Source organism: Macaca thibetana, chromosome X (assembly GCF_024542745.1).
Source record: "Macaca thibetana thibetana isolate TM-01 chromosome X, ASM2454274v1, whole genome shotgun sequence".
Taxonomy (NCBI): domain Eukaryota; kingdom Metazoa; phylum Chordata; class Mammalia; order Primates; family Cercopithecidae; genus Macaca; species Macaca thibetana.
Window position 1 is genome coordinate 79,937,964 of NC_065598.1, and position 72,089 is coordinate 80,010,052.

At 36.3% G+C, this 72,089-nt stretch overlaps 1 protein-coding gene across 2 annotated transcripts; it reads left to right on the forward strand.

Annotated features, from left to right (window-relative positions):
* The first annotated feature begins 3,399 nt into the window (after window positions 1-3,399).
* Window positions 3,400-53,281, forward strand: CYLC1 (cylicin 1). Of its 2 annotated transcripts, none has more exons than XM_050776349.1 (6): window positions 3,400-3,469; window positions 14,393-14,446; window positions 30,765-30,805; window positions 32,331-32,449; window positions 33,754-35,493; window positions 53,135-53,281. In XM_050776349.1, exons 1-6 carry the CDS (start codon window positions 3,453-3,455, stop codon window positions 53,165-53,167), a joined length of 2,004 nt encoding a protein of 667 aa, XP_050632306.1. In that variant the 5' UTR covers window positions 3,400-3,452; the 3' UTR covers window positions 53,168-53,281. The 2 variants fall into 2 exon arrangements, with proteins under 2 accessions (XP_050632306.1, XP_050632307.1); XM_050776350.1 differs by having other exon boundaries at window positions 3,413-3,466.
* The last annotated feature ends 18,808 nt before the right edge of the window (window positions 53,282-72,089 follow it).

Consider the following 72,089-nt stretch of genomic DNA (forward strand, 5'->3'; position numbering starts at 1 on the left):
TTTCCCTCTAGGGTTTTTTATTTGTTCTTTATTGTTTCCAATTTTTCTCAAATTTTTTATTTTTATGTATTATTTCTGATTTTTTTTAAAAAAATTTATATATTCTGAAGCTCAATGAACCTTTTTAAAACTAGACTATTCTGAATTTTTTCTGATATTTCATAGACTTTCCTTTTTGTTGTTTATTTTTGTCACTTTGCTAGTTTCCTTTGGAGGTGTCATGATCTCCTGAGGCTTTGTAATCCTCATGTCCCTCTGTCGTTGTTGTTTGTGTATTTGTGGAGACAACCACCTCTTCTGACTTTTGCAGGTGTTATTTGGCAAGGATAGGCCTTCACTATTTAGCTAGCTTATGATTCTGAATGGGACAGCTAGTAATTACCCTGAAAAGACAGAGTTTTCTTTTGGGTTTTCTAGATTTTTAGGCTGCTGCCTTTGGTCTGAATTCTGATAGTGTAGGTGGCTAGGCTCCACTATCCAGCAAAACCACTGGTTAAACTCTGCAATTAGCTTAACCTGCTGGATGGGCGATGTAATTACTTCTGATTTGCCTGGGCCACTGGATATATTCTCTGGCTAGAAAGCACTGCTTTTTTAGTTCAGCAGTTGATCAGGGTTGCAGAAATGGACCTGAGGTTAAGTAGATAAAAACAAATAGAATAGCTATTAAGCTCAGTAGAAATGCATGCTTGACATTTTCTTCCATTTCTGGGTAACATTTGTGGGTGTGCTTTGAGGCCACTTGGAGCACGAATTAAATCTTCAGCTATGGCACAACTAGTGCATCACTTTTGTAAAAATTTGCTGTGGTGATTGTCTGCCTTTCTGGGTGGGGCCCCAGGAGAGGGTTTGAGGATGGACCTAAAGGCTGGCCATCTAGGGATTCAAGCCAGGTAGCACTTTTCACTTCTTTAGTGGGTGGGGTATGTTGCTAGCTGGTACCGTTATTTAAAAAAGAATCCTTTCTGACACTTTTTTTTTTTTTTTTTTTTTTTTTTTTTTTTTTTTTTTACTTCTTAAATTCCTACAAGGCACCGACTGTGTCTTAATGGTGTCCCATAATTCCCATAGACTTTCTCCATTTTTTTAAATTCTTTTTTCTTTTTGTTCTTCTGATTTAGTAATTTCAAATGTTGTCATTGTGCTGATTAATTCTTACTTCAGCTCGATTGAGCACCACTGCTAGCTGGTACACTGAGCTACCACCCAAATCTGTTCACTGGCTTCCTTGGGCTCTGTCTCCTTTCTTGATTTCTACCTGACCCCAAGTGGTCTACTTACGCATTTTCCCTCTATATTCCCTGTTTCCCATAAGGTGAAAACTGAGTAGGCCTCCTGAGAAGTGTCTCACAATGCCAGGGAAGCTGGATGTCAACCTCCCTGGTCATCTTTTCCCACTGTAGAAACCATAAACCCTGTGGAATCCTCTCTGTGTGGTGCTGTGCCAACCTGGAGCTGTTTGAGGAGTGATATGCTCAGAGTTAAACTGTTTCTGCTACCATTTCAATGCAGATTTTTATTCTGTTTCATTGAGCATGCAGTTGACTCAGGATAATTCCCACATTTTGAGGTTTTAACTAAGTTATTCTTTTAAATTTCATTTTCTTTAGTTGCTAATTGATATTTCTGTGGTGGAGTGAAGCCTACGACCACCTATTTTGGCATCTTGCTGATGTCACTCTACTTGTAGAAATTTTTAAATGCAAAACCTTATATGTGGAAAATTACCTATAATCTAATTATTACCATTTTTATGTGTTTACATCAATGTTTACAACAAGTTTATTTGCTTTATATGATATATATCAAACTGTACGAATAGTTTCACGTTCCATTTTTTCAAGTAAATGTTAAGTATATGATGATGAGCAAAATGAACATGATTCCTACTGTCATGAAAATGTAGTGATTTACTGAAACCATTCCCTAGTTTCGAACATTTACAGTATTTCTAGATTTTAATATTTATGTAGCACTGTAATGAATGACTTTGTGCTAAATATTAATTTACTTAGGAATGAATTTACTCTGCCAGAGGAGTGAAATTACATTTTTATGGCCTTTAACTCATAGTTAATATTGCTTTCAAATACATAATAGTGGTGCATTTTTACTTATAAATTAAATGGCTTTATATTACTTTCCTTAAGACAATGCTATTTCACTAGCTTGTGAAATTAGTTTGGTCAATGAAAAAGTTATGAGATATACTGCTTTGTACTGCTCAGGTAAAAATTATCTTGGTGTCTTGGATCACATTTTTCATTAAAAAATAAAATATCATTATTATATAAGATATATAAACTTTCAAAAATGAAATAAAGATTCAATGACAAAAAGTGGTGAAAAATAAGGACTAGTGAATTGTTTTTTCTCCTGTGGCTAGAAATATGGTCACTGTTAACTAAAACACATATGGACGATTTTACCTGTATACAATTCCTACCTGCCTTGAAATGTTTCTTATCTATAATGAATCATTCACGTTTATGAGTTTTATATACCAAATAGCTGTTTATAACTTGTTCTAACACATCTCTGTACATAATAAGAGTTGTTTTAAGCTTTGGGTGAAAAGTGTTTTTCAGATTTGTCAATAGTAGTTTAATAGAGAGTTTACTTTTGCTGAATTTACAAGCCTGTAATCCCAGCACTTTGGGAGGCCGAGACGGGAGGATCACGAGGTCAGGAGATCGAGACCATCCTGGCTGACACGGTGAAACCCCGTCTCTACTAAAAAATACAAAAAATCTAGCCGGGCGAGGTGGCGGGCGCCTGTAGTCCCAGCTACTCGGGAGGCTGAGGCAGGAGAATGGCGTGAACCCGGGAGGCGGAGCTTGCAGTGAGCCAAGATCACGCCACTGCACTCCAGCCTGGGCGGCAGAGCGAGACTCTGTCTCAAAAAAAAAAAAAAAAAAAAAAAGTAATAAAAAAATAAAATAAAATAAAATAAAAAAGATATCTTCAAGTTCTTTTGTGGAAATACCACTACAAATGTACGAAAATGTTGTAGGGGAGAAAAGCCTAAAAGTGAAGAAAATGTAGTAAGCTACCACTGCTCTTTTTAGAGGAAAATTTACATTCTTCTATTTTCCTTTCAGCACATATATCTCTTTTCCACACACAAATACACACACATAAACACATCTTTATGCACCCATGCACATTCAAACCTAGTGTTAAAATAGGCTGATAAGAAATAATTATTCAATAAGCCAAACAGGTAGATTCAATTAATGAATACTGACTAATTCAGTTCAAGCTTTAAAAAGTTGAGTGTGAACACTCCCACAATTTAAGAATAGGTTTCAAAAGCACCTGTGCACTTTAAAATATGACTGCTCTGTCCCCTTTAAATTTATTTTATTCACAATCCCTTTATGATGTCATCACTCAACATCACCAGTTTCAACTTACTATGCTCAAGTCCAGGCAACATACAGGCAGGGGAAATGTCTCTTCCAAGGTTGTAAGTCCTCTTTTTAATTCTTTTTAGTATTTCAAATAATCAATATGTCAATTTGGTTACAAATGTATATGTTTAACTGTAAAGAATGTTTCTTTCGTAGTCGTTTTATTTATAAATTAGAAATTGTATTTTAAACAGAGATATGAAATTTTCAATAATATCTTAGATGTTTTGCTTTGAAATTTCACGTGTGCAGTCTTTTTTACAAAATACCTGTGAATCTTGACTGTTTTATCTCTCTGAGTCTCAGTTTCTTATTACTACATCTTGTTTTAGGAATCATGGAAAGAATAAACTAATGTGAAAGCACTTTAAAATGTAAAGCAGGATACAATGTAGTAAGACTATGTATGCTAGTTTGGTAAACTTAAATGTATGTGTAGGTAAAATTAGACCATTCTATTTTTCTGATAAATACAGTATTATGTCCAAGAAAGTATAGAGTTTATTTTTTAAAGACATCATTAAGTAGAAGATAAAGTATTATTCATATGGAATTAAACAGTTTTTCTGAAGCCTTTAGTTGCTGTAGTGTTGTTTTTTATTTTAAAAGTCAATCTCCTCTTAAAGAATATTTCTGAAAGTAATTTAAAAATTAAGATAATGTAAGCCATGCTAACTTACAACTACCAGATAATATCCCATGTATATTAAATTGAAATATATGAGATTGCTTGTATTAAACTATTTTGACCTAAAAAATGGAAATTTCTTATGGTACAACCTAATATAAAACACTTGTAAAGTCTATGAAAAAAAATACAATTAATGTGGAATAAAAATATGGGGTATATGACCAGGCAATTTATAGGAAAAAATCTTAATTGCCAGTAAACATTAAAAAGTGCACAAATTCAATAGCAAAAAGCTAATTCAGAAAATATTTCACTCAGAAATTCAAACTTTGGAGAATTATTCCATAGAAAGGAATTGCAGACATTTTCCCTCTTTAAATGATATATATCTGTAATGTTTATATTTTTTTCTATTAGCGTGTATTACTTTTAGAAAATGAAAATTCAGTAAGTTTGAAAGAAAGAAAAAGAGTGGGCCAGGCGCGGTGGCTCTCTCCTGTAATCCCAGCACTTTGCGGACCACGATGTCAGGAGATCGAGACTATCCTGGCTAACATGGTGAAACCCCGTCTCTACTAAAAATACAAAAAAATTAGCCAGGTGTGGTGGCGGGCGCTTGTAGTACCAGCTACTCGGGAGGCTGAAGCAGGAGAATGGCATGAACCCAGGGGGCGGAGCTTGCAGAGAATGGAGATCGCGCCACTGCACTCCAGCCTGGGCGACAGAGAGAGAGAGAGAGAGACAGACAGACAGACAGACAGACAGAAAGAAAGAAAGAAAGAAAGAAAGAAAGAAAGAAAGAAAGAAAGAAAGAAAGAAAGAAAGAGAAATGAAGGAGATTTGATCCAGAGATTAAAATTGAGCTCCCCAAAGTGAACTTCTCAAATCACTAGCACTTTTACAAAGACATTTCTAGCTTGATGCTGCCTACGTATGATCTTCCCTCTTAGATCACAAAGACCTCAGGTTTATGTCACCATTAGGCATTATCTCTTTGAAACTCACTGTCATCAGCAACACCCTGTATGTCCTCCTCTGCCTCCTATCTGAATGATAACTCTGTCCTCTTGCTGTATCTGAAACCCAACTCTCTCTCAAATTCATTGCTTTTCCTGCAGCCTTCAAGAGCGGTTGATGTTTTCCTTCCTACATCCTCTCCTACCACTGAACCCAAAAACGCAATAGATGTCGGCTTTATTCCTCAATGCTATTTCCAGGTCATTCTCCTTTCTTACTTCCAAAAATAGCCAACTTTGAATCTCATGTCATCAACTTATATCACCTGTGACCTTTCCTTGTGGTATTCACGACCTAACTCCTAGTACTCTGCTTCATTTTGTGATGATTTTCAGTCTGGCTATCACTTTCTCCAAAAGTACCTTTGTCTTAATTTCTAGTAATTTTACTGTTAGATGATCAATCTCATATCTAACATTTTAATTATTTAACTTTCTCTTCTCCAGTTATTTTGTCTTACATCCTAATTTAGTGGTTTACTACTGCACATATCCATCCAAAATCTCAAATTCAAACATTCCACTCTCCAACTGATACGTCAGGTACCTCTAATAATCTCATTTCAGCAATTCTACCTCTAAGACTGATCATTGATTCTACTGCCTTTTCCCTGTTCCTTGCTAATGACCCTTCTGTGGCTTTTCTTCTGTTGCCTGTCATAAATCTTTTCCTATCTTAGATTTTTACAGGCTCATGGTGAATTAGCACAAATATTTCCTTGAGTATATCCTCAGCTCCCTTTACCCCACTCTCTTTTTGGACATCTTTGCTGAAAAAAGCTTAATTTTTAACAAATTTAAACCTCTAATTATGCCCCACACCTCTGCAAGATAAATGTGCATGAGAAAAAAAAACTGTGTAACCATAATCATTATCTTCAATTTAAATATAAAATGACAAATTTCAAGTGGTCCATTAATGCTACCTGGCAGTATTCTGCGTTCATCTTTACCCCAGCACCCCACCTTCAGTCCTATTAGAGCAGATGCTTTCTTCTTGTTACATTTAACTCCTCTAACTAGGCATACTAGTTTCCGAAGGCTACTGTAAGAAACTACCAGAAACTGATTGGCTTAAACCATTATATATTGTCTCACAGTTCTGGAGACTACAAGTCCAAAATCAAGGTATCAGCAGGATTGGTTTACTCTAGAGGTTCTAAGGGAGACTCTGTTCCGTGCCTCTCTCTCCTAGTTTCTGGCAGTTCCTGGTATTGTGTGGCTTGTAGATGCATTGCACCAATATCTGCCTTCATCATCACATGGCATCCACTTTTTGTCTATGTCTCTTTCTCCCTTTGTTCTGATAAGAAAAAGATTTTCTTTTCTTGTAAGAACACTAGTCACTAGATTAGGGCACAACTTAATTCAGTATGATCTCATCTTTATTTGATTACTCCTGCAAAGATCCAATTCCAAATAAAGTAATATTCACAAGTACCAGATGTTAGAACTTGAATATAAATTTGGGGGACGTAAGTCAACTCATAACACAGGATTGAATTTTCTTCACTATTTATGCGTATAGCTTTTTTGTTAACTCATATTCTTCTATAACATCATTTTTTCTTAACTCTTTGTAGATTTTGTCCCATCAGTGTTCAAAAAAAAAATTAGCAACTCCTACCATTTAAAAAATCCCATTTCCACTTAAAAAATCCCTTTTCCTTCACAGCCTCTTCCAGCCCCCACCCCATTTTCCATCATCTTTGTATAGAAAATCTCTTGGAAAGAATTATTCATATTAGTTATCTTCACTTCCTTTTCTCCAACTAACAATCTCTTTTTAAACTATATTTTAATTGAAAAATTGAATGCATATATATGGTGGATAATTCAAAAAGAACAAAAGGAGAGTTGGCAAAATTCACTCTCCTATACTAGATTCCTAGATCCATTAACGGAGATAATCACTATTACTACTTTCTTTTCTCTCCCAGACTTATTTCAGATTTTGTCCTTACCATTCCATGGAATGGCTTTCATATCTACAGTTCCACTAGCAGCACTTGATACAACTGACCCCTTTCATGAAATATTCTTCTCTTGGTTATCATGTCACTCTGCTTTCTTGGTTTCCCTTCTATTATATTACTATTCCTTATCAGCCTCTGTTGCTGGTTTCTCTTCACCTCTTCAATCTATAAATGTTGAATAGCCCAAAAACTTAGACCTCGGACTTCTTTTTTTCTTATCTACAAGCATTTAGTATACAATATCATCCAGTCCAATGATTTTATATCCCATCTAAACGCTGATGAATTCTAAATTTATATCTCAGTTCCAGACCACACCTCTAATTTTCAGATTTATATGTACAACCAATTTATTGACAATTCCACTTAGATGTCTAATATGTATCTCAAACTTAATATGAGCAAAACGAAAATATTATTTTGTACCCCTTTTAAACCTGCTCATCCATAAGTATTCTGCATCTCAGAAATTGGCACTACTATTCACTCAGTTGTTTAAGCAAACAAACACATGCATACACACACACACACACACACACACACACACCCCAACATACCTTCGGCGTCATCCTCAATTGCCTTCTTTCTCTAGCAGTGAACATCCAGTACATCACCAAATCCTATAGGGATTACCTTTAAAATATATCTAGAATTTAGTCCCAACATCATTTCTGCCATCAACTCTAAACCATTTTGATCTCTTATTTAGATTATTGCTAAAACCTCTGTGCATGTTACCTTGATTAGTTTCATATTGTCTCTGTAACAAATTACCATATACTTTGTGGATTAAAATGATAGAAATTTAATCCCTTACATTTCTGGAAGACGTAAGTACAAAATGAATCATTCAGAGCTAAAATCAAGTTATTGGAAGGGCTGATTCTTTCTGAAGGCATCAGAAGTGATTTTATTCCTTGCCTTTTTTTGCTTCTCGTGGCTGCTAGCATTTCTTGGTTTTTGACTGCATCATTCTGATCTCTGCAATGTCATCATATTGCATTTCTTCTGTAATCAAATCTTCTTTTACCTATTTCTTATATACACAATTGTAATAATACTTAGGACCCACCGGGATAATCTAAGATTTTAATCGCACCTGCAAATTGTCATTTGCCATGTAAGATAACTTTCACAACTTCCAGGATTGTTGCGGGAAGTCAGGGACCCTGAAGGAAGGAATCGGCTGAAAGCACTACAGAAGAACATAAATTGTGAAGATTCATGGACATTTATTAGTTCCCCAAATTAATACTTTTATAATTTCTTACGCCTGTCTTAACTTTAATCTCTTAATCCCGTCATCTTTGTAAGTGGAGGATGAATGTCGCTTCAGGACCCTGTGATGACTGTGTTAACTGCACAAATTGTTTGTAGAGCATGTGTATTTGAATATGAAATCTAGCAATTTAAGCACATGATAACAGTGATTTTCAGGGAACAAAGGAGATAACTTTAAAGTCTGACTGTCTGTGGGCCTGGCGGAACAGAGCCATATTTCTCTTATTACCAAAAACGGGTAAGATAAATATCGCTGTATATTAATAATTAACAGCCCTGGGAAAAGAATGTATTCCCAGGGCAGGGCCTCTAAAATGGCCGGCCTGGCAGTGTCTGCCTTATGCAGATGTAAATAGGGTTGAAACACACCCTAGTCTCCTGCAGCACCCCCAGGCTTGCTAGGATTAGGAAATTCCAGCCTGACAAATTGTAGTCAGACCAGTTCTCTGCACTTGAACCTTGTTTATCAGTGACAATGCGTGCACAGCTGGACATGGAAGTTCATTAGTGATTCTAGTTTCGCCCTGACCTTGTGATCTCGCCCTGACCTCCTGCCTTGTGATCTTTTGTCACCCCTGAAGCATAAGATCTCTGTGACCCACACCCTATTCATACACTGCCTCCCTTTTGAAAATTGCTAATAAAAACTTGCTGGTTTTACAGCTCAGGGGGCATCATGGAACCTGCCGACATGTGATGTCTCCCCTGGACACCCAGCTTTAAAATTTCTCTCTTTTGTACTCTTTCCCTTTATTTCTCAGACCAGTCAACACTTAGGGAAAATAGAAAAGGACCTACGTTGAATATTGGGGGTGGGTTTCCCCGATAAGGGATTAGAAAATTGATATCTTTAGAGTATATTATTCAGCCTACTACAGTCTGTCCTGAACCCCAAATATTCATTTCTATCCCACATGCAAATACAGTCACTCAAAGCTAAACTAACATCTACAAAACTATCACCTCATTTCAGTATTAACTCAAGTCCAATATCATATGCAAATATCATCAGCTCTAAAGTCCCAGTTGCTATAGTGTAAATCATCTAAATCAGGTATAGTGAGATTCTGTATGTGTTCCATCCTGGGGTGAAATTACCCTATATCTGTAGAACTGTAAAATTAAAAAACACATTTTCTGCTCCAAAAATACAATGATTGAACATGGACAGAAGAATAATCATAGACATTTTAACTCCATAAAACGGGAAAATAAAACAAACCAAAAAAAAATGGAATCATTGGCCTCAAGCAATTTCTAAGTCAAACTGAGTAAACTCTGTTAGATATCAATGTCTGTGAATAATCTACTGCGGCTTGAGATTCCACTACCTTGGCCCATGGCTCCACCCCTGGGCTTTTAGCTCTATCCTCAGAGTTAGCCATCGTTTTTTTTTAAAGGATAGCACATGTTTGCAACTGAGTCGCTCTGCCTGCCTGATTCCTGCCTGTATAGATTTATCAGTTTAATTCTTTCATCCTTCCTCTCTCGTCCCTTTTCATCCCAAACTCTCAGTGTTGCTGGTATAACATTCTCAGAAACTTGTGCTTCTCTTGTGTATATTATGAGCATACCAGCCATTAAAAAAAAGTTTCCTCCACAGATGTTTATAAAGAAAATATTTTTATACATTTAGTCTATATACCTGACTTTTGCTGAGATGGTTGATCAGACCCTTAAGTAACATGCTTTATCTTCCAGCACTAGCAAAATATTGTCCAGCCCCACTCAGCACTCTCTCTGGAGAACACTTCCCTGACAGTGAACCTTAATTTATCATCTTTTAAAATCTGTGTAAAGTGAGAATTTCCCAAATAATTAAGTCCTGGTGATTGTTTGCATAGCAATACTTTCCTTAATTATATTTATTTTCCTTCTCATTTTACTATAGGCAGCAAGAAGAAACTGCGTTATACATTCAATGCTTTCCTTGAAAATCTCCTCAACTGAATATCCTAGTTCATTACTTATGTTCTTCACATAACTGTAGAACATAGTTCAGCTGTTTCTGCCACTATACAGATGGAATTATCTTTCCCCAGTCTTCAATAACATGTTTTTCACTACCTCCTGAGTTCTCACCAGCAACATCTTTAAAATCCATATTTCATCAAGTCTTTTTATGATGATTTATGTATTCTCAAAGATGATGTAGGCTTTCTTCTACAATGTTCCTCACTTTCTCTGAGTTTTCACCAACAAAGTCTTCAACATCCATATTTTCTAGCAGTTTTATTCAAGGCAATCAAGGCTTTTTCCATCACACTCCTTAAAATTATTTTAACCTCTTTCCAATGCCCAGTTCCAAAACTACTTCTACATCTTTGAATATATATTACAGCAACAACCACTCCTGGTACCAACATTTGCATTAATTTTCTATTGTTGTTGTGGAAAATTGTCACAAACATAGTAGCTGAAACAACATAGTTTTACAGTTGTGGAGGTCTGAAATCTAAAATCTATTTCACTGGGCTAAAATCAAGGTGTTAGCAAGGCTGATTTCTTCTAAACTCTGAGGGCAAAATCTATTTCCTTGCTTTTTTTACCTTTTAGTGGCTACTCAGAATTTTTGGCTAGTCCCCATTCTTCCTCCTTCAAAGTGCACCACTCCAATCTCTGCTTTCATAATCACTTGGCTTTCTCCTGCTCTGACCCTCTTTTCTTCCTCTTATAATAGTTTTGGTGATTATATTTTGTGCCCTCTTGAACAATCCAGATAACCTCCCAGTCTCAAGACTCTCAATTTAACCGCTTATGCAAAGTCCTGTTTGCCACATACAATAACATGCACAGGTCCTAGAAATTAAAGTTTGGATTTTTTTTATTGTTCAGCCTCAACAATACTTAATATTCAATTGTTAAATGAATAATTTAGTGAAAACTACAGCATAATTTCTTGTCTAAGTTTGAGGATTAAATTCATTTGATTATCAGGAAATTAAAGAAAAGTGATGAATTAAACATAAATGGTGCAAAAACAATAGGACAAGAAGAAAGTTATCTTTATAAAGAGTAAATTTGAAATAGAGAGTGCATAAACTGAAAAGGAATACAAGATTTTAAGAGCAGGATTTCACCCCAGATCAAATCAAGCAAATATAATTATTCAACTACATTAAAACATTACATATTTGAAAGTTTATTATGAACACTGAAATTCTATAAAAGCACAATGAAAATATTACCTATTATTCATATTGTTGTCATAACCATACTATTTCTCTAAAGAATCTTTGTCATGATGTTCAAAGAAATGTGTATTTTATTTATTTATTTATTTATCTATTTTCTCTTTCTTCTACAATTATTAGAGAAGGAAAAACTTGTACAGTTTGTAATAACTGGATAATGGGAGTTCAATATATCACTATATTTCATTATGGTTATAGATTTTATGCCCAGTTTAATAAATATTTGTCTACTATCATTAAGATATCCTCCTTTGTTACCTCATAGAACTTTTATTATTTTACAGTTCAGCTTTAGGTCTTCAGTCTATCTGAGATTGATTCTGGTACTTATTGTGAAATGGTGGTCAAGAATCACACTTTTCCCCTTGTAGATACTTAATTGATTAAAATCATTATTGAAAACCCCATTTTTCTCCAGTGCATGAAAACTTTGGTATAATTTGTGTGACTGTATCTATATAGGTCTCTTATTTTGCTTTCCATTCAACTTCATTAGTTATTTGTCTCTGTATCTATGTTCCATTATCTTAATTACTGTCACTTTAAAATAACTTGGTATATTAATATGTGGCATTATATATCTTTCATGTTATTTTACTTCCAAATTGTCTTGTATATTCTTGAATCTTTTATTTCCATATAAATGGTAGAATCACTAGACAGTAATCACAAAAACATTTTAAAAATTATTGGGATTACACTGAATTAATACTTGAATTTGAAAATAATTGCTATATTTTGTATTACTGAGTCTTTCATACTCTAACATGTTATATATTTCTATTTGTGTATTTTTTAAAAATGTATCTTAATATTAGTTTCTACTATTCAGTATAAAGCTATTGTACGTATATATTTTTATATTTATTTCTAGGTATTTGCTATTTTTTATTTGATTGCATAAATGGTACTACTAGAATATTTTCTAAATGTTTTTTCATGGTATATAGAAAGGTAATTATAGTTTATCTTTTTGTTAACTTTTAAAGCTCAGGAGTACATGTTCACATTTGGTATATAGGTAAACTTGTGTCATGGGGGTTCACTGTACAGATTATTTAATCACTCAGGTATTAAGTCTGGTACCAATTAGTTATTTTTTATGATCCTCTCCTTCCTCCTACCCTCCATCTTCTGATGGACGCTAGTGTGTGTTGCTCCACTCTATGTGTCCATGTGTTCTCATCATTCAGCTCCCATTTATAAGTAAGAACATGTGGTGTTTGGTTTTCTGTTCCTGCTCTAGTATGCTTAGGATAATAGCTCCCAACTCCATCCATAGCCCTGCAAAGAACATGATCTCATTCATTTTTATAGCTACATAGTATTCCATAGTGGATATGTACCACAGTTTTTAAATCCAGTCTACCGTTGATGGGCATTTGTGTTCATTTCATGTCTTTGCTATTGTGAGTAGTGTTGCAATGAACATAAGCATGCATTTATCTTTATAATAGAATGATTTCTATTCCTTTAGGTATATACCCAGTAATGGGATTGCTGGGTCAATTTGTATTTCTTCCTCTAAGTCTTTAAGGAATTGTCACATTTCTTTCACAATGGTTGAACTAATTTATACTCCTGCCAACAGTGTATAAGCATTCCTTTTTCTCCACAACCTTGCCAACTTCTATTTTCTGAATTTTTAAAAATAGCTAAAAGCTCAACATCACTGATCAATACAGAAATGCAAATCAAAACCACAATGAGATACAGTCTCACACCAGTCAGAATGACTATTATTACATTTTATCTTTGTCTCTAACAATCTTACTAAATTCACTCATTAATTTTAATAGTGTCCCTATAGATATTTTGAATGTTCTATGTAAACAGTCATGCTCCCTTTAAATAGTGACAGTTTTATTTCTTCTTTTTTCTCTTCTTATGATTTTTAACTTATTTTTACTTGCCTCATCTTTCTTCTGATCGCACTAAAATTTCCATCACCATGTTAAATTAAAATTATACTAGTGAACATCTTTTTCTTGTTTCTGAGGTCAGAGAAAACTTTCCAACTTTTCACTATAGAGTAATACATTTGTTGTAGGTTTTCTATAGGTTCCCATTATTAGATTAAGGTAGTTCTTGTCTATTCCTTGTTTGTTAAAGATTTACATAAATAAGTGTAAGATATTATCAAATATTTTTTCTCAATGTTGAGATGATAATATAATTTTTTTCTTCTTTATGCTAAAAATTTATTATAAATAGTGTTAGATATTATCATCAAATTTTGTTTCCTACATGATGAAATGATCATATAGTTTTTTTCTTCTTTACTGTCTTAATGTAGTCAATTTCATATGTTAAACCAACCTGAAATAATCTCCATTTGGTCGTGATATAATATCCTTTCTATGTATTAAATTTTCCAAAAATGTTTCATGATTTTGGCATCAGCTTGACACGGTGTCTCATGGTAGTAATTCCAGTGCCATGGGAGGACAAAGTAGGAGGATTGCTTGAGGCCAAGAATTTGAGACCAGTCTAGACAACATAATCAGATCCTGTCTCTACAAAAAAATAAAAAATAAACAAAAATCAGCCAGGTATCGAAGTGTGCACCTGTACTCCTAGCTACTTGGGAGAGTAAAGCAGGAGGATCACTTGAGCCCACGAGTTAAAAGAGTTGCAATGAGCAATGATCATGCCACTGTACTCCAGTCTGGGTGACAGAAAGATATCCTGTATCAAAAAAAAAATAAGAAAAAAGAATTTTGGCATAAACGTTTATAAAAGATGTAGGCCTATAATTCTACTTTGTGTTAAAGAATTTATCAGGTGTTGGTATCTAGGTTATGCTCCCTTCATAAAAAAATTTATAAATATTTCCTCCTTTTCTATTCTCTGAATGAGTATGTAAACAATCTTTTTTTAGGAATTTGGAAGAAAGGATCAATGAAGACATTTGGACCTGGCATTCACTGTGTCGGTAAGTTATTAATTACTAAGACTTTTAATTATTAAGACTAAGCCTGGCACTGAGCAGGTCTTAAGCCTGGGTATTGGGGCCAACCTGGAGGTTGGGTCCATGGGTGCCCACCAGGGGCCTGAGGGCATGGGGGTTGGTGTGGAGCCTGGATTTGCAAGTGCCAGCCCATATTTTAGGACTGTGGGGGCCAATCATAGGGCTGTGGCAGGCTTGAAATTTTGGTCTATGTTGGTAGTCTCCTGTGGACAGTCTGATGCTTAAGGCTTTGGTGGCTGCCTGGACTTGGGATTTTCAAGTGCCAGCCTGGTGACTAGAGCTGTGGCAGCCAGCCTGGCAGTAGGGCAGGACTGGAGCTTTGAGCAGGCCTGAAATCTGAGTCTATAGAACAAGCCAGAGCTCTGGGGGCTAGTCTGGCACTGAGATAGGCCTGGATGCCTCTATGGGTGTTGGCCTTGAGTCTGCAGGTTTCAGCCTCATCTGCAGTGGGGGCAAACCTGGAGACTGAGTCTGCCAGGCAGTCTGGAGCCTACGGCCATGAGGTCCTGCATGGTGCCCGGTTTTACTGGGGCAGGTCTGCAATTACATTCCATATAAACTCAATACATTGATACTTGTTGTGACTTGCTTCATGGCCCAGTATGTGGTCACTCTTGTTAAATGTTCTATGTGAATTTGAAAAAAATATATATAATGCAATTGTTTGATGTAGTGTTTTTATAGGATGTCAAACTTCGTTATTCAAGTTTTCTATATCTCCTTTGATATACATTTTATTTTTGTTTGATTAGTTATTAAGATAGGTATGCTAAAGCTCCAACTAATTGTGAGTTTATACAGTACTACTTTTAGTTTTATATTTTTTCATTACATTTTCCTCTGTATTATCATTTATACATTATTTTATTATTAATTTGTTGTTATTCCAGGGATTAGATTAATCTTTGACATCTTATAGTTTAGTATGAATTAATATTTCCATTAGTTCTCAAAAAATGTAAGCACCTTGCACTTTAATTCAATTTATTCCACCCACATTGTTACACTATTATTATTATACACTTATGTATTCCAAACTTAGTAGATTATAATTACTATTATTTGTAAATAATATTTATATTCTATACTTACTCTTTTGATGGTCTTTATTTTATCTTGTGTTAAATGAGGATCATCTCAGGTCATATTTTCCTGCCTAGAGAAATCTCATTAATATTTCCTTTAGTGCTTTCTGCTTGCAATGAAATTATCATGGTTTTTATTTGTTTAAAAATACCTTTTTTTAAGAATGTTAAAGATAGCTAGAGAGAAAGGGCAGGTAACCTACTAAGAAAGCCCCATCAGGCTAACAGTGGAACTCTCAATATAAACCCTAAAACCCAGAAGAGATTGTGACACTATATTTGACATTTTTAAAAAAAAAAAAAAAAAAAAAACTTCAACCAAGAATTTCACATCCAGCCAAATGAAGCTTCTGAAGCAAAGGAGAAATAAGATCCTTCTCAGATAAGCAAATGCTGATGAAGTACATTACCGCCTGACATGCCTTACAAGAGATCTTGAAAACAACTCTAAATGTGAAAAGAAGAAAACATTACCAATGAACACAAAAACACACTTAAATACATATATCAGTGACACCATAAAATAACCACATAAGCAAGTCAACATAATGACCAGCTAACAACACCATGTCAGGATCAAATCCACATATATCAATATTAACTTTAAATGTAAATGACTAAATGCCCAATTTAAAAGACAGAGACTAGAAAGCTATATAAAAAAGCAAGACCCTTGGCCGGGCGCGGTGGCTCAAGCCTGTAATCCCAGCACTTTGGGAGGCCGAGACGGGCGGATCACGAGGTCAGGAGATCGAGACCATCCTGGCTAACACGGTGAAACCTCGTCTCTACTAAAAATACAAAAAACTAGCTGGGCAAGGTGGCGGGCGCCTGTAGTCCCAGCTACTCAAGAGGCTAAGGCAGGAGAATAACTTAAACCTGGGAGGCGGAGCTTGCAGTGAGCTGAGATCCGGCCACTGCACTCCAGCCTGGGCGACAGAGCGAGACTCTGTCTCAAAAAAAAAAAAAAAGACCCAATGGTATGATGTTTTTAAGAGATGCTTCTTACATGCAATGACATCCATAGGCTCAAAATTAGGGATGAAAGAAAAGAAACTAAGCAAATGGAAATCAGACAAAAAGCTGGGGTTGTAACCCTAATTTCAGATAAAACAGACTTTAAACTAACAAAGATAAAAAATAAGAGCATTACATCAGGGAGGGGCTAAGTAGCCACCTAGAAATAGCTACGGTTGAAGGGTCCCACCAAGAACAAAAATGGAGACTGAATCCTGCACCAGCAACTAAGGTATCCAGGTTCTCTCTCACTGGGACTGATTAGGCAGTTGGCAGGACCCATGGAGAGTGTATAAAAGCAGGGTGGAGTGATAGCCTACCTGGGAGCTGCATGAGGCAAGGGGAGTTCCCACCCACCCAAGGGAAGTAGTGAGTGTGCAACCCCACTAAGGAAACCACACTTCTTCCACAGATCTATGCAACCCAAATATCAGGAGATTCCCTCATGATCCCATGCCACCAGGGCCTTGGATCCCAAGCACAGAACTGTGCAGATTCTCAGAGGCCACATGGCTGCAGACTGCCTAAGATGACTGAGCTCCTGGAAGGGTGGGTGACAGCCATCGCTGTGGCTACCTGCTGCCTAAGATGACTGAGCTCCTTGCCAGAGGGGTGGCAGCCATCACTGCAGCTCCAGTCCCCTGGTTGGTGCCAGGGAGACTGAGTGGTTTAGACAAAGAGAAATTTCCCACAGCACAGCACAGTGGCTGTGACAGATCACGGCCAGACTGCCTCTTTTGGCTGGACGCAGACCCACTCTTCCTCACTGGGTAAGCCCTCCCTGCAGGAATTTCAGCAACTCCAGACAGGGGGTTATGGACAAAACTCTGATCCCCCTGGGGCAGATCCCCTGAGGGGAGCAGTGGCCACAGTCTCTACGGATCAGTGGACTTAGTTTTTCCCCTGCTGGCTCTGAGAAATTCAGACAGTCCAGAAGAGTGGGATTCTCCCCAATACAGGGCACCCTCTCTGCCAAGTGGCAGTCAGAGTGCTGTGTTAAGTGGATCTGTGATCCCATGCTTCCTGACTGTGTGAGACTCCCACAATGGGTCGTTAGACACCTTTTCAGGAGCATTCCCTCTGGTGTCAGGCTGGTTACCCTGTGGGATGCAGCTCCCAGAAGAAGTAGCAGACCAGCCATCTTTGCTGTTCTACTGCCTCCAGTGGTGACACCTCCAGGGGCGGGAGAGGCCCAGACCAATAGGACCTGGAGTGGACCCCCAGCAAACCACAGCAGCCCTACAGAAAAGAGGCCTGACTGTTAAAAGAAAAATAACAGTAATTAACAACAACAGAATGAACAAAAACGTCCCTACAAAAACCCTATCCAAATATCAGCATCCTCGAAGATTGAAACTAGATAAACTCAAGAAGATAAGAAAAGAATAAATAAAAAACTGAAACCTCAAAAATCCAGAGTGCCTTTTCTCCTCCAAATGATGACAACACCTTGTCAGCAAAGTCATAGAACTGGACTGAGGCTGAGATGGATTAACTAACAGAAATAGGCTTCAGAATGTGGATAACAGCAAACTTCACTGAGCTGAAGGAGCATGTTCTATCTCAATGCAAAGAAGCTAAGAACCATTATAAAACATTACAAGAGCTGTTAACCAGAATAACTGTTTAGAGAGAAATATAAATGACCTAATAAATCTGAAAAACACAACATAAGAACTTCACAATGCAACCACAAGTATCAGTAGCCAGACAGACAAAATGGAGGAAAGAATTTTAGAAATTCAAGGCTATCTTGCTGAAATGAGAAAGACAGACAAGATTAAAGAAAAAAGAATGAAAGGAACAAACAAAACCTCTGGGAATTGTGGGATTATGTAAAAAGATGAAACCTGAGACTGATTGGGGTACCTAAAGAAGACAGGGAGATTGAAACCAAGCTGGATAAAATACTTCAGGATCTCATCCAGGAAAACTTCCCCAGCTTAACAAAGCATGCCAACATTCAAATTCGGGAAATCCAGAGAACCCCAGTAAGATACTCTATGAAAGATCAACCTCAAGACACAATCATCAGATTCTCCAAGGTTAAAATAAAGAAAAAAATAATGTTAAGGGCAGCCAGAGAGAAAGGTCAGGTCACCTACAAAGGGAAGCCCATCAGAATCACAGCAGAGCTCTCAGCAGAAATGCCACAAGCCAGAAAAGATTGGGGCCAATATTCACCATTCTTAAAGAAAAAATTTTAAACCCTGAATACCATATCTGGCCAAATGAAGCTTCATGAGCAAAAGAGAAATAAAATCTTTTACAGACAAGCAAATACTGAGGGAATTCATCACCACCAGGCCTGCCTTGCAAGAGCTCCTGAGGGAAGCACTAAATATGGGAAGGAAAAATTGTTACCAGCCACTACAAAAACACACTGAAGTACACAGACCAATAACACTATGAAGCGACTACCACAACAAGTCTGCAAAGTAACCAGCTAGCATTATGGTGATAGGATATAATACACACATGACAATATTAACCTTAAATGTAAATGGGCTAAATGTCCCAATGAAGAAACACAAAATAGCAAGTTGGATAAAGTCAAGAATCATTGGTGTTCTGTTTTCAAGAGAACCAGCTCCTGTGCAAAGACACACATATGCTCAACAAAAGGGATGGAGGAAAATCTACCAAGCAAATGGAAAGCAGAAAAATAGTAGATGTTGCTGTCTTAGTTTCTGACATAATAGACTTTAACTCAACAAAGATCAAAAAAGACAAACAGGACATTACATAATGACAAAGGATCCAAAAAGAGCTAACTATTCTAAATATATGTATATACCCAATACAGGAGCACCCAAATTAAAAAAAAAAAGTGTTTAGAGACCTAAAAAGAAACTTAGACTCCCAAACAATAAAAGTGGGAGACATTAACAGTCACTGTTAATATTAGACAGATCATCAAGACAGAAAATTAACAAAGCTATTCAGGACTTGAACTCAGCTCTGGATCAAGTTGACCTGGTAGATACCTACAGAACTCTGCATGCAAAACCAACAGAATATGCATTTATCTCTGTTCCACATGGCACTTACTCTAAAATCTATCACATATTTGGAAATGAAATACTCCTCAGCAAATTCAAAATAACTGAAAACATAACAAACAGTCTCTCAGACCACAGCGTAATCAAATTAGAACTAAAAGACTCACCAAAACCACACAACTACATGGAAATTGAACCTGCTCCTGAATGAATACTGGGTAAATAATAAAATTAAGGCAGAAAGCAAGAAGTTCTTTGAAACCAATGAGATCAGAGACAATGTACTAGAATCTCTGGTACACAGGTAAAGCAGGGTTAAGAGAGAAACTTATAGCACTTAATGCCCACATCAAAAGCTGGAAAGATCTCAAATAAACACCCTAACATCACAACTAAAATAACTAGAGAACCAAGAGCAAACAAACCCCAAAGCTAGCAGAAGACGAGAAATAACTAAGATCAGAGTAGAACTGAAGGAGATAGAGACACAAAAAAAAGCCCTTCAAAAAATCAAGGAATCCAGAGCTCTTTATTTATTTATTTATTTAATAATAAAATAATATTAATAATAATAATTTTAAAAAGATACTTTAATAATATAATAAAATAGATCAACTGCCAACTAGACTAATAAAGAAGAATATAGAGAAGAATCAAATAGACACAATCAGAAATGATAAGGGGCATATCACCACTGACAAAAAAGCTCAGGACCCGATGTATTCACAGCCATATTTGACCAGATATACAAAGAAGAGCTGGAACCATTCCTACTGAAAGTATTCTAAAAAAATTGAGGAGGAGGGACTTTTTCTCAACCCATTCTATAAGGCCAGGATCATCCTGATACCAAAACCTGGAAAAGACACAACAGAAAGAGAAAACTTCAGGCCAATGTTCTTGATGAGCATTGATGCAAACATTCAAAAAAAAAAAAAAAAAACTTGCAAACTAAATCCAGCAGCATGTCAAAAAATCTAGTCCATCATGATTAAGTAGACTTCATCCCTGGTATATAAGGTTGGTTCATTATATGCAAATTAACAAATGTGACTCATCATATAAACAGAACTAAAGACAAAAACCACATGATTATCTCAATAGATGAACAAAAGGCTATCAATAAAATTTAACACCCCTTCATGTTAAAAACTCTCAATAAATTAGGTATTGAAGGAACACACCTCAAAATAATAAGAGTCGTCTATGACAAAAACATAGCCAACATCATACTGAATAGGGAATAGCTGGAAGCTTTCTCCTTGAAAGCCAGCATAAGACAAGGATTCCTTCTCTCAACGCTCATATTCAACATAGTATTGGATGTCCTGGCCAGGGAAATCAGACAAGAGAAATAAATGAAAGCAATAAATTGAAATAGAGGAAGTAAACTATTCCTATTTGCAGCTGACATGATTCTATACCTAGAAAACTCTGTAGTCTCAGCCCAAAAGATCCTTAAGCTGATAAACAACTTCAGAAAAATTTCAGGACACAAAATCAATATGCAAAAATGACTAGCATTTCTATCAACCAATAACAGTCAAGCTAAGAGCCAAATCAGAAAAGTAATACAATTCACAATTGCCAGAAAAAGAATAAAATACATAGGCCTACAACTAATCAGGGAGGTTAAAAAGCTCTACCATGAGAATTACAAACACTGATCAAAGAAATCAGAGATAACACAAACAAGTGGAAAACACTCTATACTCATGAATAGGAAGAATCAATATTATTAAAATGGCCATACTGTCCATAGCAATTTACAAATTCAATGCTATTTCTATCAAACTACCAATGACATTCTTCATAAAACCAGAAAAAAACTATTTAAATTTTATATAAAACCAAATATAAAGCCCAAATACCCAAGGCAATCCTAAGCAAAAAACACAAACAAAAAACTCTCCCCCCCCCACACACACACGTGCATACACATACACACACACCCACACACACAAACCCAAAGCTGGAGACATAATGTTAGCCAACTTTAAACTATACTACAGGACTACAGTAACCAAAATACAAAACAGCATGGTACTAATACAAAACAGATACATAGATATACGGAACAGATAGAGTCCAGAAATAAGGCCACACACATGCAACCATCTGAACTTCCGTAAAGCTAACAAAAACCAGCAATTGAGAAAGGACGCCCTATTCAATAAATGGTTCTGAGATAACTGACTAGACATATACAGAAAATTGGAACTGCACCTCTTTCTTACACCATATAAAAAATCAACTCAAGATGAATTAAAGCTTTTAATGTGAAACTCAAAATTATAAAAACCCTGAAAGGCAACCTAGGCGATATCATTTTGGTTGTAGTAACTGGCAAAGATTTCATGACAAACACGCCAAAAGCAATCACAACAAAAGCAAAAACTGATGAATGAGACCTATTAGGTAGCTGCAGAAGTAATTGTGGTTTTTGCCCTTTAAAGTAATGACAAAAATCACAATTACTTTTGTAATAATTAAACTAAATAGCTTCTGCATAGCAAAATAGACTACCAACAGAGTAAACAGACAACCTTAAGAATAGGAGAAAATGTTTGCAATGTATGGACAAAAGTCTAATATACGGCATCTAAAAGGAACTTCAACAAATGTACAAGAAAAAAAAACTAATAACCCCACTTAAAATTGGGCAAAGGACATAAACAGACAGTTCTTAAAAGAAGACATACAGATGGCCAACAAGCATATGAAAAACTCAACATCATTGATCATTAGAGAAAGGCAAACCAAAATCAAAGTAAGATACCATCTCACACTGGTGAGAATGGTTATTATTTAAAAGCCAAAAAATAACAGATGCTGATGAGGTTGTGAAGAAAAGGAAAAGGTTATATACACTGTTGGTGGGAGTGTAAATTACTTCAACCATTGTGGAAAGCAGTGTGGCAATTCCTCAAAAAGCTAAAAACAGAACTAGCATTCAACCCAGCAATGGTTTTATACCCATTACTGGATATATAAATCATTCTATCACAGGAATATAAATCATTCTATCACAAATACATGTGCAGCACTATTCACATTAGCAAAAACATGGAATCAATCTAGATGTCCATCAATGGTAGACTGCATAAAGAAAATATTGTACATATACCGCATGGAATACTACGCAACAATAAAAATGGAATCAGATCATGTCTTTTGTGGGAACATGAATGGAGCTGCAAGCCATTATCCTTAGCAAAGTAACAAAGAAACAGAAAACCAAATACTGCATGTTATCTCTTATAAGTGGGAACTAAATGATAACATGAAAACAGAGGGGATTAAAGACTCTGGGGCCTATTAGCGTGTGGAGGGTGGGAAGAGAGAGAGGACAAAAAAAAAATAACTCTTGGGTACTACACTTAGTATCTGGGTGATAAAATAATCTGTATAACATACTCCTGTGACAAGAGATTACCTGTGTAGCAAACTTGTATGTATACCCATGAACCTAAGATGAAAGTAAACAAACAAACAAACATGTGATTATTTTATCTTAATTTTTAAAGGATATTTGTGTTGTGCTAAAATCTTGAGTTGGGAGTTATTTTCTTTTATAACTTTAACTATGTAGTTACACTATTGGCTTATATCACTAATTTTCTCCTTTATATCAAGAGATAGGTTACCATCACCTACATATATAAGGAGCATGTACATATCCACTTATAAAAGAAATCATAACTAAGACTACACTTAGAAAATGAAGAAAACTGTTCAGAAATTTAACTATGTTTCAATTTCCAATAATTTGAGACTGAAATATTTTCTATATAAAGCAGGCATTTCATAATATTTGGCTAAACTATCCCTTTTCTGACTGGTTCTTTGTTGCCTTTTCTAGTGATATCCCAACTGAGATGTATGTGCAAGACAACTGAAGTGTAGAAATAATATATTAACCATTTCTTCTAGATTTTCCAGTTTATTTGCGTAGAGGTGTTTATAGTATTCTCTGATGGTAGTTTGTATTTCTGTGGGGTCGGTGGTGATATCCCCTTTATCATTTTTAATTGCGTCGATTTGATTCTTCTCTCTTTTCTTCTTTATTAGTCTTGCTAGTGGTCTGTCAATTTTGTTGATCTTTTCAAAAAACCAACTCCTGGATTCATTGATTTTTTGGAGGGTTTTTTTGTGTCTCTATCTCCTTCAGTTCTGCTCTGATCTTAGTTATTTCTTGCCTTCTGCTAGCTTTCGAATGTGTTTGCTCTTGCTTCTCTAGTTCTTTTAATTGCGAAGTTAGAGTGTCAATTTTAGATCTTTCCTGCTTTCTCTTGTGGGCATTTAGTGCTATAAATTTCCCTCTACACACTGCTATAAATGTGTCCCAGAGATTCTGGTATGTTGTATCTTTGTTCTCATTGGTTTCAAAGAACATCTTTATTTCTGCCTTCATTTCGTTATGTACCCAGTAGTCATTCAGGAGCAGGTTGTTCAGTTTCCATGTAGTTGAGCGGTTTTGATTGAGTTTCTTAGTCCTGAGTTCTAGTTTGATTGCACTGTGGTCTGAGAGACAGTTTGTTATAATTTCTGTTCTTGTACATTTGCTGAGGAGTGCTTTACTTCCAATTACGTGGTCAATTTTGGAGTAAGTACGATGTGGTGCTGAGAAGAATGTATATTCTGTTGATTTGGGGTGGAGAGTTCTATGGATGTCTATTAGGTCTGCTTGCTGCAGAGATGAGTTCAATTCCTGGATATCCTTGTTAACTTTCTGTCTCGTTGATCTGTCTAATGTTGACAGTGGAGTGTTGAAGTCTCTCATTATTATTGTATGGGAGTCTAAGTGTCTTTGTAAGTCTCTAAGGACTTGCTTTATGAATCTGGGTGCTCCTGTATTGGGTGCATATATATTTAGGATAGTTAGCTCTTCCTGTTGAATTGATCCCTTTACCATTATGTAATGGCCTTCTTTGTCTCTTTTGATCTTTGATGGTTTAAAGTCTGTTTTATCAGAGACTAGTATTGCAACCCCCGCTTTTTTTTGTTCTCCATTTGCTTGGTAAATCTTCCTCCATCCCGTTATTTTGAGCCTATGTATGTCTCTGCGTGTGAGATGGGTCTCCTGAATACGGCAGACTGATGGGTCTTGACTCTTTATCCAGTTTGCCAGTCTATGTCTTTTAATTGGAGCATTTAGTCCATTTACATTTAAGGTTAAGATTGTTATGTGTGAACTTGATCCTGCCATTTTGATATTAACTGGTTATTTTGCTCGTTAGTTGATGCAGTTTCTTCCTAGCCTCGATGGTCTTTACATTTTAGCATGTTTTTGCAATGGCTGGTACCGGTTATTCCTTTCCATGTTGAGTGCTTCCTTCAGGGTCTCTTGTAAGGCTGGCCTAGTGGTGACAAAATCTCTAAGCATTTGCTTATCTGTAAAGGATTTTATTTCTCCTTCACTTATGAAACTTAGTTTGGCTGGATATGAAATTCTGGGTTTAAAATTCTTTTCTTTAAGAATGTTGAATATTGGCCCCCACTCTCTTCTGGCTTGGAGAGTTTCTGCCGAGAGATCTGCTGTTAGTCTGATGGGCTTCCCTTTGTGGGTAACCCAACCTTTCTCTCTGGCTGCCCTTAAGATTTTTTCCTTCATTTCAACTTTGGTGAATCTGGCAATTATGTGTCTTGGAGTTGCTCTTCTCGAGGAGTATCTTTGTGGCGTTCTCTGTATTTCCTGAATTTGAATGTTGGCCTGCCCTACTAGGTTGGGGAAGTTCTCCTGGATGATATCCTGAAGAGTGTTTTCCAACTTGGTTCCATCTTAGACGTCACTTTCAGGCACCCCAATCAGACGTAGATTTGGTCTTTTTACATAATCCCATACTTCATGCAGGCTTTGTTCATTTCTTTTTCTTCTTTTTTCTTTCGGTTTCTCTTCTCGCTTCATTTCATTCATTTGATCCTCAATCGCTGATACTCTTTCTTCCAGTGGATCGAGTCAGTTACTGAAGCTTGTGCATTTGTCACGTATTTCTCGTGTCATGGTTTTCATCTCTTTCATTTCGTTTATGACCTTCTCTGCATTAATTACTCTAGCCATCAATTCTTCCACTTTTTTTTTCAAGATTTTTAGTTTCTTTGTGCTGGGTACGTAATTCCTCCTTTAGCTCTGAGAAATTTGAAGGACTGAAGCCTTCTTCTCTCATCTCGTCAAAGTCATTCTCCGTCCAGCTTTGATCCGTTGCTGGCGATGAGCTGCGCTCCTTTGCCAGGGGAGATGCGCTCTTATTTTTTGAATTTCCAGCTTTTCTGCCCTGCTTTTTCCCCATCTTTGTGGTTTTATCTGCCTCTGGTCTTTGATGATGGTGATGTACTGATGGGGTTTTGGTGTAGGTGTCCTTCCTGTTTGATAGTTTTCCTTCTAACAGTCAGGACCCTCAGCTGTAGGTCTGTTGGAGATTGCTTGAGGTCCACTCCAGACCCTGTTTGCCTGGGTATCAGAAGCAGAGGCTGCAGAAGATAGAATATTTCTGAACAGCGAGTGTACCTGTCTGATTCTTGCTTTGGAACTTCCTCTCAGGGGTGTACTCCACCCTGTGAGGTGTGGGGTGTCAGACTGCCCCTAGTGGGGGATGTCTCCCAGTTAGGCTACTCAGGGGTCAGGGACCCACTTGAGAAGGGAGTCTGTCCCTTCTCAGATCTCAACCTCCGTGTTGGGAGATCCACTGCTCTCTTCAAAGCTGTCAGACAGAGTCGTTTGCGTCTGCAGAGGTTTCTGCTGTTTTTGTTATTTTTATTGTGCCCTGTCCCCAGAGATGGAGTCTACAGAGACAGGCAGGTTTCCTTGAGCTGCTGTGAGCTCCACCCAGTTCGAGATTCCCAGCAGCTTTGTTTACCTACTTAAGCCTCAGCAATGGCGGGCGCCACTCCCCCAGCCTCGTTGCTGCCTTGCCTCGATATCGCAGACTGCTGTGCTAGCAATGAGGGAGGCTCCGTGGGCGTGGGACCCTCCCGGCCAGGTGTGGGATATGATCTCCTGGTGTGACTGTTTGCTTAAAGCGCAGTATTGGGGTGGGAGTTACCCGAGTTTCCAGGTGTTGTGTGTCTCAGTTCCCCTGGCTAGGAAAAGGGACAGCCTTCCCCCTTGTGCTACCCAGGTGAGGCAATGCCTCGCCCTGCTTCAGCTCTCGCTGGTCGGGCTGCAGCAGCTGACCAGCACCGATCATCTGGCACTCCCTAGTGAGATGAACCCAGTACCTCAGTTGAAAATGCAGAAATCATCGGTCTTCTGTGTCGCTCACGCTGGGAGTTGGAGACTGGAGCTGTTCATATTTGGCCATCTTGCTCCGCCCCTGCATAATTTCTTAAGAAGAAATGGATAATTTCCTGGACACTTACACTCTTCCAAGACTAAACCAGGAAGAAGTTGAATCCCTGAATAGACTAATAGCAGGCTCTGAAATTGAGGCAATAATTAATAGCCTACCAACCAAAAAAAGTCCAGGACCAGATGGATTCACAGCTGAATTCTTCCAGAGGTACAAGGAGGAGTTGGTACCATTCCTTCTGAAACTATTCCAATCAATAGAAAAAGAGGGAATCCTCCCTAACTCATTTTATGAGGCCAACATCATCCTGATACCAAAGCCTGGCAGAGACACAACAAAAAAAGAGAATTTTAGACCAATATCCCTGATGAACATCGATGCAAAAATCCTCAATAAAATACTGGCAAACCGGATTCAGCAACACATCAAAAAGCTTATCCACCATGATCAAGTGGGCTTCATCCCTGGGATGCAAGGCTGGTTCAACATTCGCAAATCAATAAACATAATCCAGCAGATAAACAGAACCAAAGACAAGAACCACATGATTATCTCAATAGATGCAGAAAAGGCTTTTGACAAAATTCAACAGCCCTTCATGCTAAAAACGCTCAATAAATTCGGTATTGATGGAACGTACCTCAAAATAATAAGAGCTATTTATGACAAACCCACAGCCAATATCATACTGAATGGGCAAAAACTGGAAAAATTCCCTTTGAAAACCGGCACAAGACAGGGATGCCCTCTCTCACCACTCCTATTCAACATAGTGTTGGAAGTTCTGGCTAGGGCAATTAGGCAAGAGAAAGAAATCAAGGGTATTCAGTTAGGAAAAGAAGAAGTCAAACTGTCCCTGTTTGCAGATGACATGATTGTATATTTAGAAAACCCCATTGTCTCAGCCCAAAATCTCCTTAAGCTGATAAGCAACTTCAGCAAAGTCTCAGGATACAAAATTAATGTGCAAAAATCACAAGCATTCTTATACACCAGTAACAGACAAACAGAGAGCCAAATCAGGAATGAACTTCCATTCACAATTGCTTCAAAGAGAATAAAATACCTAGGAATCCAACTTACAAGGGATGTAAAGGACCTCTTCAAGGAGAACTACAAACCACTGCTCAGTGAAATCAAAGAGGACACAAACAAATGGAAGAACATACCATGCTCATGGATAGGAAGAATCAATATCGTGAAAATGGCCATACTGCCCAAGGTAATTTATAGATTCAATGCCATCCCATCAAGCTACCAATGAGTTTCTTCACAGAATTAGAAAAAAACTGCTTTAAAGTTCATATGGAACCAAAAAAGAGCCTGCATCTCCAAGACAATCCTAAGTCAAAAGAACAAAGCTGGAGGCATCACGCTACCTGACTTCAAACTATACTACAAGGCTACAGTAACCAAAACAGCATGGTCCTGGTACCAAAACAGAGATATAGACCAATGGAACAGAACAGAGTCCTCAGAAATAATACCACACATCTACAGCCATCTGATCTTTGACAAACCTGAGAGAAACAAGAAATGGGGAAAGGATTCCCTATTTAATAAATGGTGCTGGGAAAATTGGCTAGCCATAAGTAGAAAGCTGAAACTGGATCCTTTCCTTACTCCTTATATGAAAGAGACTTAAATGTTAGACCTAATACCATAAAAATCCTAGAGGAAAACCTAGGTAGTACCATTCAGGACATAGGCATGGGAAAAGACTTCATGTCTAAAACACAAAAAGCAACGGCAGCAAAAGCCAAAATTGACAAATGGGATCTAATTAAACTAAAGAGCTTCTGCACAGCAAAAGAAACTACCATCAGAGTGAACAGGCAACCTACAGAATGGGAGAAAATTTTTGCAATCTACTCATCTGACAAAGGGCTAATATCCAGAACCTACAAAGAACTCAAACAAATTTACAAGAAAAAAACAAACAACCCCATCAAAAAGTGGGCAAAGGATATGAACAGACATTTGTCAAAAGAAGACATTCATATAGCCAACAGACACATGAAAAAATGCTCATCATCACTGACCATCAGAGAAATGCAAATCAAAACCACAATGAGATACCATCTCACACCAGTTAGGATGGCAATCATTAAAAAGTCAGGAAACAACAGGTGCTGGAGAGGATGTGGAAAAATAGGAACACTTTTACACTGATGGTGGGATTGTAAACTAGTTCAACCATTGTGGAAAACAGTATGGCGATTCCTCAAGGATCTAGAACTAGAAATACCATATGACCCAGCCATCGCGTTAGTGGGTATATACCAAAAGGATTATAAATCATGCTGCTATAAAGACACATGCACACGTATGTCTATTGTGACACTATTCACAATAGCAAAGACTTGGAATCAACCCAAATGTCCATCATTGACAGACTGGATTAAGAAAATGTGGCACATATACACCATGGAATACTATGCAGCCATAAAAAAGGATGAGTTCGTGTCCTTTTTAGGGACATGGATGCAGCTGGAAACCATCATTCTCAGCAAACTATTGCAAGAACAGAAAACCAAACACTGCGTGTTCTCACTCATAGGTGGGAATTGAACAATGAGATCACTTGGACATGGGAAGGGGAACATCATACACTGGGGCCTATTATGGGGAGCGGGGAGGGGGAAGGGATGGCATTGGGAGTTATACCTGATGTAAATGACGAGTTGATGGGTGCTGATGAGTTGGTGGGTGCAGCACACCAACATGGCACATGTATACGTATGTAACAAACCTGCACGTTGTGCACATGTACCCTAGAACTTAAAGTATAATAATGAAAAAATAAATAAATAAAAATATAGAACACTAAAAAGAAAATAAATAAAATAAAAAATACATTTTATCATTTTGACTTATTTTTGTTTTGTGTTTTAATACCTGATGACTTAGGTAAGTCAAAAAAGTGAAGCCCTAAGGCAGGGGTGTGTAATCATTCAGCTTCCCTGGACCATATTAGAAGAAGAATTCTCTTGGGCCACACATATAATACACTAACACTAATGATAGCTGATCAACTAAAAAAACAAATAGCAAAAAAAAAAAAAAAAAAAAAACTCATAATGTTTTAAGAAAGTTTACAAATTTGTGCTGAGTTTCATTCAAACCCCTTCTGGGCCACATGTGGCCTGCAGGCCACGGGTTGGACAAGCTTACTGGGACATGCGTTTATATAAGCACAACCTTAGCTGTAGCAATGGTTGAATTTACCATTCTAGCTAATAAGGAAGTAACACTTTCAAAACACATTATGCCATGTTTATTTTTGGTAGACAATACTGATTAGTACCAAATCAAATGGGCACCTTCCAAATGGAGAATATCGTGGATCAATTATCCCTGTGTGGAGAGACAATTCAAAATCCAGATCAACACTTATATGTGCCCCCATAAGACATGATTAGTGATTTGATGTAATTTGTGAAAACATTAAAATGTGAGTTTACTTCAGAACTTTTTCAGTGAACTAAGAAAATTCTGACTTAGAATTTTGCACTAGAGAATATTTTGAGGCTGAACTCGTTCAATTTACTTATTTGTTATTAAGTAACAGATTACTTAATTAAGTTAGTATTTTTATTTCAGGTTTTTAAATGTCTGGTAAAAATACAATTGATTTTGAATAGGGAGACTAATATGGATTAAAGATAGACATTCTTAAATAATGGAGATAAGAGAATGAATACAAGTTTTTGAAGTGTTATGATTGAAAAATTTGTTATAATAATGAATGACAATAAGACAGTTCCAAATAACTGCTTAAACATAGCATTGGGCTTTGTTTCTTAGAAATAAAGGATAGTTTACTTAAAAATGTATTATTTATTGTCCATAATACAAATTTAATTAAAGCATTTTCTTCTTTTAATAGACTAGAAGTAAACATCAGAACATGTGACAATTCCATTCCAAGTAAGAATTTAGTTAATGAAGTTTAATTTTTCTTAGATTGGAAAATAATTTTAGGAACTAATGACTAGTGTATTCCAGTAAATGTGATAAAGCAGAAACTGCTATGAATTTTTGTAAAAATTTTATAAAAGCATGTATGCGTGATATTTGTATGTGTATGTTGGTTGGTGTATATGTGTGTGTATATTTCTGGCCTTGATGTAGATTTGCACTCACTGGTTTTGAAGAAAGATTTAGTTTGCTCTCCTTCACAATACAAACCAATTTTACTTGTGTAAGATTCCCTTGTTTTTAGAATTCATAATTACAGTAAAGAGGGCAAATATAGTCAGAGAGATGAAAATAGTTAATGAACAACCCATTTGTTAAACAGCTGCAACTTTAGGAACGTTTACTTTAATATACTGAGCTGAAATCTGCCTGCACTGCTATAACTATTACCTATTGGTTCTAGCCCACTCCTCAGGATACGTATAAAAGAAGTCTATAACATTGTGATTAAGAGCATGGGCTCTGGGCCCAAAGCACCTAGGTTCAAATCAACTCTGCTACTTACTAGCTTTATGATTTGGAGCAATTAATTTAACCTCTCCCCATCTCTGTGCTTTATTTTTCCACATCTGTAAAATGGAGACAATTATATTACCTAATTCAAAGCATTGTTATAGAGATTAAACAAGTTTACTAAAATGCTTAGAACACAGTCTGGCACATAGTAAACACTACACGAGTGTTAGTGGTTGCAGTTATGCTATTATTACTATGACTACTTTTCACCAATATAGCAGCTCTTTAAAAATCTAAAGATAGTAACCATATCTCTGATTAGTCTCTCCGTCCCCAAGAGAGCTATGTTGAGTTTCGTTACCAGTTCCACTTTTGACATAGTTTTCAGATAGTTTGATCTTCCTGATCACACTATTCTGGTTGTCCTCAAGTGTGTATGTCCTTCTTTAAATAGAATCTCCAGAATGGAATGCAGTATTTCCACCTAGGGCCCTAATTCCTGCAGTTTGGGATGCCACTGAGGTCAAAGACGTGCTAAAAGAAACACTCAGATGTAACCAATCAAGACTTTTACTGACTGTTGTCAACATCGTGCTAGTTATTATGAAGACTATAGAAGAAATTTTATTGTCTGCAATCTAACTAAAGTGACATAAAGAAAAAAAAGCCAGGATAGAGGAGATGATGTAGATATTTTCAAGGAAACAGTAAATCTCTATTTTCTATTCCTACTGTCTGATTCTATTATTTTACCATCATGATTTAAGTATCTGTGAAAATTAGTTTAATGTAGAAAATAAAATTACAAATTTATTTTTAATAAAATTCAATGATAAATAAAAATAGTTTTTATTTTCTCTGATTGCTATGCAAATAAAGTAGGAACTCTGAGAAAAAATCTATATGTTAATTTATAACTTAGTTTAATTTAAATAATATGTTTCTTTTTCAAGAATATTTCAGGTCTGTGGAACATCTGACATTAACTCCAAGTTGTTTATTATCCTTTCTCATTTAGTCAGTGAATCAAGCAGAAAATCATGGAATCAAAAACACTTTGCTTTGACATTTCCCAAACCACCCCAGAGAGGTACAAATGATAAATCAAGACCTTTGAAATCACAAATAACAGTTACTGTAAGTATAGAAAAAGTCATTTTTAAAAACAAAATCTAAGTTGGTAAAGCATATATAAATATAAGACCTTTGTAACTTGACTTTTACTACCTGTTGGAAGATTTTTTTTTAATTTGTAATTTTCTGTACAACAGACTGCCCCTATTGCTTTAGATTAAGCTCATATTTCTACATAATTATCCACATCAAAGACATTATCTAAGCAAGCTGGAGAACCTAATACTGCACCTGGCAAGTTCTATCAGGCATGTTTACCAACTGCAAAAAGCAGTTAAAATTTATATATTAGAGCAGAAACTGATCTTGATGAGGTTTCAAGGTCTCCTTATTTTACAAAATATGAAATTCAGGAGACTCGATATTAAGAGATTCAAGTTTTCTACTGTTTCTCTAAAGTGGAGTTATCCTATCAATTAGCAAAAGGAAAAACAAGCATGTATAGATCACCTATTATGATATCAAGCAATTTTAAAGCATCTCCCAGAGCGAAGTTAGAGTCAATGCATTTATTCGAGGGTAATTTATTACATCTGTAGTGATCCAGCTTTCATGCTTCTCTTCAGGTTATCTTTTAATTCCATATTACCATTTGCTTGTTGGCACCTCTACTGAATAGTTGAGGGAAAATAAGAAGCAATTCTAAAATCAGTCTTTACGGTTATTTATGACAACTAACTAGATTTGGCAAATATTTGGGTGAGAGTTGAAAATAAATTACACCACTGCTGCACAAGTTAATGTGAATCAAGCGTCTGTTTATTTCATTCAGTTTATGTCTTTGTTTCTTTTTGTGCGGTGCAGTTGGGGTCACAGAATCTCAATTTTACAAGGCACTTTAAAAGCAGGAGTAGAAATTAAGCTAGGGTTTTACAACTATTACAGGAACTGTCATGACAAACTTCAAGTGGATCAGTTTATTTCTGATTTAACTTGGGAATAGACAGTGTTCAGTTTTTTCCAAAAGATTCTCCCCATATAGAATTCCCAAAAGTCTACTGTTGGTTTTTGAGGACAAGTCCTGGAATGTCATAGATCACTGTGGTCCTGCTCTAATATCAATAAGAATCATTAATGGAATCATAAAGTTCCCACTAAAGTCATTTTATTTCCAAAGTGGAGTTATCTCTCTCTTTCTGTCTCTCTCTTTCACACACACACACACACACACACACACACACACACAACCTTGAAAGAGAGAAAAAAAACCTAAGTTTAAACAGATGGTTAGTAAAAATATAAACTTTTTATGTTTCAATATAGTAAGATATAACTCATTCACAAATGTGTATTATTATTCTAACCAGTCTTTTCAGAGGCATGACCAAAGAAAACTAGAGGAAGGCCAGAAACCAGCTCATGTATGGATAAGGCATTCTTTAAGAAAAATTTTGCAACGACCACCTATTTACACAGCTGCCAGGGAACAGACTCCATTCAGACATCTTTATACTTCCAAAACCCATCTTAAAAAAGCAGAATATAAGAACTCCAAAGATGAAAAAAGAGGAACACCTTTGAAGAAAGATTCCAAGAAAAAAGGAGGCTCATATGCAACAAATCCAGAATCCAAGCAAACAGTAGAAGATGAGAAAACTAAAAGACAAAATGAGGCAGATAAAACTCCCTTAAAATCATCACATGAAAATGAACCATCTAAGAAGTCAAAACCCAATTCAGAAACAAATCCAGAATCCCAAAATTCTAAGACAGTCTCAAAAAATTATTCACAAAAAGATAAGAAAGATTCAAAGAATTCCAAGAAGACGAACACTAAATTCATATATACAAAGAACAATCCAAAGAAAGATTTGAAGAGGTCAAGGACTAGTAATGATGCCATATCAGAGATTTGCTCAGAAAATAGTTTAAATGCTGATTTCCTCATGTTAGTGGGAGAGTCTGATGATGAATCCATAAATTTTGATACATGCTTAAGGAATTATTCACAGAATAATTCAAAGAAGCCTGCAAAGAAGGACACAAAAAAGAGTGCAAAGAAAAGCTCTGATGCTGAATCTGAAGACTCAAAGGATGTTAAGAAAGATTCAAAGAAAGATAAGAAAAATGCCAAGAAAGATGACAAGAAAAAGGATGTAAAGAAGGACACAGATTCTACTGATGCTGAATCTGGAGACTCAAAGGATGCAAGGAAAGATACAAAGAAGGATAAGAAAAATTTAAAGAAAGATGACAAGAAAAAGGACACAAAGAATTACCCAGAGTCTACTGATACTGAATCAGGAGACGCAAAGGATGCAAACGAAGATTCAAGAAAGTCAAAAAAGGCTTCAAAGAAAGATGACAAGAAAAAGGATGCGAAGAAAAGTACAGTCTCTACTGATTCTGAATCTGAATTGGAGTCAAAGAAAAGTCAGAAAGATGAAAAAAAGGATAAAAAAGGTTCAAAGACAGATAATAAAAAGTCTGTCAAGAGTGATGAAGAATCTACTGATGCTGACTCTGAACCAAAAGGAGATTCAAAAAAGGGTAAAAAGGATGAAAAGAAGGGAAGGAAAGATTCAAAGAAAGATGACAGAAAGAAGGATGCAAAGAAAAATGCGGAATCTACTGAAACTGAATCTGATTTGGAGTTAAAGAAAGAAAAGAAAGACTCAAAGAAGGAAAGGAAAGGTTCAAAGAAAGATGTCAAGAAGGATGCAAGGAAGGACACAGAATCTACTGATGCTGAATTTGATGAATCTTCCAAGACAGGCTTTAAAACATCTACACAAATCAAAAGTTCAGATACTGAATCTGAAGAGGCACTATATAAACCTGGGGCTAAGAAGAAAATTGATGAATCGTATGGCATATCTGCAAATTCAAAGCTGGAAGGACTGGAATTAAGGAGAGGATTCAGAATGTCACCCAAAAAGACTACATTCAAGGAAAAAGGGGAAAAGGCAAGTATAGGTAGAGTTCCTCCATCAAGAGAAAGACCACCACTCCCTGCTTGTGAGCCTTCTCTACCATCACCAAAAGTCAAACGTCTTTGTCGGTGCAAGATGCCTCCTCCACCTCCAAAACCGAGATATGCTCCTTTGGTAAGTTTACTATTGTTTTATGTTTAGACTAAAATGGATATAAAATGAAAGACATTTTTAGAGTCTGAATTTCTGTTTTCTCCAAATAATAGTTATCTTTTACTAGAATATTGACAACTTTTTAACTCAAAGGTAAGAAAAATAAAGAATACCTCACAAGGATGCAGAATATCGCAAAAAAGTTATAAATTTAAGAGAATAGAAATTATTTTGACTAGAAAAGAGAGAAATGACTTGTGATTTAAGAAAACATGTGAAGTTATGTATAAAGAAGGTCATTTTGCAAAAAAAAGAAAGTGGTTAAGTTTTATGCTTGGAAAAGAACAAAAATTAAAATTGACTAAAACTTCTACAGGGGCAGATTTAAGCGAGATATAAAGACATTTCCTGAGAAGTTGATGAATACAGTAAAAGCTAGATTAACCAAAATGCATACGTAGCAGGTGGAATACATGCCAAGATTCAGCTGTGCAAAAAAAATAATAAATTATTTAATCCATATCTCAAGTGCAGTTTTTATGAGCCCTCATTATAACTGATATCAGGAAACAAAAGTTAACTTTTCAGAAATAAATATATCTTCTCTAATTTATAAGTCTCATGTTAACTTTGTCTATTTGGAGGTAAATACTCTGCCAACTTAAAGCTAATACTTCTCTCATCCAGGAGACTTTCCCTTCAATCCCTTCCCCAAATAGTCTGATTGTAAGGGAAAGCTTAAATAGACATCTTACATTAGACAGAGGAGTTCTGGATTAGTGCTTACACTGCTGATAAAGATATACCTGAGACTGAGCAATTTACAAAAGAAAGAGGTTTAATTGGACTCACAGTTCCATGTGTCTGGGGAGGCCTCACAATCATGGCAGAAGGCAAGGAGGAGCAAGTCACATCTTACTTGGATGACAGCAGGCAAAGAGAGCTTGTGCAGAGAAGCTCATGTTTTTAAAACCATCAGATCTTTTGAGAATCTTCACTATCACAAGAACAGTGTAGGAAAGACCCGCCTCCATAATTCAATCACTTTCCACTGGGCTCCTCCCACAACATGTGTGAATTATGGAGGTTACAATTCAAGATGAGATTTGGGTGGAGACACAGCCAAACCATATCAAGTCCCTATTCCACATGTTTCCTCCCTTTCTGTCTCTACAATTTTTGGTTGGGAGTAACTAATTTACATGATTTCTGGGCATCAACCTTTGTTTCCTATGCTTTCATGGTATTCATTGTTTATTCTAAGCATGGTAAGGCTGCTGCCCTCTGACCTTTTAAACTCAGGGCATCTGTAGATATGGCTAGTTCTTGACCCTAAGCTTCTCATTTTCATTAATTTCCTCCTCCCTTTCTTCTCCTCATTTCTCCTCCTTGTCACCTTCTTGTTCTTCTAACTCAGGAAATTTATATTTCCTCTTTTAGGCTCAGAGAGATCTATTTTATCTTATATTCCAAATATTTTCTATCTTTGGTTTATAATAAAACTTTACATACATACATCAATTTACTCCTTATATATTAATATTTTTTGGAAGATAAAAACACCTTGTATCACTCTCAGAAAGCCTGGGTTTCAAGTCTAGCTTTCTCCTAGAAGACCCCAAAACTCTGCTTTGAGACTCAGAGTTGATTAATGACCCCCTTGCTCTAGGTGATATCTTCTCTCTCCACCAGATTGAGTTAATGAATGGCTAGCCACTAATGTGACAATACTTATAAGAAATAAAAGTACACTGGAGAATAATTTTTAAGATAAATAAGAAGAAAGACTCTCAAATAGCTAGGCTCTTTTCCACAGGCAGTTTTTAGGAAAAGTAAGTAACATATAAGAAAAAAAAATTGAGTACAAGGATTAATTTTAATTTTAAAAAACATCTTTCAGGATATGTTCTAGGCTTGTACAATTCATGCCAAGTCTCTTTAATAAACTTCCATATGCATTCTCACCATTCAGTTAGGCTTTTCTATCTCTACTACTCCACTGAAACTTTTCCTTTAAAGATTACCAAATACCTTCTTGTGGCCATATCAACAGGCTTTTCCTCCCTCTTCAGGTTATTTCATAATTCAACAGCATTTAAACTAACCTCTCTGTCTGGAAATACTTGCATTACTTCACTTCTATGACTCTGTGCTCTCCTGTTTTTATTTCTACATGTGGTAGCTTTTAACCGCCTTTATTGTATCCTTCTCTGCCTCATTATTAAAAATTGGAATGATCCTTTCTTTGTTCTGGACACTCTCTATTTACAATACTCTCTTTGTGAGTTTATAGTGTTGAATGGTTTTAAATATTATCTATGTATTGATGATTACAAAATTAATATCTCCAGTTATGACCTTCCCATTGAGCTCCAAAATCTCTCCAGCCACTTACTTGAAATCTCCACTATAGTATCTACTGGGCATCTCAAACTTAAAATGTTTAAATAATACTTTTAATCCCACACTAAGTTCTATTCCTCCCTTAGCCTTCTTCATCTTATCAGATGGCACCACCATCCAGCCAGTTGATTTTTTTAAGCCTGGACATAATATCTTTCTCACTTCTTTTTCTCACTCTCCACAGGTAATCAATCAGCAAGACTTGTTTACTCTACCTCCAAAATATATCCTGAATGAGTCCACTTTCCTTATCTCCATTACTACCACCTTCATTGCTCCAATCATCACCATCATTAGCATCTAGCTATCCATTAACTCATTATGTTGCCCAGGTTGGTCTTGAACTCCTGTGCTCAAGCAATCTTCCAGCCTTGTCTTCCCAAAGTGCTGAGATTGTAGGTGTAAGCCACCATGTCTGGCAGAATAAAATTTCTTAGTCTAGCTTTCAGTGTCTACAATCTTTAGCCTGTACCCATTTTTCTCCATAATCATGTAGCACTTTTTGTTTTTTCTCTTGTCATCTAACCAAACTGGAATTCTTTTTGTTTCTCATAAACACCAAGATTGTTTTCTTGCTAAGCCTTTTCATGTGCTGTTTCCATTGATTGGAATGTTCCTCCCACAGATCTTTGCATGTCTATTCTTTTTCATTATTTAATTTTTCAGCTTAAGTGTTCTCTTTAGAGAAGCCTTCCCTGACTACATTACTTTATGTTACCCTCTCCTCCACCACTATCCAGTCACCCTCCAAACACTGCGTCATACATTTTTTGGCTTCATTGAATTTATCTTTATATAAAATTATATTTTATTCTTTTGTTTGTTAATTATGTTGGTCATCAGAATTCAGGTTCTATGCAGGCAGTGAATCTTGCCTGTTTTTTCATATATATATATGAAAAATATATATATAATATATATTTGGTATATATGTAAATATACTATATATAATAATTATAATAATTATTATAATACAATAAAAATATATATATATCTCCACGGATTCAAAAACAGCACCTATGTTATATTTAGTTGGTTGAGAATTTAGTCCCTCTAAAGAGCTACATATCACAGTAGTCGAGATTCGGATATCCCTTTTTCCAAGCATTTTTGCTCTAGATATGTCATTAAAACAAGTATTTTTTTAAGTTGGGGGAGTCACAAAAATGCACTTTACATTCTAATTGGATGTCTGGAAGAGAATACCTATGTATCCTGCTCAATTGTGTATGGGGAACTTATGAACAAACTTTGTTATTGAATCTTATGGAGTTTTCTCCTTTGTTTGTTTGTTTGTTTGTTTGTTTGTTAATATGGGCTTGAAGAATGATGGCTTTTCTCCTTTTCTCCTCCCCTGGAGTCCTAGTGATTCTCACAGCAGCACATAAGAACCACATAAGTAGTGCTGTGTTTCAGGGTCAGCACTGTTTACACTCCTGGATTAAGATTATTTACATTTTATATTATGTTTATAAATCTTAGCAATATTCTCAAACATAAGTGAAGAATTCTTTATATTCCAGCTGCTAAGGTAGAAAAGTAGGGTGTTATGTTTAGGGTGTTTTGATTTCCATTCTGTATGTGTATATATAATCTTCAACAAAAATACAAATACAAAAACAGAAACAATATAAAATATGTAAAGAAAAGCTAATCATTTAGATCCTTATGTCCACTTTCTGATGCCATATCTCCCTACTTTCTTATCTTCTTGAGGTAAACAATGTTAGCAGCCTGGGATCCATTTTTCTCTCTTACACCATTTCCTTGTATAAGCAAATGTAAGGAGGGGGAGAGAGAGAGAGAGAGAGAGAGAGAGAGAGAGAGAGAGAGAGAGAGAGAGAGAGAGAGACAATTACATAATTTGTTTTGACCAAAATACAATCATGCACATGTAGTAAAGTACAACTTATTTTCTCACTTGACAATACCATGGTCATCCATATAAGTCATTAGACATACATTTAATGTTATTGTTCTTATTTCCAACTTGCTTATGAAAACACACACAGAATTTTATCTGTCAATTCCACACATTCTGAATTTGTTTTCTTTACATCTTTTAAGTTTTTTATTTTTGCTTATCTCTCTACTCATTCCCACTTTCACCCCTCACTTTTTTCTCCTTTCTAGGTACCACTTACCAACAACTTACTATGTTTCATTCCATACTTCTCTCTAAGGTTCACTTTACCATATCAAACATTCAAATACACACAGACACATACACACACACAAACACACACAGACACATACACACACACACACACAAACAAACACACACACACAGTGGTGGCATCTGGGAGCAGGAGAGAAAGTGTCTGGCAGCTGGGAGAGGAGGAAGTGAGGTTTTCTTATTGTTTTATTTAAAAATAAAGAAATAATACATATTTCTTTGCATCTTGGTCAGCAATAGTTGTTACAGCTCCTCCTAACTTTTGCCATTTTAATGGATGTATAATGATATCTCCTTGGTACTTTAATTTGGATTATCCTGAATGCTAGTTAGTTTAAATATCTTTTGAATGTTTGTTGTACCATAAGTTTGATGTTTTGAGAATTATTTCTTTGTATTCTTTGACCATTTTTCACATGGGTTATTTATGTTTCCTGCATTTATTAAAGTATCTTTGCATATTATAGGTATTACTCCTTCATCTGTCTTCCTTGTTGTATTTTCCCTAACTTTCATGCCTAGTAATTATTTTGCAGTGTATTTTGCTGTGCACAAATGCTAAATTTTTACATAGTCAAATACATCTATAATTTCTTTGGTTGTTTCTTGGCTGTCTGTATTAGTGAAAATTATCTTCTCCACAGAGTAGTTTTAACAGGGACTAAAACAAACAAAAACTAGTCCTTAGTAAATAATAAACTGTCATCAGTGTCCAAATTGAGCATTGTGACAATCAAGGTTTTATTGTACTGAAATGAGTTAACAAAGGAGATGTCCTAATGTCTTTCCCAAAAGAATTAAATACATTATTTGAAAAATCGAAAGTCCCATGCAGGTTGTATAATCTAGTGGCTACTGCATACAGCTTTGGAGTCAAACAGTTTGGATTTAAATCCTTGCTCTATCACTTACTAGCAGGATACTTTTCCCCAAAAGTATCTTTCTTAATCACTTGGAATATTATTTTTTCTCAAGTATAAAATGGGATATTAATAAGACCTTACCTATAGGACAATGAAACATGTAATGTGTTTAGTATATCATCTGCTATTTTATTATGCATATTCAGGGAGCACCACTCCTATCAACATCCCTCAAATAACAATGCATGTGGCTTTTAATTTCATCCAGGTTATATGAGCACAATGTAAAAGAAACCAATGTATTAGAACATGTTTAATTCAACAAATAAACCAATCAATATTTTTAACTGCCACTCTCTCCTCAATAAAATTAATTAATTGATAGCATATTTCATTTTCCAGGAGGAATTATCATTTTCTGAGCATGCAGAGGTTACATGATATTATGCTCCATACTTGGCAATTGATTAAAAACTTATCTTTCAGTTTCTATAGTTAATTAGGAGTCAAAAGAAGACAGACTAAATAATCAGAAAACCTAAACTAAGGAGGCTGCAAGTTGATTCATTGTTCTTATTCAAGGAAAGTGGGTGTTGTTGTTGTTGTTGTTGTTGTTTTGTATTAAACTGGAAAGCACTTCAAGGAAGTAGTTATTTCAGGTGAAATCAGTCAAAACGCAAATTGAAGCAAAACACATAAGAACTGTCGAACTTGCTTTTTTTTATGCTTTTTTTTTTTTTTTCTGGGATACATGTTGCTTCATAATAAAATAAAGCAAGTAAATCCCTCTCTTATTCTGAGCCTGATTTCTCATCTCTAAAATGAAAAATTGAACTAGATGAGCTGTAATTTCAAATTGTATGGCTAGCATAGTGGGATGAATTTGTCATTTCTTAGTTGTGCCTGCCTGAAAGATATAGGTCATATGTCTCCCCGTAACACTGATGGACTACGGATAGGATATGAGGCTAACCAGATAGTAGAAGTGACTGACACACTAGAGCACAAAAATATAATGGTAACATTGAATGGAAATTATTACCACAAGAAATTATTCTTAGAAGGATTCATGAATTATTGGCTACCAATGATTTCTAAAGGTTTTTGAAACATGTTAGAGATCTTTGCACAATACATAATCATGACTGGGGAGGTCATTTCTTTATGAAACTGTCATTACCTGATTTTTTTTTTTTTTTTTTTTTTTTTTTTTTTTTTTTTTTTGAGATGGAGTCTCGCGCGATCTTGGCTCACTGCAACCTCCACTTTCCGGGTTCAAGCGATTTTCCTGCCTCAGTCTCCCGTGTAGCTGGGACTATAGGTGCCCGCCACCACGCGCAGCTAATTTTTTTGTATTTTTAGTAGAGATGGGATTTCACCGTGTTAGCCAGGATGGTTTCAATCTCTTGACTTTGTGATCTGACCACCTCGGCCTCCCAAAGTGCTGGGATTACAGATGTCAGCCACCTCGCCCGGCCACCTGATTTTATCTATTAAAAAGAATACTGGCATTGTTTTAATTTGAAGCAATCTCACTGTATTTGATAAAGTGACAGTCAAGTACCAGTGTAACTGAATGTCCCGGATAGACAGAAAGACATAAGTGCCTACTAATATGTTTCTGTTTTTATTTCCTTTGCTGGTTATTTCCATATCTCTGAATAATATATTTATGTGACTACTTCTCAATTTTACACATTTTCCTTTGGTTTTCTTCCACAACAGATAAAGATATAGGTTGTGTACATCATTCTCTCTTATTCTCTCTTTCAAATTGGGTCCTATATTTGGTTTTTAATATATTTGCCAATTACCTTTGTAACATTAAATATTATATTTGTAGCCTTTTTCCTACTCTTTTTCCTTACTTTTCTCTTCAGTTCTTCATTTCTGTACCTTTTCTTTAGTTCTTTTTTAAAAAGTGCTCTTTTAATAGTTCCCTGCAATGACCTCTCACTGAATATTACAGTCTTGTCTGTACCTACATTAACTTGTGATCTCTTGCCTTTGTAAAATCTATGTCCCTTCCCTTAACTTCCCTGAGTTTCTACTATTGTGGTTTTCTTTCTTGCTCCTACTTTTCTTTTTCCTCTCCTACTACTGTTTCTTTATGTTCAATTCTTGAACTTCTTCCTCTTCCTACATCCAACTCAAAGTTGTTTTCTATGACTCAGTTATTAGACCTCGACTCTTCTCTATATACTCTGGAAGCATTAATCTATTACTGTGGCTTAAATTTTCACTTCTTTGTAGACATTTCAAACTGTATATCCCCAGACTATTTTCTCATCCTAACTCTTGTCTATTATCTCCTATATTCAAATAATTTCTAAGCTCCATGAGATCAGAAAAAATGAAAATTTTTAAATTCATTATTAATTTAAATTTAATCCACCATTGGAGCCTTTTCTGTTATTCTGGTAGAGTCATCTGCAAATGAGAAATATAGTACCTAACCTACCCAGTATAACAAATTGTTCTTAGATTCAAATACTAAAAAACGGTGTGAAAGGGTTTTATAAATGGCAAATCATTATACAAATGTAAGACTTTATTACTACTATTACTGCCTTATGCCTTCATTTATATTACTCCTCTTTTTTCTTGCAGTGGGTTTCTCCTTCTTCTCCAGTTGTCTTCTTCAAAGCTCAGTTTTCCCTCAAAACGCTGTAACACTTACTTTGCTCTCTATTTGTTGGGTTGATATTAATACTGTGTTCTAATTCTTTCTAACCACTGTAACACTTAGAATATTGTTATGCCTGTAGAAGATGATTAACAACTAATTTGTTGACTGATTAACTTAAAAGTTTGGTAATAAGTTGAGAGTTTATGTTTGGAATTTTATCATATTTAGGAGAATTATCAATCTTTATTTCTATGTTTCATGTATCAATAAATATTCCTTGAGCAAATATTCTGTCAGGCACTGTTAAAATCAATGAAGATATAAAAAGCTTGCCTGTTACTTTCAAAGAAGTTAAAATTTTCACCTAGGGAATAAAAATTCTAGCAGCTTTTGTTTTAGTTGTCCTCTCTAAAGAAAGTAGCCTTCTCTGAAAATAGGAACACTCAAAATATTATACAAAACCAAGAAGATTTACATTCTTTTCTCATCTATGTAATTTGCTCAGTTATTATTATGATTGTACATTGTATCTATCTTCTGCTAAAAAGTAAACTGCATGATGATAAAACTCTTTAATTTGTTTACTAATGTATTTGAAATTCCCAAGAAAGTGGGCATTCAATATTTATTGAAAAAGTGAATGTGGCATTTGTTAGAGGACTACCAAAAAATGAATGAAAGAATTTCTCGGCAGTTGTATGAACACAGTTGGAGCTAGATAATATCAAATTTAAGTATGTTCGGTTCATAAATTTTTCATACCACAAAGGTGAAGTAATATTGCAGCTTGGTTATAAAAGATAAGCAAGATTTTGACAGAGACAATGGAGAAGTTTATATTCAAAAATTAGCAACTAGTTAAAAGCAGAACCAGGCTGTGAAATTATATTATGAGATGCAATATTACAGCATGATGCCTAAGGATGAAACTAACTGAAGGAGAAAAGAGTTTACAGCCAAGAAGCCAGTCAAAGTGGATGGTGGGAGAAAGAGTTGGCAAGTGGCATGATAAGCATGATGACAGGCTAAGGGAAATAAAAGCAACATAAAATATTGTGATGCCTCTTCACAACAAGTTTTTTTTTAGAGAAATATTATTGATGTTCTTAGCCCACTTTTTAATGAGATTGTTTGTTTTTTTCCTTGTTGATTTGTTTGAATTTGTTGTAGATTCTGGATATTGTTCCTTTGTCAGATATATAGATTATCAAGAATCTTTCCCACTCTGTGGATCGTTTGCTTACTCTGCTAACTGTTCCTTTTGTCATGCAAAAGCTCTGTAGTTTAATTAAGTCCCAGCTATTTGTCTTTGTTTTTATTTCTTTTTTTTTTTTTTAATTTATTTATTATTATTATACTTTAAGTTGTAGGGTACATGTGCATAACGTGCAGGTTTGTTACATATGTATACTTGTGCCATGTTACTGTGCTGCACCCATCAACTCCTCATTTACATCAGGTATAACTCCCAATGCAATCCCTCCCCCCTCCCCTCTCCCCATGATAGGCCCCGGTGTGTGATGTTCCCCTTCCTGAGTCCGAGTGATCTCATTGTTCAGTTCCCACCTATGAGTGAGAACATGCGGTGTTTGGTTTTCTGTTCTTGTGATAGTTTGCTAAGAATGATGGATTCCAGCTGCATCCAAGTCCCTACAAAGGACACAAACTCATCCTTTTTTATGGCTGCATAGTATTCCATGGTGTATATGTGCCACATTTTCTTAATCCAATCTGTCACTGATGGACATTTGGGTTGATTCCAAGTCTTTGCTATTGTGAATAGTGCTGCAATAAACATACGTGTGCATGTGTCTTTATAGCAGCATAATTTATAATCCTTTGGGTATATACCCAGTAATGGGATGGCTGGGTCATATGGTACATCTAGTTCTAGATCCTTGAGGAATCGCCATACTGTTTTCCATAATGGTTGAACTAGTTTACAATCCCACCAACAGTGTAAAAGTGTTCCTATTTCTCCACATCCTCTCCAGCACCTGTTGTTTCCTGACTTTTTAATGATCGCCATTCTAACTGGTGTGAGATGGTATCTCATTGTGGTTTGGATTTGCATTTCTCTGATGGCCAGTGATGATGAGCATTTTTTCATGTGTCTGTTGGCTGTATGAATGTCTTCTTTTGAGAAATGTCTGTTCATATCCTTTGCCCACTTTTTGATGGGGTTGTTTGTTTTTTTCTTGTAAATTTGTTTGAGTTCTTTGTAGGTTCTGGATATTAGCCCTTTGTCAGATGAGTAGATTGCAAAAATTTTCTCCCATTCTGTACGTTGCCTGTTCACTCTGATGGTAGTGTCTTTTGCTGTGCAGAAGCTCTTTAGTTTAATGAGATCCCATTTGTCAATTTTGGCTTTTGCTGCCGTTGCTTTTGGTGTTTTAGACATGAAATCTTTGCCCATGCCTATGTCCTGAATGGTACTACCTAGGTTTTCCTCTAGGATTTTTATGGTATTAGGTCTAACATTTAAGTCTCTAATCCATCTTGAATTAATTTTCGTATAAGGAGTAAGGAAAGGATCCAGTTTCAGCTTTCTACTTATGGCTAGCCAATTTTCCCAGCACCATTTATTAAATAGGGAATCCTTTCCCCATTTCTTGTTTCTCTCAGGTTTGTCAAAGATCAAATGGCTGTAGATGTGTGGTCTTATTTCTGAGGACTCTGTTCTGTTCCATTGGTCTATATCTCTGTTTTGGTACCAGTACCATGCTGTTTTGGTTACTGTAGCCTTGTAGTATAGTTTGAAGTCAGGTAGCGTGATGCCTCCAGCTTTGTTCTTTTGACTTAGGATTGTCTTGGAGATGCGGGCTCTTTTTTGGTTCCATATGAACTTTAAAGCAGTTTTTTCCAATTCTGTGAAGAAACTCATTGGTAGCTTGATGGGGATGGCATTGAATCTATAAATTACCTTGGGCAGTATGGCCATTTTCACAATATTGATTCTTCCTATCCATGAGCATGGTATGTTCTTCCATTTGTTTGTGTCCTCTTTGATTTCACTGAGCAGTGGTTTGTAGTTCTCCTTGAAGAGGTCCTTTACATCCCTTGTAAGTTGGATTCCTAGGTATTTGATTCTCTTTGAAGCAATTGTGAATGGAAGTTCATTCCTGATTTGGCTCTCTGTTTGTCTGTTACTGGTGTATAAGAATGCTTGTGATTTTTGCACATTAATTTTGTATCCTGAGACTTTGCTGAAGTTGCTTATCAGCTTAAGGAGATTTTGGGCTGAGACAATGGGGTTTTCTAAATATACAATCATGTCATCTGCAAACAGGGACAATTTGACTTCTTCTTTTCCTAACTGAATACCCTTGATTTCTTTCTCTTGCCTGATTGCCCTAGCCAGAACTTCCAACACTATGTTGAATAGGAGTGGTGAGAGAGGGCATCCCTGTCTTGTGCCAGTTTTCAAAGGGAATTTTTCCAGTTTTTGACCATTCAGTATGATATTGGCTGTGGGTTTGTCATAAATAGCTCTTATTATTTTGAGGTACGTTCCATCAATACCGAATTTATTGAGCGTTTTTAGCATGAAGGGCTGTTGAATTTTGTCAAAAGCCTTTTCTGCATCAATTGAGATAATCATGTGGTTCTTGTCTTTGGTTCTGTTTATATGCTGGATTATGTTTATTGATTTGCGAATGTTGAACCAGCCTTGCATCCCAGGGATGAAGCCCACTTGATCATGGTGGATAAGCTTTTTGATGTGTTGCTGAATCCGGTTTGCCAGTATTTTATTGAGGATTTTTGCATCGATGTTCATCAGGGATATTGGTCTAAAATTCTCTTTTTTTGTTGTGTCTCTGCCAGGCTTTGGTATCAGGATGATGTTGGCCTCATAAAATGAGTTAGGGAGGATTCCCTCTTTTTCTATTGATTGGAATAGTTTCAGAAGGAATGGTACCAACTCCTCTTTGTACCTCTGGTAGAATTCAGCTGTGAATCCATCTGGTCCTGGACTTTTTTTGGTTGGTAGGCTATTAATTGTTGCCTCAATTTCAGAGCCTGCTATTGGTCTATTCAGGGATTCAACTTCTTCCTGGTTTAGTCTTGGAAGAGTGTAAGTGTCCAGGAAATTATCCATTTCTTCTAGATTTTCCAGTTTATTTGCGTAGAGGTGTTTATAGTATTCTCTGATGGTAGTTTGTATTTCTGTGGGGTCGGTGGTGATATCCCCTTGATCATTTTTAATTGCGTCGATTTGATTCTTCTCTCTTTTCTTCTTTATTAGTCTGGCTAGTGGTCTGTCAATTTTGTTGATCTTTTCAAAAAACCAACTCCTGGATTCATTGATTTTTTGGAGGGTTTTTTGTGTCTCTATCTCCTTCAGTTCTGCTCTGATCTTAGTTATTTCTTGCCTTCTGCTAGCTTTCGAATGTGTTTGCTCTTGCTTCTCTAGTTCTTTTAATTGCGATGTTAGAGTGGCAATTTTACATCTTTCCTGCTTTCTCTTGTGGGCATTTAGTGCTATAAATTTCCCTCTACACACTGCTTTAAATGTGTCCCAGAGATTCTGGTATGTTGTATCTTTGTTCTCATTGGTTTCAAAGAACATCTTTATTTCTGCCTTCATTTCGTTATGTACCCAGTAGTCATTCAGGAGCAGGTTGTTCAGTTTCCATGTAGTTGAGCGGTTTTGATTGAGTTTCTTAGTCCTGAGTTCTAGTTTGATTGCACTGTGGTCTGAGAGACAGTTTGTTATAATTTCTGTTCTTGTACATTTGCTGAGGAGTGCTTTACTTCCAATTACGTGGTCAATTTTGGAGTAAGTACGATGTGGTGCTGAGAAGAATGTATATTCTGTTGATTTGGGGTGGAGAGTTCTATAGATGTCTATTAGGTCTGCTTGCTGCAGAGATGAGTTCAATTCCTGGATATCCTTGTTAACTTTCTGTCTCGTTGATCTGTCTAATGTTGACAGTGGAGTGTTGAAGTCTCCCATTATTATTGTATGGGAGTCTAAGTCTCTTTGTAAGTCTCTAAGGACTTGCTTTATGAATCTGGGTGCTCCTGTATTGGGTGCATATATATTTAGGATAGTTAGCTCTTCCTGTTGAATTGATCCCTTTACCATTATGTAATGGCCTTCTTTGTCTCTTTTGATCTTTGATGGTTTAAAGTCTGTTTTACCAGATACTAGTATTGCAACCCCTGCTTTTTTTTGTTCTCCATTTGCTTGGTAAATCTTCCTCCATCCCTTTATTTTGAGCCTATGTATGTCTCTGCATGTGAGATGGGTCTCCTGAATACAGCAGACTGATGGGTCTTGACTCTTTATCCAGTTTGCCAGTCTGTGTCTTTTAATTGGAGCATTTAGTCCATTTACATTTAAGGTTAATATTGTTATGTGTGAACTTGATCCTGCCATTATGATATTAACTGGTTATTTTGCTCATTAGTTGATGCAGTTTCTTCCTAGCCTCAATGGTCTTTACATTTTGGCATGTTTTTGCAATGGCTGGTACCGGTTGTTCCTTTCCATGTTTAGTGCTTCCTTCAGGATCTCTTGTAAGGCAGGCCTAGTGGTGACAAAATCTCTAAGCATTTGCTTATCTGTAAAGGATTTTATTTCTCCTTCACTTATGAAACTTAGTTTGGCTGGATATGAAATTCTGGGTTTAAAATTCTTTTCTTTAAGAATGTTGAATATTGGCCCCCACTCTCTTCTGGCTTGTAGAGTTTCTGCTGAGAGATCTGCTGTTAGTCTGATGGGCTTCCCTTTGTGGGTAACCCGACCTTTCTCTCTGGCTGCCCTTAAGATTTTTTCCTTCATTTCAACTTTGGTGAATCTGGCAATTATGTGTCTTGGAGTTGCTCTTCTCGAGGAGTATCTTTGTGGCGTTCTCTGTATTTCCTGGATTTGAATGTTGGCCTGCCCTACTAGGTTGGGGAAGTTCTCCTGGATGATATCCTGAAGATTGTTTTCCAACTTGGTTCCATTTTCCCCCTCACTTTCAGGCACCCCAATCAGACGTAGATTTGGTCTTTTTACATAATCCCATACTTCTTGCAGGCTTTGTTCGTTTCTTTTTCTTCTTTTTTCTTTTGGTTTCTCTTCTCGCTTCATTTCATTCATTTGATCCTCAATTGCTGATACTCTTTCTTCCAGTTGATCGAGTCGGTTACTGAAGCTTGTGCAATTGTCACGTATTTCTCGTGTCATGGTTTTCATCTCTTTCATTTCGTTTAGGACCTTCTCTGCATTAATTACTCTAGCCATCAATTCTTCCACTTTTTTTTCAAGATTTTTAGTTTCTTTGCGCTGGGTACGTAATTCCTCCTTTAGCTCTGAGAAATTTGATGGACTGAAGCCTTCTTCTCTCATCTCGTCAAAGTCATTCTCCGTCCAGCTTTGATCCGTTGCTGGCGATGAGCTGCGCTCCTTTGCCGGGGGAGATGTGCTCTTATTTTTTGAATTTCCAGCTTTTCTGCCCTGCTTTTTCCCCATCTTTGTGGTTTTATCTGCCTCTGGTCTTTGATGATGGTGATGTACTGATGGGGTTTTGGTGTAGGTGTCCTTCCTGTTTGATAGTTTTCCTTCTAACAGTCAGGACCCTCAGCTGTAGGTCTGTTGGAGATTGCTTGAGGTCCACTCCAGACCCTGTTTGCCTGGGTATCAGCAGCAGAGGCTGCAGAAGATAGAATATTTCTGAACAGCGAGTGTACCTGTCTGATTCTTGCTTTGGAAGCTTCCTCTCAGGGGTGTACTCCTCCCTGTGAGGTGTGGGGTGTCAGACTGCCCCTAGTGGGGGATGTCTCCCAGTTAGGCTACTCAGGGGTCAGGGACCCGCTTGAGCAGGGAGTCTGTCCCTTCTCAGATCTCAACCTCCGTGTTGGGAGATCCACTGCTCTCTTCAAAGCTGTCAGACAGAGTCGTTTGCGTCTGTGCAGAGGTGTCTGTGTGTCTTAGTTTACTGTGCCCTGTCCCCAGAGGTGGAGTCTACAGAGACAGGCAGGTTTCCTTGAGCTGCTGTGAGCTCCACCCAGTTCGAGCTTCCCAGCAGCTTTGTTTACCTACTTAAGCCTCAGCAATGGCGGGCGCCCCTCCCCCAGCCTCGCTGCTGCCTTGCCGGTAGATCACAGACTGCTGCGCTAGCAAGGAGGGAGGCTCCGTGGGTGTGGGACCCTCCCGGCCAGGTGTGGGATATGATCTCCTGGTGTGCCTGTTTCCTAAAGCGCAGTATTGGGGTGGGAGTTACCCGATTTTCCAGGTGTTGTTTGTCTCAGTTCCCCTGGCTAGGAAAAGGGACTCCCTTCCCCCTTGTGCTTCCCAGGTGAGGCAATGCCTCGCCCTGCTTCAGCTCTCGCTGGTCGGGCTGCAGCAGCTGACCAGCTCCGATCGTCCGGCACTCCCCAGTGAGATGAACCCAGTACCTCAGTTGAAAATGCAGAAATCACCGGTCTTCTGTGTCGCTGGCGCTGGGAGTTGGAGACTGGAGCTGCTCCTATTCGGCCATCTTGCTCCGCCCCTGTTTTTATTTCATTTGCTTTTGGGATCTTGTTCATGAAATCCTTGCCTAAGCCCAATGTCTAGAAGGGTATTTCCAATGTTGTCTTCTGGAATGTTTATACTCTCACAAATAACCACTAAAAAACTTACGCATGTAACCAAACATCACCTGCTCCCCAATAACAGACGGAAATAAAAAATAAAATAAAATAAAATAAAAAACAAACACTAAATTATAAAATAGGTGGGAGGAAGTTCTGGTTTGTCCTATGATATGATAACTTTTTGATGCGTTTTTAAATTGTATGCACTTTGCAAATAATTTTTTTCCTATTTTTTGACTGTGTTACTGTGTTGCTACTTTGCTGTGGCCAAGCATAGAAACTCTTTCATCACCAACTGTGAGATTTGGTGTTTTCTGTTGACCTCAAACTGTCAATAATAAATTCTAATTCCAAACTCTGTCTTTCATAGAAAACGTCTTATTTTCTAGACGTTACTCAAACTCTTTCCTATATGGAAAAAAATTCTACCACCCACTACCATTCTCTGAGCTATCAATCTGATTCCTCGCTAAGGCGTTAAGTTTAATTTTGGTTACTCTTTCCATAATAACTATGGTTTAATCAAGGCTTCTAAAGATCTTGAACTCAAAATCTAAATGAATGAATTTTTAATGTTTGAATTTGGGGTAATGTGAAATGCTCTAGAATGTGACATTTCTAGTGCCTTTCCAAAATCGTAATATACAGTTAGAAGTTATTCCACATATATTTAAGGATAAAACAAGCCAACATTTTCTTTCAATTGTTTGGGATTCATAATGATACAGAAAAAATGACTGAACTGTGAATCAAGAGTGCTTTGAAAAGACATATTTCTGAGAGTGAAAACAAGATCTGTCTAATAAAAAAATCAAGAAATAGAAATAGATAATTTATACAGGAGTAAATAAATATGAGAGGCAAAATCATGAAAAAATATTGACCATGGTTAGTAATCAGAGCAACCCCAAGATATCATTTTGCACCTAGTAATGTGACTATATATATATATATATAAATCTTATGTATATTAACTATATCAATACATAAAATACAATTTTTATATGTATTGTATATTTAAGATATATCTTACAACTGTTGAAACTTCAGTGACAGCAATACATTTATTCACTGCTGACTTCAGAAGGGGACCAATATAAACCAGCTTGACATTCCCCTGGGCCTATATGGGAATATGTAGGAAGAGTCATAAATGGTAAAATAACATTTGACTCAACAATCCCACTCCTATAAATATAATAAAAAATTTTCAGAAGAAAATAAAAAGAAAAAACAAACTCTATGCATAAAGAACATGATTGCAATACTGTCTATAAGAGAAAATCTTTGGTATAAATGTATAATGTATAAAATTATGTATACTTATAAATTAATGTATATATTTGTATAATGTATAAAATTAGAGGGGGGTTAGTAAGATCTGAAACAGATTAGTATGCATTCATTGAAATAATAATGATGGAGCCTAGGAAACTAGAGGGAAAGGTTTATACTATAAGGCTAAGAAGAATAAACAAGAAAAAATACTACAAGATTGCAACTAAACAGAAATCTTCATGTTTGTGGATAAAGAGTATGCGTTAAAATGCAAATTCAAAAATAATTGTGTTAGTGGGTGGAATTTGGGGTGACTACAAGATATTTTAAATGTATTTTCATTTTGTACATTGTATTTTTATTTTTAAAAGTTTTAATCCATTAATGTAGTTGTGAAAGTTTAGACTAATGGTGTAACATTGAGGGGCCTTGGCTCTTGTACAAACATTGATGATTGGACTACCATTCGGTACTTCTCACCCTTCAATGTCCATTAAGATTATTCAGGGAGCTCGTTGAATGTGCATATGGCTAGATTATATCTTCAGACATTTTGATTTGGTAGGTCTGGGGTGGAGACCAGGGATCTGCATTTTTAATAAGAAATAATAAAATTATATCCAAGTTCCCTTTCAACTATGACATTCTGTGCTTTCATGTGATTCTTAACACACCATAGATGTCTTGATTAATAGACAAATAAAGCCTTCCTTTTTATTTGCATTTTTCTACTTTGTTCCTCAGCCTGAAGCACCGTGGATTCATAAGCTGCTTTAAAGAACAACTGAGCACTTGGTTTCACAGAATGGCCTTACCACAGTAAGCACCAGCTACTCTCAAATGAGCATTTCTACCTCTGTGGAATTGAAATAAAAACAAGTCTTCCATGAGTATCAAGAGCTGCTTTTTTTGCATATAATTTACAGAAGTGATTTATAGACATGTTTTTTTTTATTATTTATCAAATGTCTCAATTATTCAGATCAAAATAATTGAGTGTTTTCCCCCATGTTCTGAAGCTTCAGTCTGGACACTATTTCTGAGTCTGAGTTCAAATGTACTCCCCTTCAAAACTCTTACCATATTTCATTAAATTTCTCCTTTACTTAGCATTCAAAATAAAAGTAAATAAAGAATGAAAGGGAGGAAGTACATCTTCCACACCCTTAAGAGAAACAGAGAACTATACGTAGATATTAACCCCTGACAAAAATTGTTTGTTTGGCCAAACTTTCATCATACCCCTGAACCATCTCCTAGGCTTATCTAGGCATTCCCTCTTGTAAAATCAGTTTTAGCAAAAAAGGTGCTAAATCAGTTTAGCAAGAGTCTTACACCCTTAATAACTGATCCTTCAATATATGATCAGGTTTCTTATCCTCCACCATCTTCCAGGTGATTTCTCATCACCCTGGAATCCTGTTAAGTCAGTATAGCCAGAATCCCCCCTTATCCCCGATGTCACTTCTCAGTAATTTTCCATCCACTGACTGGCACCCTCCTCTTTGGCTATAAATTACTATTTGCTCATGCTATATACAGAGTTGAGCCCAATCTCTCTCCTCCAGTGAAATACCCCATTCCCATGGCCCCTATACCTATCATGATAGCTCCCCTTTGAAGAAAGTCTGCTTACCATCTTCAATGAGTGTCAGTGAATATTTTTTCTTTAATACCTTACCTCCTCTACACACATACACATATAGAATTCTAAACTTAATTATTTACTTTTATTTCTTTTCTCCTTATTTTATTTACTTATTTACTGATAAACTGAAAATGTTCATGAGATAATAACACACATATCTCAATCATTTTACATATTTCTGTGAATATACTTGTCATATTATTTCCTGAGAGCAGGATACCAGTATGGAAGGAAAGAGAGAGAGAAATAGACAGAGAAAAGTATGGAGGTCTCCTTCACTTCACCCAGTCTGCTTTCTGCCTTTTGGTTATAATCTTGACTTGAGTTTTCTCTCAGAAATGACAACATTTCAGAACCAATTCTCAAAGAGGTGTTATTTTTCTAAGCCATTTAATAACTTTACATATGTCTATATGACATATACTTTAAAAAGTTATAAGAAAAGTTTAGAAACCATCTAATTAGTACTCAATACATGATTAAATGATTTGCTGAATATATGACAGTTCTTCAACACAGTGGAATGCCTTGTGAATGTGAAAAAGAATAAGAAATCTATGTAGTGACCTGGAAAGTGCTTCAATATAAATTTAAGAGAAAAAAAAATCAATGTGCAAAAGAGAGGATATCCTACGTTATTTATAGTGTTTTTAAAAGAAGGGAAGAGATGACATATAATTGCATTTGCCTATATTTGCATAAAGAGACTCTGGTAGGATAAAAAATAAAAAATTAAAAGTGGTTACCCATAACGGAGGTGTGGTATTTGGAGCAATGACAGGTTAGAGAAACAGATGAAGTTTAGGACTAATACTAATATTCAGCCAGTACACATTAAATGAGCCATAATGGTTGATAAAATACTACAATATTTCTAAATCAGTTGATAAACGGCAGCTACACTGTTCACCACCCCTTCCCCTTGACACCTTGAATGCTGCCCAGTCTTCTCTCTTGGAACATCAGGAATCCTCCAGGAATCAAAAGCAAGGACATAATTACAAGTATAAAAGACTTATTCAGTGAAGCACTTGTGAAAGGTAAAAGGAGAGAGAGCCGAACTAGGTAAGAAGAGACTGTAGACTGCCATGCAAGCTGGCATCCATGAAAGGAGAAAGGAAACAAAAGAGCCTCAGCTGTATTGCAGCTTGGGGAAAATCTCAGCCAAGCCAATGGGGAGCCCAGAGCAAAGACTGCTCTTTAGAGGAATCTGTGTTGGGCAGAAATACCCAGACCTTGGTACTCTCACAGTGTTTATCATTGTCTGGGAGAAGTCCAGTGGGAGTGTAGCTGCAGCTTGAATATTGGTGAATCTCAAATGAGCAGAGGTTGTCAGCTGATGCTACTCCTCAGAAAACAATCTCCCCTGAAGTGAGATCTGAGCGGCAATTTCCCTTGACCATCACAGCACAAATCTGTTTCCTTATCCATATTCACTCCTCAAAAGTTCTATGGGCTTCTCCTTATTAGGGAAAACTTAAAAGAGGAAGGGTAGAGGAAAAACTACAGTCCTTATCCTTCCAGTTGATGTTAGGGCCACAGCTGGTCCCGTCTGGTCTCCTACATTGTTCATCTTAAGTTCCTCTCATTCTCCTATGTGTCTTATCTGGTGTTATAATCTGAAACTTCATTTCTGAAGGGTCTGAACCCTTAGTAATTGTAATCTTCTCAGGCTCCATTCACAGTTAAAATTGGGCAAGGGATTCAAAGAGAAGCCCAAATGGATCATGTAGCTTCCACCAATATCTTTTCCTTTCCACATTGCAAAAAGCAACTCTACCTCCCCTCTGCTTATCAGATTGAATTACCCTTCTCAAAATGGTGATTCTTTTCAACATCTGATTTCTAGGTATAAGGAGTCCAAAGGTCCCTAGCAACAGCTATAACTTGTCCTTCAATGGGACGCTTGTATGTCCCTTGGCAAGCTTTATGTCCCCCTTTTGGGATAAGGACTTATAACTCTGTGGAGCCCAGAGCTGCTGTGACAAGAAGCACATGGGCTCCCAGTGAGTCATTTTGAGAGTCATGGCAAGTGGAGCCACTCTTGATTCTATCCCTGTTGGCATATGTGTTTTTCCTATTGAGGATAAAACACCATATGGAAATATCTGTTTTAATTCTTATACTGCATCTTACGAACAGCACTCCATCTTGCAGAGCATTGCATCTGACCTAATACTTCACCACTGTGACTTCAGTAGGCCATTCAAGCTCTTGGTGAAGTCGGCTGCTTCTGAATGGTGTAGTATGTAGTATGACCATGTACTTCATGGTCATGGGCCCACTGCCATACCTCCTCTACAGTTTAATACCCTGGTCAGATGCTATGCTTCCTCAAGGCTACCCCTGAGTTTGGCTGTAATGCAAGTGCTGTTCATTTTCAGCTAGAACCCACATACTCAGCTGAAATATTTATAAACCAAGCTCAGGCATTTTTTCCTCCTTCAGATGGCCATAGGTGCAAGCTGAAGAAAGATGCTGGAGCCAGCACAGTAGATGATATGGAGGTCTGTGGTACCTTCTCATGAAGCTTACTTATACCCTCTGGTCCTACTCAGACATGATCCCAGAGTGACCGTATTCCACTTTTGGGTATTTTTACAGCAGCACTGCACTCCTGGTACCAATTTACTGTATTAGTCTGTTCTCACATTGCTAATAAAGACATATCTGAGACTGGGTAATTTATATTAAGGAAAGAGGTTTAATGGACTCACAGTTTCACATGTCCAGGGAAACCTCACAATCATGGCCAAAGACTAAGGAAGAACAAATACAGGTCTTACATGGTGACAAGCAAGAGAGCTTGTGCAGGGGAACTCCCATTTATAAAACCAGCAGATCTCATGAGACTTATTCACTATCACAAGAACAGCATGAGAAGGACCTGCCCCATAATTCAATCACCTTCCACCGGGTCCTTCCCATGACATGTGGGAATTATGGGAGCTACAATTCAAGATGAGATTTGGGTGGGGACACAACCAAACCATATCAACAAATAATGAGCACAGTGTCTGATAGGTAGTTTTTCAATCCTCATTCTCCCCCCACCCTCCACTCTCAAGTAGTCCCCAATGTCTGTTGTTGCCTTCTTTGGGTCCAAATATACTTGATGTTTATCTCCCACTCATAAGTGAGAACATGCAGGATTTAGTTTTCCATTTTCGTTTAACTCACTTATAATAATGGCCTCCAGCACCACCATCTTGCTGCAAAGAACATGATCTCTTTCTTTTGTATGGCTGTGTAGTGTTCCATGGTGTATATTACCACATATTTTATATCCAACCTACAGCTGATGGACATTTAGGTTGATTTCATATCTTTGCTAGTGTGAATAGTGCTGTGATTAATATAGGCATGCATGTGTATTTATGGTAGAATGTTTTATATTCCTATGGGTATATACCCAATAATTGGAATGCTGATTTGAAAGGTAGTTCTGTTTTGAGTTCTTTGAGAAATCACAATACTTTCCACAAAGGCTGAACAAATTTACACTCCCACAAGTAGTATAAAATCATTCCTTTTCTCTGCAACCTCACCAGCATCTGTTATTTATTGACTTTTTAATGATGGCTATTCTGGCTGGTGTGAGATGTTATCTCTTTGTGGTTGTAATTTGCATTACTCTAATGATTAGTGCTATCGATCATTTATTCATATTTTTGTCAGCTGCATGTATGTCTTCTTTAAAGAAATGTCTGCTCAAGTCTTTTGCCCACTTTTTAATGGGGCTGTTTGTTTTTGCTTGTAAATTTAAGTTCCTTATAGATTCTGGATGTTAGACTTTTGTTGGATGCATAGTTTGCAAATATTTTTTCCGGTTCTGCAGGTTGTCTGTTTACTCTGTTGACAGTGTCTTTTGCTGTGCAAAAGCTCCTTAATTAGGTTACATCTGTCAATTTCTGTTTTGGTTGCAATTGCTCTGATATCTTCATTGGTGAAATCTTTGACCGTTCCTATATTCAAAATTGCATTTACTAGGTTTTCTTTCAGAATTTTTGTACTTTTACATTTTACATGTAAATCTTTAATACATCTTGACTTGATTTTTGTATATGGTGTAGGAAGGAGTTCAGTTTCAATCTTCTACTTGTGGCTAGCCAGTTATCTGAGAACAATTTATTGAATAGGGAGTCCTTTTCCCACTGCTTGTTCTCGTCAACTTTGACAAAGATCAAATGATTGTGGGTGTGTAGGATTATTTCTGGACTCTCAGTTCTGTTCATTGGTCTATTCTTCTGTTTTTATACCAGTACCATGCTGTTTTGGTTACTTAGCCTTGCATGATAGTTTCAAGTCAGGTAATATGATACCTCCAGATTTGTTCTTTTTGTTCAGGATTCCCTTGGCTATTTGAGCTGTTTTTTGGTTCCACATGAATTTTAAAATAGTTTTTTTTTTTTTAATTCTCTGAAGAATGTAATAGGTACTTTGATAGGAATAGCATTAAATCTGTAAATGGCTTTGAGCAGTATGGACATTTTAACAATATTGATTCTTCTTATTCATGAATATGAAAAGTTTCTCCATTTGTTTGTGTAATCTCTGATTTCTTTGAGTTGTATTTTGTAATTCTCATTTTACAGATCTTTTCCCTACCTGGTCAGTTGTATTCCTAGGTGTTTTATTCTTTTTATGCCTATTGTGAATGAGAATGCATTCTTGATTTGGCTCTTAGTTTGGATGTTGTTTGCATGTAGGAATGCTACCGATGTTTCTACGCTGATTTTTTTCTCTTCAAATATCTTCTTTTTAATGACTTAAACACCAGCTTGGAGACTTACTATTTAAACAGTCTCGTTTCTTTTCTCTGTACTTTGGAAGGGGTAGGGACTACATTTCCCACCTTGTCTGAGTGAAGTTAAAACCTTGTCTTGTAAATAAATAAATAATTCCCTAACTAACACCACAAAATCCAAACGAGACCTAATTTCCCTCAAGGGGCAGGACGTTTCCAGGTACCCACTGTGGCTGCTCCTCTTGAGGGCCTGGCCATGCCTGCCGTGAAGAGGATGCCGCTAGAATGGCTTCCCTTCTCCTATTTGCTGCTCTCCAGAGGGGCCGAGAATCTGCTTCCGCCTGGCGGGGCTGATAGCGTCTCGCTCTTAAGAAAAATCTTGCTGGGGCAGGTCCTCCGGCAGCGCCAGTACTTTACCCTGAGTGATGGGAAACTGAGACTTTGTACAAAACTGCGCTGGCACTCACCGTCTTAGGTAGCGGATTTATAGAGTGAATACTGTGCCTGGGCCTTTTTCATGAAGACTTGGGTCCCAGTTCTTGGATAAGCTGAAAAAAACGGCTCGGGCCGCCAGTGGATATGCTCACAATGAAATGAGAGGCCGTGTAAGGTTTGCAAGGCGGTGTGGCCTGTAGTTTTAACTCGGAAACTGTGGCGATGCAAACCCAAACCAACTGTGCTACTTCTTGCTGGGTGGCAAACTGTTGTCAGGCTTTATTGTCACTCCTTTGGTGCTTGACCTGATTATTTTGAATCCTGAAACGTTGCTGAGTTATTTATCCAATCAAAAAGCCTTTGGACAGAGACTATAGGGATTTCTAGTTATAGAATCATATCTTCTGCAAACATAAATAATTTATTCTTCTTTTTCTTTTTGGATGCCTTTTATTTATTGTCCTTGGCTGGCTGCTCTTACCAGGACTTCTAGTATTATGTTGAGCTTCTTATATATTCTGGTTATTAATCCCTTGTCAGATGAGTAGTTTGCAAGTATTTTCTCCCATTCTGTAAGTTTTCCCATTACTATGTTGTTTGCTTCCTTTGCTGTGTAGGAGCTTTTTAATATGATGTGATTCTCCTCAATTTCCTTCATCAGTGTCCTAGAGTTTTCATTATAGAGATCTTTTACTTTTTGGTTAATTCCTAGGTATTTAATTTTATGTGTGGCTATTGCAAGTGGGGTTACATTTTTATTTCTTTTTCAGCTTGTTGTTTGTTGGCATATAGAACTGCTAGTGATTTATGTATGTTGATTTTGTATCCTGCAATTTTAGTGAATTTATCACTTCTAGTAATTTTTTTTTTTTGGTGGAGTCTTTTTAGGTTTCTCCACATTAAAAAAATATATCATCTGCAAACAAGGATGATTTGACTTTTTCCTTTCCAATTTGGATGTCCTTTATTTCTTACTCGTGTCTACTTGTTCTGGCAATGACTTACAGTACTATGTTAAATAACAGTAGTAAAAGTGGGTGTCCTTGTGATTTTCCAGATCTTAGAGGAAATCCTTCCACTTGTTTTCCATTCATGACACTAGACGTGGGTCTGTCATACATGACCTTTATTATGTTGAGATATATTCCTTCTATATCCAGTTTTTTGATGGTTTTTGTCATGAAGGGATGTTGAATTTGATTAAATGCTTTATTCAATATCCATTTAAATGATCATATGTTTTTGTTCTTTATTCTCCTGGTGTGATTTATCACATTGATTGATTTGCATATGTGAAACCATCCTTGCATCCCAGTGATAAATCCTATTTCTTCATGATGAATGAAGTTGTTAACGTATTATTGAATTTGGTGTGCTGGTATTGTGTTCAAGATATTTACAACAGTATTCGTTAGACATATTGCCCTCTAGATTTGTGCGTGTGCGTGCGTGTCTTTGTATGGCTTTGGTTTCAGATTAATTGTGGCCTCATAGAATGAGTTTGGGAGTATCCCTTTGTCCTCTGTTTTTTTGTAATAGGTTGAGTAGGGTCAGTATTAATTATTTCTTTGGTAGAATTCAGCAGTGAAGCCATTGGGCCCCAGGCTTTTCTTTACAGAGAGACTTTTTGTTATGGTTTCTATTTCATTACTTGTTATTGGTATATTCAGGTTTTGAATTTCTTTCCGGTTCAATCTTGGTAGGTTGTATGTGTCTAGGAATTTTTCCAATTTCTTCAGATTTTCCAATTTATTGGCATATTGTTGCACATAGTGGCCACTAATGCTTCATTGAATTTCTGCAGTGGCAGTTGAAATGTCTCCTTTTTCATCTCTGGTTTTATTTCTTTGACTCTTCTCTCTTTTTTCTTAGTTAGCTTAAAGTTTTTTAAATTTTGTTTAACTTTTCAAAAAAAACCATTTAGTTTCATTGATGTTTTGTATTTTTTTCATTTCAAATTCATTTTTTTCTCTAATGTTTTTTATTTCTTTTCTTCTATCTATTTTAGCTTTGATTTGCTCTTGCTTTCCTAGTTCTTTAAGATGCACCATTAAATATTTTTATTTGAAAATTTTCTTCTTTTTTCATGTAGGCAATTATAGCTATACCCTTATGTCTTAGTACTGCTTTTGCAGTATCCCCTAGGTTTTGGTATGTGGTGCTTCCATTATCATTTTTTTTTTTCAAGCAATTTTTCTTCTTAAGTTTTTTCTTGTCTTCTTAAGTTTTTTCATTGACCTACTAGTCTTTCAGGATCATATTGTTTAATTTTTATATGTTTGTTTACTTTCCAAAATTCCTCTTGTAATTGATTTTTAGCTTTATTCCACTGTGGTCAGCAAAGATCAGAGAAGATGCTTGATGTTATTGTAATGTGTTTTAATATTTTAAGACTTGCTCTGTAGCTTAACATATTGTATACCTTTGATAATAATCTATATGCTAAGAAAAAAATGTGTATTCTGCAGCTGTTGCTTAAAATGCTCTTTAAATATTTATTTGATCCATTTGGTCAAGAGGACAGATCAACTCTGATGTTTCTTGTTGATTTTCTGTCTGGAATATGTGTCCAGTGCTAAAAGTGGGGTGTTGAAGTCTCCAGTTATTATTGTATTGGGGCCTATCTCTATCTTTAGCTTTAATAATATTTGCTCCATATTTCTGGTTGCTGTAGTGTTGGGTGCATATATATTTAAAATTGTTATACCCTCTTCCTGAATTGACCCCTTTATCATTAGTGACATTTTTGTCTATCCTTATAGTTTCTGTCTTGAAATCTATTTTCTCTGATATTAATATAGCTATTCCTGTTCTTTTCTGTTTTCCATTGGCATAAAATAGCTTTTTCAATTCCTTTATTTTTAGTTTATGTGTGTCTTTATAGGTAAAGTGTGCTTCTTGTGGGCAACAGATTAATGAGTTTTGTATTTTTATCCATTCAGCACTCTATATCTTTTGATTGGAGAGTTCAGACAATTACATTAAATGTTATTGACAAGTAAGGACTTACTGTTGACTTTTTTTTCTTTGTTTTCTGGTTGCTTTGTGGTCCTGTCTTCCATCTTTTTATTCCTTTTTTTATTTCCTTTAGTGAAGGTGATTTTCTCTGGTGATATGATTTAGTTTCTTGCTTTTTATTATTTCTGTATTTATTGTATGTTTTCTGGTTTTAGGGTACCTTGAAGTTTGTAAATACTATCTTAAAATCCATTATTTTAGCCTGATAACAGCTTAACACTGTTTGCATAAACAAACCAACAAAAAACCACAAAGAAAACGAATTAAAACACTACACCTTAAAATCATCCTCCTGCTTTTCATCTTTTTGTTGTTTCTATTTGTATCTTATTGTACTATGTCTTGAAAAGTTGTAGTTATTATTTTTGATTGGTTAATTATTTAGTGTTTCTACTTTGGACAAAAGTAATTAACACACCACAATTACAGTGTTATAATGTCCTGTGATTTTCTGTGTACTTACTATTACCAGTGAGTTTTGTATCTTCCGGTAATTACTTATTGCTCATTAATGTCCTGTTCTTTCTAATTAAAGTTCTCACATTACAAGTAGGACAGCTCTGGTGTTTAAGAAATCTCTCAGCGGCCGGGCGCGGTGGCTCAAGCCTGTAATCCCAGCACTTTGGGAGGCCGAGGCGGGCGGATCACAAGGTCAGGAGATCGAGACCACAGTGAAACCCCGTCTCTACTAAAAATACAAAAAAAAAAAAAAAAATTAGCCGGGCGCGGTGGCGGGCGCCTGTAGTCCCAGCTACTCAGGAGGCTGAGGCAGGAGAATGGCGGGAACCCGGGAGGCGGAGCTTGCAGTGAGCCGAGATCGCACCACTGCACTCCAGCCTGGGCAACAGCGTGAGACTCCGTCTCAAAAAAAAAAAAAAAAAAAAAAAAAAAAGAAATCTCTCAGCTTTTGTTTGCCTGAAAAAGTCTTTATTTCACCTTCAGGTTTGAAGAATAGTTTTGCCAGATGTACTATTCTAGGGTCTTTATTTTTTCTTCAGCAATTTAAATACGTCATGCCACTCTCTCCTGACCTGTAAGGCTTCCACTGAAAAGTCTTCCACTAGACATTTTTGGAGATCCATTGAATGCTATTTGTCTCTTTTCTCTTGCTGATTTTATGATTTTTTTCTTCATTCCTGATCTCTGTAAGTTTGATTATTAAATGCCTTGAGGTAGTCTTTGGTTAAATTGGGTTAGTGTTCTATAACCTTCTTGTAGTTGGATATCAATATTTTCCTCTAGATTTTGGAAGTTCTGTGTTCTTATCTCTTGGAATACACTTTCTACACCTATCTTTTTCTCTACCTCCCCTTCAAAGCCAATAATTTTTAACTTTGCTCTTTCAATGATGTTTCCTAGATTCTATATGTGTGCCTCATTTTTTTTTTTTTTTCTCTTTTGTCTCCTCTGGCTGTGTATTTTCAAATAGCCTTTCTTCCAGCTCACTGTTTCTTTCTTCTACTTGATCAATTATGTTATTACGAGACTCTGATGCATTTTTCATTATGTCGATTTCAATTTTCAGCTCCAGCATTTCTGCTTGATTCTCTTTAATTATTTTAATCTTTGTTAAATTCATCTGATAGAATTATTAATTCTTTTGTTATCTTGAATTTCTTTGCATTTCCTTAAAACAGCTATTTTAAATTCCCTTCATAAGTGAAGGAGAAATAAAATCCTTTACAGACAAGCAAATGCTGAGAGATTTTGCTACCACTAAACTTTTTGTTTCATTGATTTCTTGTATTCTTTTTCAGTCTCTGTTTCATTTAGTTCTGCTCTGATTTGGTTATTTCTCATCTTCTACTAATTTGGGGTTTGGTTTCTTCTCACTTCTCTAGTTCTTTGAGGTGTGCCATTAGATTGGTAATTTGTAATCTTTCTGCTTTTTTGATGTAGGCATTTAATGCTATAAACTTCCCTTTTAGCACTGCATCTGCTTTATCCAAAAGGTTTTGGTATGTTGTGTTTTCATTTTTATATTTTACCTTTTTTTACTTTTCTTCTTATTTTCTTGAATGACTCAGTGGTCATTCAGGAGCTTGTTGTTTACTTTTCATGTATTTGTATATTTTCCAATGTTTCTCTTGATACTAACTTCTGGTTTTATTCGACTTTGATCTGAGAAGACACATGATTTGATTTCATGTTTTAAAACATTGTTGATGCTCTTTTGTGCCCTAGCTTATAGTCTATCTTGGAGAATGTTCCAAGCATGGGTCTTCATAAAAGGCCAATAACACAATAAACTATAAGCATAAGACATGAAAAGATCACCTACAAAAATAAAATGTCAACATCCCTATAATGAGTAAACATGTTACCTATGGGAAGAACAAATTAAAATAACAGCAAGACGCAATTTTAAAAAATTATTATTTTAATAAAAATCTGAAGTTTGGCAACAGAACCCATTGGTAAGGCTGTGGAAAAGTAGGCACTCTCATACATTGCTGGTGGGCATATAAATTGGCATAACCCCCAAAAAGGGCAATTTGTCACCATACGTTCAAATTACGCATGCATTTTTTTTTTCTTTGGTCCAGCAAAGCTACTTCTGAGATTTTTTCTACAGATATATTCACAGGCAAAATAATAATAGGGACCATTTATTCATTAAAACGTTATCAGAAGAGGTCATAAGCAATTCAAATAACCACAAATAGCCTATTGGCTTAATATTATGGTACACCAAAGTCAATGGAATGCAATGCACTTATAAATAAGAATGAGAAAACTGCTAACATGAAAAAATTAAAGTGCAAGCAATGTGTATAATTTGATAGTGTTATATCATAAATATAAGGGATCTAGGAATTTGTATTTACAGGTACCTCTATTTGTAAACCAAACTCTAGAAAGAATATACAGGAATCTAATTAGTGTGATTCTATTAATAGAAGTTCTTCAGTGAAACATAAACAATAGGCTGAATATATCATATGTATGTGTGCATTATTTATATGAATATAATATATGTGATTTATTATATTAATTTATATTTATGATTGCTATATATGATATATGAGATTTATATAGAGAGAAACAGAGAGATATGCAGAGAAATTATGATGAGAAATTGGTACACCTGATTATGGAGGCTAAAAATTCCATGATCTGCCGTTTACAAACTACAGACCAAGTCTAAAATCCTCAGAACTAGGGAAGCTAATGATGAAAATCTCGGTTCAAAGTCAGGAGAAGATGAGATGTCCCAGCTCAAGAGGTAAGGCAGAAAGCAAATGGACCAATTCCTTTTTCCTTTGCGCTTTGTACTATTTAATTTCTAAACTGATTGGTTGATGCCCATCCACATTCGGGAGAAAACATTACTGAATTCACCCATTTAAATGCTAATCTCATCCAGAAAAACCCTCAGAAGCACACTCAGAACCACACCCTGGAACCCACTCAAGTTGATACATATAACTATCACAAGTCTACTTTTTGTCATCTTGGCACCCCTACCCATATTCATAAACCATAATCTCCAAATAAATGTCGTAATTCTTCCTAATATCAAACAACCATCTTGTGTACAACCAAAAATACGCTAACTCGTTCTCCAGAAAGGCGATTTTTACTCTTCCTCTTCATGTAAAATTAATAATACTTGAACCATTTGATATAAAATGAATACCTCTTAATGTTACATGGTGAGACAATAAGAGTGTAAGGAAATAAGAATACATAGATATATACACATGCAAATGTATTCATAGTAAAATAAGCAGGAAAGATTTCTTACAATTAAAGTTTCCTTTTAAGTAACTGGTTGTGTGGTCATTGTTGATATTCATAATTTTTTAAACTACCCATTCTGTATTTGCTTTGCCTTCATCAAACACCTCAGATGATTAATCAAGTAGCACATCAAAAAGCTTATCCACCACGATCAAGTTGGCTTCATCCCTGGGATGCAAGGCTGGATCAACATATGCAAATCAATAAACATAATCCAGCATATAAACAGAACCAAAGTCAAAAACCACATGATTATCTCAATAGATGCAGAAAAGGCCTTTGACAAAACTCAACAGCCCTTCATGCGAAAAACGCTCAATAAATTCAGTATTGATGGAATGTATCTCAAAATAATAAGAGCTATTTATGACAAATCCACAGCCAATATCATACGGAATGGGCAAAAACTGGAAGCATTCCCTTTGAAAACTGGCACAAGAGAGAGATGCCCTCTCTACCACGTCTATTCGACATAGTGTTGGAAGTTCTGGCCAGGGCAATCAGGCAAGAGAAAGAAATAAAGGGTATTCAATTAGGAAAAGAGGAAGTCAAATTGTCCCTGTTTGCAGATGACATGATTGTATATTTAGAAAACCCCATCTTCTCAGCCCAAAATCTCCTTAAGCTGATAAGCAACTTCAGCAAAGTCTCAGGATACAAAATTAATGTGCAAAAATCACAAGCATTCTTATACACCAGTAACAGACAGAAAGCCAAATCATGAGTGAACACCCATTCACAATTGCTTCAAAGAGAATAAAATACCTAGGAATCCAACTTACAAGGGATGTAAAGGACCTCTTCAAGGAGAACTACAAACCACTGCTCAGTGAAATCAAAGAGGACACAAACAAATGGAAGAACATACCATGCTCATGGATAGGAAGAATCAATATCGTGAAAATGACCATACTGCCCAAGGTAATTTATAGATTCAATGCCATCCCCATTAAGTTACCAATGACTTTCTTCACAGAATTGGATAAAAACTGCTTTAAAGTTCATATGGAACCAAAAAAGAGCCCGCATTGCCAAGACAATCCTAAGCCAAAAGAACAAAGCTGGAGGCATCACGCTACCTGACTTCAAACTATACTACAAGGCTACAGTAACCAAAAGAGCATGGTACTGGTACCAAAACAGAGATATAGACCAATGGAACAGAACAGAGTCCTCAGAAATAAGACCACACATCTACAGCCATCTGATCTTTGACAAACCTGAGAGAAACAAGAAATGGGGAAAGGATTCCCTATTTAATAAATGGTGTTGGGAAAATTGGGTAGCCATAAATAGAAAGCTGAAACTGGATCCCTTCCTTACTCCTTATATGAAAATTAATTCAAAATGGATTAGAGACTTAAATGTTAGACCTAATACCATAAAAATCCTAGAAGAAAACCTAGGTAATACCATTCAGGACATAGGCATGTACAAGGACTTCATGTCTAAAACACCAAAAGCAATGGCAACAAAAGCCAAAATTGACAAATGGGATCTAATTAAACTAAAGAGTTTCTGCACAGCAAATGAACCTACCATCAAAGTGAACAGGCAACTTACAGAATGGGAGAAAATTTTTGCAATCTACTCATCTGACAAAGGACTAATATCCAGAACCTACAAAGAACTCAAACCAATTTACAAGAAAAAAACAACCCCATCAAAAAGTGGGCCAAGGATATGAACAGACACTTCTCAAAAGAAGACATTTGAAACAGAGACATGAAAATATGAAAAAATGAAACAACAGACACATGAAAAAATGCTCATTATCACTCGTCATCAGAGAAATGCAAATCAAAACCACAATGAGATACCATCTCACACCAGTTAGGATGGCAATCATTAAAAAGGTGGGAAACAACAGGTGCTGGAGAGGATGTGGAGAAATAGGAACACTTTTACACTGTTGGTGGGATTGTAAACTAGTTCAACCATTGTGGAAAGAAGTTTGGCGATTCCTCAAGGATCTGGAACTAGAAATACCATTTGACCCAGCCATCCCATTACTGGGGATATACCCAAGGGATTATAAGTCATGCTACTGTAAAGACACATACACACGTATGTTTACTGCAGCACTATTCACAATAGCAAAGACTTGGAATCAGCCCAAATGTTCATCAGTGACAGACTGGATTAAGAAAATGTGTCACATATACAACCATGAAATAGTATACAGCCATAAAAAAGGATGAGTTCATGTCCTTTGCAGAGACATGGATGCAGCTGGAAACCATCATTCTCAGCAAATTATTGCAAGAACAGAAAACCAAACACCACATGTTCTCACTCATAGGTGGGAATTGAACAATGAGATCACTTGGACACAGGAAGGAGAACATCACACACCAGGTCCTATTGTGGGGAGGGGATAGTGGGGAGGAATAGCATTAGGATACGTACCTAATGTAAATGACGAGTTAATGGGTGCAGCACAGCAACGTGGCACATGTATACATATGTAACAAACCTGCATGTTTTCACATGTACTCTAGAACTTAAAGTATAACAAAAAAAAAAAAAAGAAAAAAATTGACAAATGGGATCTAATTAAACTAAAGAGCTTCTGCACAGCAAAAGAAACTACCATCAGAGTGAACAGGCAACCTATAGAATGGGAGAAAATTTTTACAATCTACTCATCTGACAAAGGGCTAATATCCAGAACCTACAAAGAACTCAGACTAATTAACAAGAAAAAAACAAACAACCCTATCAAAAAGTGGGCAAAGGATATGAACAGACACTTCTCAAAAGAAGACATTCATACAGCCAACAGGCACATGAAAAAATGCTCATCATCACTAGCCATCAGAGAAATGCAAATCAAAACCACAATGTGATACCATCTCACACCAGTTAGAATGGCAATCATTAAAAAGTCAGGAAACAACAGGTGCTGGAGAGGATGTGGAGAAATAGGAACACTTTTACACTGTTGGTGGGACTGTAAACTAGTTCAACCATTGTGGAAGACAGTGTGGCAACTCCTCAAGGATCTAGAACTAGAAATGCCATTTGACCCAGCCATCCCATTACTGGGTATATACCCAAAGGATTATAAATTGTGTTGCTATTAAGACCCATGCACATGTATGTTAATTGTGGCACTATTCACAATAACAAAGACTTGGAACCAACCCAAATGTCAATCAATGATAGACTGGATTAAGAAAATGTGGCATATATACACCATGGAATACCATGCAGCCATAAAAAGGATGAGTTCATGTCCTTTGTAGGGACATGGATGCAGCTGGAAACCATCATTCTCAGCAAACTATCACAAGAACAGAAAGCAAAACACCGCATGTTCTCACTCATAGGTGGGAATTGAACAATGAGATCACTTGGACACAGGAAGGGGAATATGACACATTGGTGCCTGTCGTGGGGTGGGGGGAGCGGGGAGGGATAGCATTAGGAGATATACCTAATATAAATGATGAGTTAATGGGTGCAGCACACCAACATGGCACATGTATACATATGTAGCAAAGAACACATGTATCCTAGAACTTAAAGTATATATTTTTAAAAAGCACATTCGAATAGGAAGAGAGGTAGTTAAACTATCCCTCTTGGCAGATGACATGATTCTGTATCTAGAAAACATTGTAGTCTCAGCCCAAAAGCTCCTTAAGTTGACAAATAACTTCAGTGTTGTCTTAGGATACAAAATCAACAAACAAATATTAGTAACATTTATATACAACAACACCAGTGAAGCTGAGAACAAAATCAGGAACACAATTCCTTTCACAATTGCCACCAAAAGTTTAAAAAACAAACAAACAAACAAAAAAAAACTAGGAATACTGCTAAGCAAAGAAATGAATGATCTCTTCCATAAGAACAACAAAACTTTGTTCAAAGAAATCAGACATGACACAAATAAATGGAATAACATTCCATGCTTGTGGATAGGAAGCATCAATATTATTAAAATGGAAGAATCAATATTATTAAAATGGCTACACTTTCCAAAGCAATTTATAGATTCAATGCTATTCCTATCAAATTACCAATGACATCCTTCATGGAACTAGAAAAATCTATTATAAAATTGTTATAAAACCAAAAAAAAATCCTGATTTGCCAAGGCAATTCTCTGCAAACAGAACAAAGCTGGAGGTATCATGCTACTGATCTTCAAACTATACTACAGAGATACAGTAACCAAAACAGTATCGTCCTGGGACAAAAACAGACATATAGACCAATGAAATAGAATACAGAATCCAGAAATAAGGCTGCACCCCTACAACCAGCTGATCTTCAACAAAGCTGATGAAAACAAGCAGTGGTTAAAGGACTCCCTATTCAATAAATGGTGCTGAGACAACTGGCTAGCTGTGCAAAAGATTGAAACTGGGCCTCCACTTTACACCATATAAAAAATTAACTTAGGATGAATTAAAGACTTAAAAATAAAACCCAAAACTATAAAAACCCTAGAAGACAACATAGGAAATACCATTGTGGAAATATGAATGGGCAAAGATTTCATGACAAAGACACTAAAAACTATTTCAACAAAAGCAGAAATGGACAAATGAGATCTAATTAAACTAAAAAGTTTCTGCACAACAAAAGAAAGTATCAACAGAGTAATCAGATAATCTAAATAATGTGGGAAAATTTTTGCAAAGTATGCATCTAACAAAGGTCTAAGAGTCAGTATCTATAATGAACTTAAATTCTCACATCTCTCAGAATGGCTATCACTAAAAAATCAAAAAATAACAGATGCTGGTTAGGTTACGAAGGAAAAGCAACACTTACGCAATGTTGGTGGGAGGGTAAATTATTTCAACCAGCTTGGAAATCAGTGCGGTGATTCCTTCAAGATCTAAAAACAGAAATACCATTTGACCCAGGAATCCCATTACTAGGTATATACCCAAAGGAATACAAACCAGTCTATGAAAAAGACACATGCACAAATATGTTTATTGCAACACAATTCACAATAGCAAAAACATGGAGCCAACCTAAATGCCCATCTACGTTTGATTAGATAAAGAAAATTTGGTACATATACACCATGGAATACTATGCAGCCATAAGAAAGAACAGGATTACGTCCCCTGCAGGAACATGGATAGAGCTGAAGGCCATTATTCTTACCAAACTTATGTAGGAGCAGAAAACAAAATACTGCATGTTCTTACTTATTAGTGGGAGATAAATGATGAGAATATATGGACACATAGAGGGAACAATAGACACTGGGTCCTACTGGAGAGTGGAGGTTGGGAAGAGGGAGTGGATCAGGAAAAATTAAAAAATGGATACTAGGCTTAAAACCTGGGTATCAAAATAATCTGTACAACAAACCCCCTTGACATGAGATTACCTATATAGCAACCCTGCACATGTACTCCAGAACCTAAAATAAAAGTTAAAAAAAGAAATTTAAGTAATACAAAGGTGATTAACTTTAACCATATATTTATTACTTCCAGTGCTCTCATCTTCTGATGTAGATTAGAATTTCCACATATTAGCTGAGGCCAATGGTCTTCTGCTTGAAACACTATCTTTAATATGTTTTGTACTCAAAGTTTCTTTGTGATACATTCTTTCAGCTCTTGTGTGTTTTTTTTTAAAAAATTATTCTTTCTTCATCTTTAAAATATACTTTTATGGAGTAAAAAGAATACCCGAGACTGGGCAATTTATAGACAAAACAGGTTTATTAGGTTCATGTTTCTACAGGCTGTAGAAGAAGCATGGCACTGGCATCTGCTCAGTTTCTGGTGAGAGTCTCAGGAAGCTTTTATTCATGTTGGAAGGCAAATGGAGCTGGCATGTCACATGGCAAAAGAGGAAGCCAGACAGAGGGTAGGAGCTAGGCTCTTTTAAACAATCAGCTCTCATGTGAATTAATAGAGCAAGAACTCACTGATTGCCATGGGCAGGGCACCAAGTTGTTCATGTGGGATCTACCCCCATGAACCAAGCACCTTCCACTAGGCTCCACCTCAAAGTTGGAAATCATATTTCAACATGAGATTTGGAGAGACAAATATCCAAACTATATCAGGTTTTCCAATTATATCCTCCCACAGCAACAATAAAATGGCAAACATCATGTG

Excerpts from the sequence above, each read along its gene's own strand:
- CYLC1 (XM_050776349.1), top strand. Across the intron at positions 14,447-30,764 it reads ACCTGGCATTCACTGTGTCG|ACTAGAAGTAAACATCAGAA; the intron begins GTAAGTTATTAA and ends TTCTTTTAATAG. Across the intron at positions 32,450-33,753 it reads AATCACAAATAACAGTTACT|TCTTTTCAGAGGCATGACCA; the intron begins GTAAGTATAGAA and ends TATTCTAACCAG.